Source organism: Notolabrus celidotus, chromosome 2, assembly GCF_009762535.1.
Source record: "Notolabrus celidotus isolate fNotCel1 chromosome 2, fNotCel1.pri, whole genome shotgun sequence".
Taxonomy (NCBI): domain Eukaryota; kingdom Metazoa; phylum Chordata; class Actinopteri; order Labriformes; family Labridae; genus Notolabrus; species Notolabrus celidotus.
This window is the reverse complement of record NC_048273.1, coordinates 23,262,069-23,331,548: the sequence shown is the minus strand read 5'-3', so window position 1 is coordinate 23,331,548 and position 69,480 is coordinate 23,262,069. Positions and strand designations below refer to the sequence as shown.

The window sequence follows — 69,480 nt, the reverse complement described above, 5'->3', positions numbered from 1 at the left end:
CGGTTCTGGTTCAGTTCGGTTCTGGTTCGGTTCTGGTTCGGTTCGGTTTCGGTTCTGGTTCAGTTCTGGTACGGTTCTGGTTCGGGTCTGGTTTGGTTCTGGATCAGTTTTGGTTCGGTTCTGGTTCGGTTTGGTTCTGGTTTGGTTCTGGTTCAGTTCTGGTAGGGTTCTGGTTCTGTTCTGGTTGAGTTTGATTCTGGTTCTGTTTGCATGAGTTTGTTTCTGGTTCTGTATGCTTAAGTTTAGTTCTGGTTCTGAACCTAACCCTAATCCTAACCCTAACCCTAACCCTAATCCCAACCCTAACCCTAACCCCAACCCTAACCCTAACCCCAAGCCTAACCCTAACCCTAACCCCAACCCTAAACCTAACCCCAACCCTAACCCTAACCCTAACCCCAACCCTAACCCTAACCCTAATCCTAACCCTAACCCTAACCCTAACCCTAACCCCCTAACCCTAACCCTAACCCTAATCACAACCCTAATCCTAACCCTAACCCTAACCCTAACCCTAACCCCAACCCTAACCCTAACCCTAACCCTAACCCTAACCCTAATCCTAACCCTAACCCTAACCCCAACCCTAACCCCAACCCTAACCCTAACCCAACCCTAACCCCAACCCTAACCCTAACCCTAACCCTAACCCCAACCCTAACCCCAACCCTAACCCTAACCCTAACCCTAACCCAACCCTAACCCTAACCCCAACCCTAACCCTAACCCTAACCCTAATCACAACCCTAACCCTAACCCTAACCACAACCCTAATCCTAACCCTAACACTAACCCTAACCCTAATCCTAACCCTAACCCTAACCCCAACCCTAATCACAACCCCAACCCTAACCCTGATCACAACCCTTACCCTAACCCTAATCAAAACCCTAACCCTAACCCTTACCCTAATCACAACCCTAACCCTAACCCTAATCACAACCCTAACTCCAACCCTAACCCTAATCACAACCCTAACTCCAACCCTAACCCTAATCACAACCCTAACCACAACCCTAACCCTAACCCCAACCCCAACCCTAATCACAACCCAAACCCTAACCCTAATCACAACCCTAACCCTAATCATAACCCTAATCACAACCCTAACCCTAATCACAACCCTAACTCCAACCCTAACCCTAATCACAACCCTAACTCCAACCCTAACCCTAATCACAACCCTAACCACAACCCTAACCCTAACCCCAACCCCAACCCTAATCACAACCCTAACCCTAACCCTAATTACAACCCTAACCCTAATCATAACCCTAATCACAACCCTAACCCTAATCACAACCCTAACCCTAACCCCAACCCCAACCCTAATCACAACCCCAACCCTAACCCTGATCACAACCCTAACCCTAATCATAACCCTAATCACAACCCTAACCCTAACCACAACCCTAACCCTAACCCCAACCCCAACCCTAATCACAACCCCAACCCTAACCCTGATCACAACCCTAACCCTAATCACAACCCTAACCCTAATCATAGTGATAAACAGATAACACTTCAATTTGAATCAAGTAAATACTACTTGTATACTTTAAAACAGAGGGTCATTTCATTCCTTGTGGACTCAACATGACAGCATTTATACTTTTCAAGTAATTGATCTTAAACGCTTTCAGAAAATTAACAGTAACAAGACTCACATATCCCTTCGAGCCACCAAATGGTATCATAACAATGGTGTATATGCTGTTTTGTAATGACACAGCACAATTTTATGATTTATTAGAAATGTATTCAAATTGTTTCACGGACCCCCACGCTATCGTTCGCAGACCCCCAGGGGTCCCAGGACCCCACTTTGAGAACAACTGAGCTAGAGTACGGTAATTGAGCCAAATGTACCATAAAACATAAACAATATACCCCCGTTTTCTGTGAACGCATGATTATGAAGTGAAGGAGAAAAGATGTGAAAAAAGTTGCGTAGTGTCGCTGTCTTTTCCAGCACAGCGTGCACTCAACTTTCAATGAATGGGGATGTGTTTTGTTAATAGGGTCAGGTTGCACGCAGCCATGTGGGAATAATTTTCCAGGACTATATGTGATTTTCCAGGACATTTTACTTTTTCTCCCATTTTCCTGGAAAACTGGTCAACTGTTTTCCAGGTTTTCTAGGTTTTCCAGGACGCGTGGGAACCCTGTTTAAGATGTGTAGGTGTAATGCTCATTTTGTAGGTTGGGAGGGAAATAGTTTGAGTGATGCTAAACCTTTCAAATATTTCCTCCGATTCAATAAATTACCATCATTTAAAAATTCAAGATGTCCTTACAGAGACACAGAGCGCTCCTCTGTCTCTGAACCAATCAGACGCTGTGTCTCTGTTGGACCAAGTGGATCTGATCTCATCCTGCTGCAGCTTCACATTTCACATAATCCAACCTTTTCCCCAAACACAACCCAATCTCTCCACATTCATTCAGCAGAACTTAAACCAGAACTTTCCCTCTCTGCAGATCTGGTCTTCTCTAAAAGGGGAACAGGGTAATTACAGCAAGCACCTTCAGAGTTATATCAGACCCATAATGCACCTGGCTCCACTCCCAGAATCCATTACTCTGGCTCCGAACCAGAACCAGAGGAAGAAGTGCAGAGCGGACATTTAACTGTGTGGCCTCTCATTTAAAATGCCTGATTCCAACCTCTAAAGTGCGTCTGCATATGTGGGCTCCTTTTATTTATTCATACATCTTCTTTTATGTTGAAGTCTGTGTTTTTGAGAAGGTTTTCTGTTGATTTCAAAAGTAAAGCAAGTTTTATTGAACTTTATGTCCACAGTGAGAAAAAATGGAAGAAGATTGATTAAATCGCCTCTTTAACAAGTCTTTAAAGTTTGAAGGCTTTTTAAAATAGATATATCTTTGGGTAAGAGTAAAACTGAGAGGTCAAAAGTATGACAGCTCTTATCCTCAAATTTATTGTGCGCTTGTTGCATGCACAGTCAGGGTCAATCTAAGTATTTTAATTGGACTACAGTCCTTGTCCCAGAAAACAAGCACCGGGTGAGAATCGATTTATTGACAAAAGTATCTCCACCTACCCTACAGTAGGTGTTGATATATCCCATTCAGCTAGTTACTATTGGACCTTCTTTCGGTTGACCTCTGTGAAAACATGGGGTGGATCTCAAAGCTCTTAATGTCCATCCTCACGTTGTTCACTTGTGTCATAGCCCCGCCCACCAGAGATGTGAGGAAATGAAACAAGAGGAAATGAGGAGATTTGTATTTTGTATACAAATGAGACGTCCTTTTCTTCGGAGCATCACGTGAAGCGACGACAGTTTGTCATGACGGCTTTAACAGCTGTTTGTGTCTGCACACATGTTCACTTTAATAACTCTGATAAATATAAACAGTAACAGAGCTCTGTCTCTGTGTTTACCTGTTTAACACACACACCTGCAGATAAAGAGAATCTGCTCTCTGTTTATTCTGTCCTGAAGCATCACGGATCGATTTACCAGTAAAATGCATCATTATTAAATTATTTTTTACTTTAACTGACAAAAACAATCAGATATAACATAATCCACCCTCGGTTGTATTTATGATTTTGCGTTCAGTATTTTGTGTTTAAAACTCACATCAAACACTTTTCAATCTCAGCTCATCACATACAGACTGTTTAGAAACCGACGTGTGTTTATGATCTGTTTCAGGTAATCCTTAGTGACTGTTTTAAGGTCCGTCTTTTTTCTATTATTAAGCTCAAGTGACGTGAAGTTTCAGAGAAGTCCGAGCCGCTGCAGCGTCCAATCAGTGAGAGGTATTCGATAAGGGGGCTTGTCTGTCAGAGAAAAGACCTCAGCGACGTGTGCTCTCGTGCTTCCTCGATTATCGCTCCTCCAATCAGTCTCCTCCATCCTCTCTCCTCTCTCCTCTCTCCTCCAGCAGCGTTCAGAGCTTTGGGATGCCACTTAAGATGGCGGGTCGGTAACTACTTCCGGTTCGGTCGAGGAGCGAGGTTAGAGGAGACTGAAGTAAAGAGCTTTGAGATCCACCTATGGACAACTTTACAGCTCTTTATCTCTCGTACTACCAACATTTTAGCATCCAAAAATCCCAGCAGCACAAACAAATAAACCACATCCATCAGTTCATCACATCAGCTGAGAATGAGTCCTGTATTTGGATGGAGAAGCTTTGAATTAAAACAACTCTTCACATCTATTCAAGGGACATTCCTCAGGTGATTCACGCCTCTAAAAGGTGCTCTTTCAAGCTCCAAGCCATAACAGAACAACACTCCCAGTATTATGTCAAATACTAAAGGTAGTTGTTGAAAATCAGAGCAGGGTCAAGGATAACTGAGAAAAAATAGATTTCAGCGTCTTGTAATCCATGTGGGTGTGTCCATGATGAGAGAGGCAGTATTACAGCATGAAACATGGAAAGAATGACAGAATCTGGGGAGAATCAGCAGGAGAAAAGAGGAGAGGAGGAAGCTCTTTGACTCATGCAGGGTTTCAGTTGCCACATCATCTTCCCAAACACACCTACACAGTCATTACCACAGAGCAGAGACAAGTCTGAACACACACATAGCAACACGCTACACCAACAACAGCGGCAGCCTCATCAAGTTTTCCAACCATCAAAACGGCAGCATCACAGTGTGAACGTTTCTCAAACAGTGCGTGTCATGTGATGGTAAAGGTTTAAAATTTCTTACCTGCTCAAACTCTCGGAGGCTGTGCATCTGTACAGGCGGGCCTTTTTCTGTTTCATCACGTGAGAAATCTGCACAGATGGAAAAAAAGACACAAGGAATCAAAAGCTATTTTTGACATATGAATAGAAGAAAGTGGAGTCATTGCCTAAACGCCACAGTGTTAGGACTGACATTTAAAGAGGGTTCAAGATTTGGGTTACTGTAACTGTATCTGAGCTTGAACCTCTGACCTCTGACCTCTGGCTATGGAAAGTACCTGATGCAACACCCCAAGCATTTCACAAGCAAAGCAGAATTCAGATATTTGACACAAATGGCTGCAACTTCATCCTGCAAGCACATGCAAAAGAGCCTTTGTAGGACAAGAGGTGAGGGTCTACCTCTTCCTCAATCTGTGATGTTTCTGTTTTGGCTGGTTTAGATCCTTCAGATTATTTCTGTGACAGACTCAGATTATTCTTAGTTGTCACCATTAAAGACTTGATACATAAACATAGAGACCTTTTTGATAAGGTAAGATACCAGAAACAGCTGTTTTAGCCCTTTCTTCAAAGCCACCACACTCCATTCACAGAAACAATCATTTTTCCTTTCAGAACAAGGGAGTTTCTCATCTGCCCCTGTCTTAGCCTGTTAGATTTTTTGTTAAGACTCAACACTTCTGTCTATTCCATTATTAATTAGAATCCAACACAACATTTTTGACACAAAATAAAACAGAACATTGTGACTGTTTCTCAAGTAATTCCTGTTTTTCAAAAGGTAAAATTACTGTTTTCTCACTGGAGTTTTGTAGCTATGCAGAGAGAGCGATGTAAAGGGCTATTACTTGTCTTTCTCTTTATTAAAAATCTCTCTCTCTCTATGTGTAGGGTTCCTTGTGTCAGACACTTAGATTAACAATCTGAGCCTGTCAGGGACAAAAACTAGAACTTTTGTTGAATAGATTTTGGCGAGGCCAAAAAATTAAGCTGCAGCGATTATAGCCCAATTCAAATCCATCTTCTGGAGTTATCCCTCAAAGTTTCTGTACCTTTTTAGTCATTTAGACCCAGAAATGTTTAAAAAAAGGTGCCACAGAGTAAAAATCCAAGAATTTGCTTTCAGTTTTTTGACTATTAAAGTAGCAGCTGCACATAAATGTCTTCTCAGCTCTAGACTGAATCACATTTCCGTCATCAGCAGGTGAAAGTTAGGAACAACTTAACTTATTACTGATGTAATATTGTGGTTAATTAAGCACATCCCCCCAAATTACAGCCAAAATCAACATCTTATTGGGGGAATCTGCAAGAAAAATACAGCTGGAAAATGAGAGTGATAATATAAAGCATTGCTTTACATATGAAGACTTACATGAGCTTCTGAGGATCATAATTTTTCCCATATAAATGTGAATCAAACTTTTTCTTCCACTTTTTATTACCAATCAAGTTTTTCCTGTGCACTTTAAAAGCATTTTCAGAAAGGGGGACAAACCAGAGGTTTGTCGGGTAGACTGTGTTTAAATCAAATAAATGCATTTCATCCCAAACAGCACCCTTCAAAAGTTCCCATAATGCACATTTGAGACGTCCTGACCAACCTTCGTCTCATTATAACCCTACTAAACCTGGATATATGAGCTGCATTCTCGCACACACACACTTATGTTAAACCGACATAGTATATTCTCATCCAGCTGAAACTCTTCCAGAGGTCTTAAGACGTCTCAGAGCCAAACTTATCCTTTCTAAAAGGCCGGGAGCGCTTCCAGAAAACTCCACGCAGGAGGGATTTGTACAATAGTTTGTGTTTTATTCCTTTAAACACACGGCCAGTGAGGGTGAGGGGGGCGGACTGCCATATCCCAGGGGGTGTAATCAAGACGGTTTTGGCAGCGTTTGGATTTCTGACGGTTCTTTAAAATTGCGGCACATTAAATATTATTAAAAGCTGCTCTGTAGCATAAAGGTAGAAGGGATTCTGGATGCAAGCCTGGGAGTCTGACTGCTGCAGGCCAGGGTACCAAAGTTACACAACACTGATAGGAATGACGCACTGCTGCAACCATGCAAACTCACACATAAATATGTTCTGTTACTGCACTTGTGAGGACCCTGATTTATAATATGTTCCCATGGTTCAAACTTTAATCCCAACCAAACCACACCTGAACGTTTGGACATGAATGCTGGATATTTTGGGAACAACTTCTCTCCAAGAGTGCACATTCTCCCTCCGACATCCCTCTCCACTTGTCTGTTTTCTTCTTGTGGTGAAAATGTCCATTAGTGTGCTTTCTACATGTTAGTAGGTGTGTTTTCTTACTAGCTGCCCCCCCCTGTTTTTGTCTGAATGCTAGGCCCCCTGCATTCCCACAACTGGTCTCAAACGCAGATTTAAGGCTGGTCTCCATCTCGTAATACTTTCAGCAAAATACTATTAAAATGGTCCAGCTGATACATACCCTACTGATGACTGTGTCTGGGTTAATACCACTACAACATGTATAAGGACCTTTCCACAATACAAACTCAACAGTGGAAAACAACAGGATGGTAAACCCCATCCACTCACTCACTGAATTTTCCAGGCTCTTACCTGCAGCGTTCACACATTGACTTACTTTGCCTAAACACACACAGACTTCACTAGGAGACTTTTTCTATGCAAAGACTAAATATTGAGTTGGGTGTGAGGTGAAGGGCTTAAACTGGAGCATGATAAGGGCCTGTGTCCACTAACTGCATTATTTTTTTGTTGCTGGCAGCAGCCATGACTCAATTTAAGAGCCCTTCTCATCAGCGGTCACTGCTGCTATGGTATAAAGTTGTCCTGCATTTCACTTCTCTAACGCTCCAATGTGCGGTACCACTAAGTCCAAATTTTTAAGAAAAGTAAAAAGAAGACATCAGTGATGTTAGCCTAGCTCCAAGAGGGGACAAAGTGGACACAATCCAAAGCAGAGCTAGATGAAGACACAGGTTTGTGGAAATTCAGAATGTTACACTTATGATTTACTGACTAACTGACTAACTGGGTGAGCCTGGTTCATTTCTCCTCTGCCATTGTTGTTGACAAAGTTTATATCAGAAGTCCTACCTCTTCTTCATTTTGATTGGTCGTTGAGGGAGAAATGTTATTGAGTGCGTGTGCTCCAAAACAGAACAATTTCTAAGTGAGGGACAAATAACAGCTGACGCTTAGGACGCTGAGCACTGAAAACACTGATCTGCATGGGTTTTGTATAGTAAATAGGTGCTACAACTGCTGTTAGGCCCTAATTGTTCAAACATGCAGTTTGAGCTGAGGCAGAGCACATTTAAGTATTAGCAGGGACTGATGGAGTGGGAGGGCAGGGTTTAGAGGGATAGCAATGCAAAATCTAAAGTGAATTAGGAGCAGAATTCTAAATTTAATCCAAATTTAATGTTGGTTTTCATTTGACAGCAGCTAAAGTTACCATCTTTGCATAAAAACAGCATAAAAACAGATATTTATGTAACACTCTTTAATTTCCATGTTCCTTGTTTAGCCCAAAAATAGATAATAGCTGTCTCAATTTTTAAACTAATAGTGCAGAAGATTATAGTTCTTAAGTAAGGAAAACTTCCATAGAAAGTGTAAGGTTACCTGATGTGCTTTCTGTAGTCAAACAAACTAACATTTGAAGGAGGGTAACGCACACTGCTATTACACACATGCACACACCTTTAAAAGGCGTGGTGTCTGTTAGCAACACACTCACTCATTCATAGAGTCATAGTGGTCACACACTGTTGTTCATACAAACAGCTAATAAGTCAACACAGGAGCCTGTATCTGGCTGAAGGTGACGAGGTGTTTGTTTTCTTTTTACTGGAAAATATAACCGTTATGAAATGTAATAAAAGAGTCAAACATCCTACTGAGAATGAAATATATTCAGGATATGTACTCACCCATCATAGGTCCGATGCTCTTCGGTCTGGCCCGTTTTTCTGCACCACAGTGCCTGAAACAAGAGACAGCTTTCAGTCCATTTCAGTACTCAGACTCAACACAGCCCCGTGTGTCTTCAGCAGCAGCCACACACTGATCCTCAAACCTGTTTATCCAGGTTTATAGTAACTACTCTTTCACCTATACCCTACCTGCGAGTGTCCTACCTGCCTTTCGTGTCACTGAAAATGTGGTAAACTCTCAGAAAGCACACAGGGTCAGAAATAGTCCCTGATGAGAAGAGCTTCCCACTGACATGTCAGAGGCAGCAGGAACACTCACACACTGGTGGAGACTGAGTCAGCGCATGCTTTAAGTCACACAGCCATCACTCAGCAGCTGAGACAGTAAACAAAGACAGAGTGGAGGAATCCGTGAAATAAAATCCTTCCACCAACTGGTCATGACCAATGACACCCTCACCAGGATTTTCCTCAGAGAATTTATCATTCATACAGTTAAATTAAAGGGTTACTCTGCTACTGGCAAACTTAGGCCTGTATTTTAACATATCCATGTGGAATGAAAGTTTTGCAACTGCTTCAGTAGATTGCAGAGAATCAGGCTGCAAGGGTGGTTTTGTAATCCTGGTGGCGGGTGGTTGTGCACTGCAAAAATAAGTCAAATCTTGTTGAGAGCATTTGTGAAAATTCAAGTCAAGATATCTTATCATACCAAATATTTGTCAAAATTAACCTGACATGCCTAGAAAAAATATCTTATTTTCATAAATTACACCTTAATCAAGAAACTTAAAGCTACTGTGAGGTGTTTTATCTGGTAATGAAACACACTCAAATTAATACTAATGCAGGGTAGGTGTTGAACAAAGTTGGACACGGCTCACTGAAACAGTTTTTGCATTAGCAGCTCTTTTTACACATTATACAAGCAATCCAGAGCGTCATTTTAGCTTGTTATAATTTGAAATAAAATGTTTTACCTGGAATCTTGAAGAGAATGTGGATTATATTAGGAATAATAAGATATTTTGATCTGACATTCAGTAAATACACTTGCAAATATGTGAAATTTTGCCATGTGATCAAAAGAGTGTCCACTAAAAGTTCTTGCATTTGTCCCTGATAGGCTCAGATTGTTATTCTAAGATGTTGGCAACATTAGAGAAAGGATCCTTGCACAGCTCTCTTTGCATCACCACCAAACTCCATTGAGAGAAACTGTAATTTTTACCTTGAATTAAAACAGGAGTTCTTTTGTACTTCTGCTTTATCAGTTTGGTTTTCCTGCATTTTTCTGTGTAATTTTTTTTGTTTTGGATCCTGTACAATAATATCAAACACAAATGTCAAACAAATACCCCAAAACACCTTACAGACTGAGGTAGGAGTCAACCAGCAACTCTTGAGTTCTGTAAGGAAAAATAGCTGTTTTTGTAAATAGAGTCTGGTGGTGTTAAAGAGAGCTATGCTAAGGCTGTGTTTAGCAGTCTCTTACCTAAATCTGAAGGATCCTCCCTGTAATGTTGTCAGACACTTGGAATAACAATCTGAGCCTGTCATGACTTCTCATGCACCATCAGTGGGCACTTTCGCCCTGTAAGACTTTGCTGAATGCATTTCAGACTGTTCTGTGGCTGCTGGCTGAAGCAACTCCAAAACTTTACTCTAGTTATTAGTCATTTCAACCCTAAATAGAGCCATGGAGCACAGTATTCACCCTGTAATTTTAAGTTTGCACAATGAAAAGCCTTCATCAGTCAGCAAAAGGAAGGTTTGTGTGTTTTTCTGTGATTTATTCTTACCTCAGAGAGTTTTTAAAAAGTGTTCTGCCTTCTTAAATTCACAGTTAAGGCTAAAAGTTGGTCAGTGAAGAGGATTTTTTAGGATCAGAGGAATTTCTTCCCTATTAGCATGTCCTCTGAGCCTTTTCATGATTAATCAATGAGGAAGATTAAGTCAAAGCAGATCACACCAAGTTGTTAAGGCCTCTTTTATTAACCAAAGTGAAGATGAGACAGACGAGGAGCTTCACATCAGGGTGAGAATGTAATGAGCTCCAACTCATCCTCTCTTAATCAAAGGCTTAAGTGGAATCAGAGCACTTAACATTTTGACCACCTAGGTGTGTGTGAGTGTGTGTGAGCCACTTGGTGTTGACAGCTGCAGGAGATGTGAGTAAATGAGTGAAGATAGACAACAGTGAAGTCTTCGAACAGCCTCCAGCAGCTGAAGACCACCAGGCTGGAGTGAAGGTGTGAGAACAACATTTGTACTCTCTGTCATGCATTACTTGTTTTAAAGACCTCTAGATCTCTGCTAACTAACGTTACAACAGACTACACTTACAACACGACCCAAAATATCCCAAGGATTTTGAAGGGGACACTTGAAACCTCAGCAGACCTTTTGAGCTCTTATGCTGTCTTAAAATGTCTATTTTAGAAGCATTTTCTGACACTTTTATGACAAAGGAACTATATAAAGCAGATATGGAGGGAAAAATGACATATTGGTGTCACAAAAAGATGCTCTAGTATGAATTTTTCTGGAACAGCACCAAATAAATGCAACAGTACTTCCAGGACAGCTGGTTTAAAGCAGTTGGAATTGAAACAGTGATGTGATTATTGAATGAGAGAAAGTTCATGGTTGAAGCTTGATCTGTTATCTAAGTGCCTCTATGTTTCTTAGATGTTTAGCTGAACAATAAGCAACATTAAGGCAAACATGGCAAACAGCTAATGTTGCATTTGAAGACAAATAACGCCTCACTGAGCAGCTGTTTGTACTCCAATTTATAAAAAGGACATAGAACAACAAATTAGAAAACTTGCAAACATTTTTACACCTGCAAAAGCTGAATACAAAGTTTCCATCTGAAGAAGATTAAGCAATAAAGGAAAACCGCAAATTAACCTCCAATCAGATGTCTCTCTTTCTCGCTCACTAACTGCTCTGACATGGGGAATCAAAGTAGAGTCCTGCACCTGCACCACACAGCTATACAGCTTACCTATACTGAACAAAACAAAAAACTCTACCCTGATATATATTTATAACCTGAGCACCTTCCTGCTGTTTGGGTCAACAATTATAAATTACACTGTTTGAGGCAAACTGTGTCTAGACCATAGACTGTATAATTAATGGACATAGTATCCGTGACGTCACCCATTAGTTTCTGAAGTGCTGTTTTAAAGCCAATCGTCGGCGGGAGCAATATTGGAAATGCTGAACTCAACCTAACGTCTATCAAGCTATAGTGTGAGGTAAAGAGGCAGGTTTTGAGCCTCCTAGCCAACAGCTACAGTGTTCAAGCCTGTCAATCAAGTCAGCTGTGCCTCTCATAATGGAGAACTCGTAATCTTAATATCTTTGGTAGTGCCACGTTATGAAAAAAATTCACCCCCTGTACGCTGTGTGCCAGTCGAGAAATGAGCAATCCAGACGACACTCATCTTTTGTACCAGGCTGTAAACATGTTTATTTCTGCTGTAAAGATTGGCTATTTTGAATGGGCGTGCATGTGGTACTTCTGGAGCCAGCCTCAAGCGTACACTCAAGAAACTGCAATTTTTAACACTTCCACATTGGCTTCAATTCTCGCAGCCAGAGGTTGCCGCTGGGTTTAGACTCATGGCTCGATAAAAGGAGCAAACTCCCTTGCTGAAAAACGATAAGTCCAAAAACTGCAGTTCCTCTGTTGTCCACTTGAAGCTGGCTGCAAAAGCTAATGTCCAGTTTAACAACAGGATTAAACATGTTTACAGGCTGATGCAAAAAAATAAGAATTTTAGTCTTTAGATCATATTTCTTTATTTGTGATAACTGTACTGAGGTGATTTTTTTGATCCATTGATTAAACTGATAGGCTTGGAGTTATTCATATTTATGTGACGGATCTGACTGACAGGTGAGCCCACTGTAACTGTCTGCTGAGTGGAGGCTACGACCTCAGCTTCACGTCTTTGCCTGTGTGTAGATAAGCAAGAAGCTGGGTTGAGTCAGCATTTCTAATAAGGCGACCTCCATTGTTCAGCTTCATAACCCTTCTTCAGAAACCAAGTGACATCACAGTCTGTTGCTACACAGACACCAAGTACGTTGAACTTTAGGAAAATATGTCTAAGTTTAATTTTCCAAACAGCAGTACAGTCAGGATATTTTTATGTGCTGAGATGGTTCAGTCATAAAGTTTGGGTATTTCACTCTGTAAACAGCTTCAATTAAATCTTTAAATAGGTCTCAGATGATACTGTTGGAGACAAAAGAAAGTACATTAAAGGGAAAAACAGGAGCTGTACAAGAGTTTTTCTCATTGCTTAAGCATATAAATACATTTCAAAGTCCTCTGGTTTTAGCTGTGTGAATTAAAACCACACTGTTGTGTCTGTGATGTTTGAAGAGGCTAAAAAGAGCACACATAATTCAGGCTTTCACTTTGAAATGAAATCAGCCAATCACTGCTCATTGTCCAGGAGCTCCTCTTCTTTGAGTCCAGACCTCAGCCGTTATGTAACACAGGCACAAAGGTCCTCTTTTTACTTTGAGGTAAAGAACTTTTGACTTTATTTATCTGTATTTAACATAGGAGAGGCTTTTTCTTTTCACATTATATTCATATAAAGACACAAATAAACCACAAAGGCCCACAAAACAGACCACATGACTGAACAGAAGATCATCAGACAGCCTTACCTTCCTCTGTAAAGATATCCACTCATTTTACAGCTGCAGAGATATTAGACATACACAAACTCCAGAAGCAGCCCTGCGAGTGTCCTCTAACTGTCAGGTGAGCAGTCCTCACTCTGAGCGCCTCCTCAGACCTGCACACATCCTCCAACTGCACACACACACAGCTCCAGTAAACAGTCAGACGTGGCCAAAACAGCAGCCAAAGAAGCAGCAGGCTGTGAGTTAAATCTTCCAGCCTCCTCAGACCCAGAGCGGAGTGACCACAGTCAGGCTGCTTGGTGGTGAGGATCCCCGAGGAGCGAGCCAAAGCGTCCAGTCGAGCACCGAGCCGCTCTTCTGACGTGGCAGCCGGAGGAGGTAAACACCGGGGAGCAAAGGTACACACTCTGCCTGGTTCAGCATGAAAGAGTGATCTGTTTCAGCACGCTCCAAAACAGACGCTTCACTAGGTCTGAGTATGTGTGCGCTAGTGTGTGTTTATGTGTGTGTGTGAGAGCATGTGCACAAACCACACTAACGTCTTCCTGCCTTTGCCTGTAAAACAGTCACTAATCTGTCAATGGAATATTTGCCTCTGGTGATTTTGGAAGGCAGGGTGGAGCATGCATAGAGTAGCCTAATGTGAGCGTGTGTGAGTGTGTGTTTATGCATCCCCTCCCGCCCCTGCAGGTGTGTGCGACATGTCAGAGCAAGTCTCCAGCAGGTAAGACAAGGTATGAATCCAGACACTACCCCCCCCTAACCAACACACACAGAGCTGCTTTGCATTTCTCAAACACACGCACGGATAGGATCTTTGTTATAAACCACATTTTTCCAGTGTATTATCGCTCTGTTAGAGAGGCAGATCAAAGAGTGCAAAGTGCAGCTGTGTGGACAGGATTCAAACAGACAGGCTGCACATTCAGGCTGCACATTCAGGCTGCTGGACGGAGCTCAGGATCAAAGACAGACGGCAGCAGCGGTCTGGACCAACATCCGTGAAATTCCTCCTCACAGCTTCTACAAACAAACAGAGGGTGTGCACTTCTAGAGTGTGTGTGTGTGCGTGTGTGTGTGTGTGTGTGTGTGTGTGTGTACTATTGTGAAAGTTCCTGAAAAAATCTTAATTGAGTGAAGTTTTAATGATGGCATCTAAAAAAGCAGACTCTAGGCGTTGGGTATGTTACATCATAGTTATCAAATATAATCTTCATCACGCTCAACAGACATTTATTTGAAATAAACACACCTAAAGCACCTACTCTCTCACACAGCAGCTTGTCCCGCCACGCCTCCTACAGTTTCTCTTTCCTGTGAGTATTCATCAGCAGCATGTTTTATAAAGAAGTTAAACTCAGCAGCACATCTCCATTCAAACACCACTCAACATTCTGTTTTTACAGCAGTTGATCCGTGTGTGGACGAGGCCTGTTTATTTTGCATTTTGCAACGATCCAAAACTAAGATGGTGCAGAGTGACAGTAGCAGCAGCCACCTCCATGCAACTTTAAAAAGCGACATGACAAAGTTCATATTGAACCTGAGATGTTGCACTTAAACTAATGTACTAACAGGAGGGATGTGCTGAAGGACCGCTCTCTTTGATCACCTGCAGCAGAGCATGTGTCTGACGCTGCAGGTGATCAAACGCAAAGGGGTAGATAGCAACGAGACATCATCTGAATCATTTATCACGGACGGCACTCAAATAAAGATTTTTCTTTAAGAGGAAAAATGTAAAAATGGCTGGTGAATATAGTTGGGCGGCCCACCCAGGTTTCTTATATGTTAGGAAACACTGCTACTTTCCCACAGACTTTTCCCTCTTTCTCCCTTCATCTCCCGTCTCTCTCAAGCTGTGCTGTCAAAATAAAGGCAAAAAGGCTCCCTCCAAAAAAAAAAAAGAGAACATCCCTTCAATTCCTGAGAAAGCTTATATCGTTACAAGAGAATTTTAGATACAAGAACAATGTTAAACCAGGAACAATAATTTTCAGTCCATGCACTACTGATACATTAAGAACAGGATTCAAGGTGTATGGATGGACATGGAGCAGTGCCAGCAATTTATCAAAGTGGTAAATAACTTCACATCCTGCAGGGCTGAGAAACGAAGCCACATGTATTAAACTGCAGTTCCCCAAACGTCCACTGTAGGCAGTGAGTCAGTCCCCACAGAGCCCCATGTTAAAATGTCCAGCTTTACAGCAGAAATAAACATGTTTACAGCCTGGTACAAAAACAGTTTTGGTCTCTTTAGCACATTTCTATATTCATGAAATCTGTACAGGCTGAATTTATATACAACTACCCTGTTTACCTTAGATTAAGATCCAAACTCAAGGCTTTAAAATCTGCCTAACTTATGCACAACAGACCACAGGCATGAAACTTTCAAAAACTGCAGTATAGCCCTTTAAAGAAGCAGAACTGGATGTTTCAGTACATAAACATCTGCAGCTAACAGCGGAGTGAAGTTTGTGCAAAATGCATTCCAGATTCAGGACTTGGTGTAGCCGGCAGCCTGCACAAACACATACACAACTTTTGCTGTTGGTGTGTCAGAATTCAAAGCATCTCCCTCTCTCCTCTCTCCTCCTCACATACCTGCCTCACATTCCTCACATGCAGCCGGTTCACTCAGGAGCTCAGAGGGGCAGCAGGCACACATGCAGGCTGAGCGGGGAGGAGACAGACCATCTGAAGCTGGACTGGGAGAGTTTTTTCCCTGCGCAGAGCCAAACACGTTATGCAACCAGCCAAACCAACAACCCTTCACTCTCTGTGATTTAATGCTCGGTTAGCTTGGAGCCTGTGATGTTCAGAGCGCTGTTTTTAACTTTCTGTATGCTGGGTTGAAGTCTGAGAGGAGTTCACAAACTGAGGGATGAAAGGTAAACTCAGAGGGCCGAGAGATGTCAAACAGAACGCTGCGGCTGCAGAAATTATGTTCATTCTGACTCACTCTTATTTTTTTTTTCCTCATGTAGTTGCTGTTTTTAGGACTTCTGCAACCAGTGGCAAAAGGTCAGAGGTCACAGGTTTACATTGTTGGTTCAAAGGGGTCAGAAGGTAGAAAGTTAAGGGGTGCTCTAATGAGGTGTTGTCTCACAAAGTTTAAATTTAGAACTTGTAAAGAGGAGGGACAAGAACATATCTCTACTTTATATCACTTATCAGCCTGTCTGCCTCACTTTTTAAATAATTCTAGCACACTCTAAAATATCTTTAACCCCTGACTGCTTTAATCAGCTTCTGCCTTGTTGTTATCTAGATTATTTTTCAGCTGTTGAACCATAAACACATTTTTGATGTCTGACAGCTTGTTTTTACAGCGTGCCTCTGATCAGGCAACATGAGTCAGAATCTAACCATCTGAACACTCAGACCGGGTCACTCTGAGGATAATCTGGGTTCAAAACAAAGTGAACCAAGATAAGTGATGTCAGAGGGTTGTTATTTTAGTTTGAGGTTGTGACAGGTCGTCCAATCAGCTCCCTGACTGACAGATGGAGGGATGGAGCAATGGTAGGTGATTCAAAAACAAACCCCAGAGGAGGTAATGTGAAGTTTGGAAGAAAAGAGGCGTTTGCAGACTGTAACTCATACCCTGTGGTTATCCTGATCACACCTTTTCTACCACTGTCAGCCATACTAAAGAATCTCCTCCTCTCCTAACATAAACATCTGCATAAATATGCAGAAGGTGAAGGTATAAGGGACAATTTAACTTTTCTTTAACTTATTGCTGTTTTTCCTTCAGGTTGAGCGTTTTATCTTGTATTTAAACTAATTGTGATTAAAACTGATGTCTCTTTATGAACTATAACAGCGAGAGAGACCATCAGCAGCAAGATGAATGATTTCTTTAGAGTTACCTTTGTACCTGTAGCCCCAGTCACTGAGAAGGCATCAGACGAGGTGATAAAACGCTGCAGAAACAGACTTTTGAAGCTTCTTTGTGAGCTGTGAGCACATCAAATATAAAAAAAGAGGGATGAGGTGTTTAGTCTGAAAACACTACGTACACATATACAGGAAGAGATCAGATTTATCTTAATCTGAGATGCTAGTTGGCCTGGCGGTGTAAGCGCACAATGCAGAGCTCATCAGTTTGACTCCCTACCACAACCTCTTTGCCCTCTATCTACTCCCCATGTTTCCTGTCTCTCTTCAGCTGTCCTATCTAATGAGTTAAAAACACCCCATCACAATAACATTAAAAAAGGATAACACTCTGTACACAGGGGGAAGCATACACAATACAACTAAGCTTCAACCTACGATGCTGAAAAATTGAACCAATGTGGAATTGCAAAATCCTGCAGTTCATCGAGTGTCCATTTGAAGCAGGCTATAAAAACCAAAGAGACCCCATCAGATTCGTTTTGACAGCAAAAAGAACATCTCTATAACTCTTTCTTTGCAACATTGTTTCATTTAGCAAACGCTGTTGTCCAAAGTGACGTACATAGGAGAGTAAGTACAACACAAACATGGATCGAGACAGGAGAGAACAACATGAGTAAGAGAGCAAAATCTACAGTATGCCAAAACTACACCCTGTTTTACTGACTGAAGAAAAATTCTTGGTATGCAGCAGACCAGTCTGCCACATAGACATATAAAGAGTAGACGCCTATTGCCGCTGACGAGTAGTGGGGCCGCCATCTTGGTCAGGTAACCCACTCCACTCAGGGTAATCTGTTTGGCAGGCCAATGGAGTGTCAGCGCATTTAATCAATCATAACTTGCTTAATACTAGACTGATTTTCATACAGTGTTTTTTTCTGCAAACTTCATACATGTAGGTATGATACAGGACACATGGTTCGGCGTATTTTAATATTCATAGTGGGCTTAACAGTAGTAGAATATTCTGATATGTGATATATGTGATGTGTGATAGGTATTTGCCGCACAGGGCTCTGGCACGTTGAAGTCTCTGCTGCTCCTGTTTACGTTTACAGGTAGGATCATGGGTAGGATGAACGAACCAAGATGGTGGCCAAATTTCTTGCACCCCAGCAGCCAATGCAGCGTCTACTCTTTATATGTCTATGGTCTGCCAGGGATACTGTTTCCCACAATGCACAGCACTAATGTCTTTTTTCGTCTTTTTTCTGTATATGACAGGTTGCACTCAGTTTTTAGCTGCATTATCCACCTACTGTGTTGAAGTGTGGACCAAAATGGTTAACAATACTACAATGCCAATGTTTCACGGTCCGTTGCATGTACTGCAAAGTAATGCGAAAGAAACACCTGTGAATCTTGTCACTTCCTGTCATGTACAGAAGCGATTTTGCTATCAGCTTGGCTGTTGTTTACTTCAGCTTTCCAAAACCAAAAGCCAGTGACGACTGACCCAGCATCCTGCTACATACTACTTTCAAACGCAGTATGCAGTACTACCTTTGAAGGTAATATGTAGCATGCGGGTTTGAATGCAGCTATCAACTGCTTCAAGTCCAATCAGAAAGGTTCTAATTTGTTAAACCTATGTGGTGGTGAGTTTCTTTTCTATAACCCATATTATCATAATAATATGATCTCTTTAAATCATATTAAGGCTAAGAGTTTTGAATTAATTCTGCACACAAATTGCAAAATTAAGAGTGTGATTGACTTCACTGTAGGCGTGTAAAATTCTGGGAATTTTCAAAGTTGGAAACTTTCCATGGGAATAAACATAAACCAGGAATTTACTAAATTGAAGGTTGGCTCTTAATAGGGAACTAAAATATAGTTGGGGAATATACATTTTAGCATAATCCTGACTAAAACAACCAGATTCCATGCAAGTACAGTTGTATATGTACAGTATGCATTCTTCCATCACATGCACAGATGATTTCTAGAATCCTGCAGAGGCTAGGCTTGAGCAGCTTGAGGGAGGATGCTTTTTTATCTGCATGTTGAATGGGACTTTTTTGTAGGGAGAGCGTCTCTTTTCATTTCACATTTTGAATGGGACTTTGTTGGGATTGCATTGTTGTTCATTTTTGAATGGGTTGGGTCGGAGGGATGAGTAATATTTAACTCAACATTCATGTTTTTGTTCCTCAATGAAAGAATTGATTGTTCAATAAAATATTTAACACTTAATGTAGTTACAAATAAATCTGTTTAATTGTATTATTTTGGATAGATGTCTGCTTATAACAAAACAAATATTTATGCTTGGATATGATACCTTTCCATTAAATTAACCTCAATTCCCAGTTAATTCCCATAAATTTCCATGGAATTTTCCAATCTGGAATATTTCCAAAATTCCCCAGCTTAACTTCCAATGGAAATTTACCAGAAACTTTCCGGAAATTCATCAGAAGTTTTCCACCCCTTTGCAACGCTACTTCATTGACAGGTGGGCTTGTTGTAGCCAGGAGGGTTAAGGCCTGCCTCTACTCAGGTTGATGCAAAGTCAGTGGGAGTTTCCAATATGGTGACTGCCATCTCTTGGCTTCATAAGACCTCTTCGGAAACCAATGGGTGACATCACTGAGACTACATCTATGGCATGTTTTTATACAGTCTGGATATAACCCCAAAGCTCTGTTCAGGAAATTTGCATCCCCTGTGATAGATTCCATAAATGCCAGTATTTTTAAACTTTCGAACCAAGAAATCATGATTTCACTCTCATGACTTCAACAACAGCAGCTCTTTGAACAACAGAGAATACAGGGGATGAATCAAATAAACACAAGTCCAGCTTTCTCTGTATGGAGTTTGATATGTCACTCCCACAGTCTGTTGCTGCTGGTGGTAAAGTCTGAGAAAAAACAAAACTTGCTTTGGTATTCTCAGTGAATCTAAATCATCTGTAATAAATGCACGACATAATCTTGCTTGGAGCTACTTCATGTTATTTAGCATTCAACATAAGACTTAGAGGAACTATGTTCTGAAAAGAGCTAGACACAGACCTCCTCGCTCTCTGTTCACATCAGGTCTTCTATCTGTTGGAGGTTATGTGTCATTATAATGACCTCTGTCATTTCGGCACAAGCTGTCAGTGTGAGTCTTTTAGAATCTGTGGCTTGTTTGAGAGGCCAAGAGTCTGTCAGAGAGAGCTGGAGCTTTTTTCAACAGTACAGCCAAAAACTGTATGCTGGTTTGAATGCTAATCTAACAGAAACATGATGATCTAAGCGCTCAAATCTGCAGAAAAATGTATCCCCAGAGTCAAACATATGATGTAATGATCAGAGCTTTGTTTAGTTCAACAAGGACGAAGACACTGTTACACTCCTGCAGAGGTTTCCATTAAAACCTACTCAAAGATCATCTATTATTGATGAGCATCATGACAGCCCTTATAAACGGCTCATATTACAACACAAATAATCAATAGCCTCAGTGCGATGTTTGGCCCTGAATGATAAACATCATTCTGGGTTTTCAGCTGCTTCACTGCAGTAACAACAGACGCATCACTTCAGAAAAGTACTCCTTTAAGACCCTAAAATATGACTGAATTTGAATCAGCTGTTTACTCGTTGGATAAAAAGCTGACACTTTAAAGTTTCATTGCAGTTCACAAACACATGCAGTGAAGCTTGTTCAATCATTAAAGGCCTCATTCCCTCTATAATAAAGTGACAGATATCTGGTTCTTGTCTATGATATCAGACATGTGGAAGTCTGGTTGTTTATTCCAGTCTGGCTCGTTGGGGACGCTGTGACAAAAGACAGAGCGGGTCAAAGTACAGAACAGGGATGACCGAGTCCTACATGAGTGTAACAGACTTAACTGAACCTCAGCACACACAAACCACTCCACAGAGAGAGTTCACAAGTTAAACTCCCACATGTGCTTTGTTATCGCTCTGTTTTCAACTCTTAGTAACCTCTGCTGCTGTTATAATCATTTTAAAGGTGAGCTGTCGGACTGTACAGGTTGTACAAAGCCAAGGGACGCATCACACACAGTTGGAAACACACCACCTCCAGCAAGGACATGAGGACTGACGTACTGCAAAAGCTGGGCAGTGCATGGGTTTGTCTTGTCGAGTTAAACCCCTGCTGCTCCTCAGAAAGTCCTTGTTTCAGGCCCAATAACATCCTGACAGTTATCCTAACAACAATACTACATTTATTTATGCAGCACTTTTAAATACAGATGTTTAGAAAGAGCTTTGACGGAAACTCACATTTAACAGGCAGATGTAGAGAGACAGTTAAAGCAATAAAGAAATTGTAAATAAGGATCCTAATAAAGAGTGACTCTTTGGTCACAGAGGAAGAAGCAGAGGTTAACATCGCTCTCTTCAAAACCACCAAACTCCATCATCAAAAACACAAATTCCACCTCACAGAAAACACAAACAGGCTTGTTTATCACTGACCCCACTGATTACTTTGTTTATTGAACTGTATGCTTTTTTGTGTCCTAAAAGGTTAGCTTGGATCCTCTAAAGTATTTAAAGGCAGTGGTAGACAAGCAACTCCCTTATCTTGCAATGTAAATAAGTGTTTTCGTGAATGGAGTCTGGTGGCTTTGAAGAAAAGCAATGTTACCTCTGTGTCCGGTTAAAAAAGAATCAAACTCTCCAACATAAAGCTCTATCTCTGTCGGGATCCTTTCTGTAAAGTTGTCAGACACTTATAATAATAACCTGAGCCTGTCTGGTACCAAAAAAATAACTTTTAGAGGACGATTTGATCATTTTAAGGATTATTTTGCAGCCAATGCAGCCTGATACAGGGCTGTTGGCTGAAAGAAACCCATTTGAGCACTTGAAATGTTCTTGTACCTATTTTTCATTTAGATCCTGAATAAGGCAAAGGTTTGAAAAGAACCTACTTTCTATATTTTGAAGACTTATATTCTCATCAAATAAACTCTCAACACACACTGCAGGCCAGCTGGCAGTGAAACAGCTCAGAAATCAATATATCAATACAGAACAGGAAACGGTTATTGGTTCAGAGTAGTCAGAGACCATCAGACAGCTGCTACTGTCTGACAACATCAACACCACACACACACACACAGACAGACACAAACACACAGAATCCTGGTTTAGCATTAACTACAACACAGTAAACCTGCAGCAAACACACACTGTGTCTGTCTGCTTCAATTAAAGCTTCAATTCTATTCTATTCATAGTCTGTTCTATGTAATGTCACAGCTCTGAAAGCAGTTATTACGCACACTTTTCTCTTAATCATAAATATCATAAAGCCTATAACTTTCATTAATATTGAGATATGATAGCATAGGGGTGCAGTGGCTGTGCCGGTGCCTGTTTACCTCTCAGTTCCTCTCTATTGTCGTGTCTCGCGGTGACAGCAGCGCTCTCCTCTCCATAGTCTTACTGTCACATCGACGGTATCCTCCACGTGCATCACGGCATCAGTGACATCCATAAATGACCGGTCCATCCTCCAGATCAGTCCAGTTAGAGTCCAAATCCGTCAGCGCGCATCCCCGTTTGTCACCTCGGTGTGGAGTCAAAGATGCTGCTGCTGCTGCTGCTCAGACGCCACCACCGGTGCTCCCGTTACAGCTCATTGGTCGGCAGCCCCCCCCCCGCGCGACCCAATAAAACCGGATTTTCACGCGTCAGATGTCCCCCCCCTCCTCCCCGCCCTCCCAGCGGTGCGGTGAACCCAAACATTAAAGTGAAAGCCTCGTGATGCGCAAGGGAGGCCCGTGCGATCGTTTTTGGCACACAACACGTGGAAGACTCATCAATCCTTGAAGAACAGACAGAGCTCGTGTTAAAGAGGAGGGACATTACATAGGGACAGTGCCTGAAGGGGTGACACATGTGTGAACAGATGGGGACCCCCTCCCCACAGGTAGCTGCGTCACGCAAGGTGGGGAGAAATCAGGACAACACGGGTCATGTCCTCACATTTGATTCTGGAGATTTCAGGAATAAAGGACAAAACAAATCGATAGCTGCATATATTGATTCGCTTCTGTTTGGGGGTTTCAAAGTTGCAGAAGTTGTTCATGATTATGTTATTTATATATATAAATAAATAAATAAACTCTGGTAGTTTTATTCGGCGTAGATTATCTTTGCATACAAAACGCCTCTGAAAACATGCACACAATGCAAAAAAATAAAATGAAATAAGTCATTATAAAAGAAAAACCTAGAGGTTCGTTTCTTGTCCTTATTGAATATCTCCTGAAATTGAGCTTGCAGTGGCAATATTTCAGCACATAAATTAAGTTCATTAATTTGAAATATGGGGCCTACCTAACCTGGTGTCTTTCCACTGGGTTCCTGTGCGTTTTGATTTGAAAGCTGTATTACTGATGGGCTACTTCCTACCTATCTGTTAGACCTTCTAGAACCACATAGATGTACTGACTATGGCTGGAGTCCCAAGGTGTAGACTAAAGCTCATAAGGGACCGGGCATTTTTCAGTTGCAGCTCTTTAACGCTGGAACTTTCTGCCTCCACATGTCTGGCTGTCCCCTTCACTGCCTGCTTTTAAATCAAACTTCTAAACCAAAGCTCTAAACGCAGTTTCACCCCTTGGCTTTTGGCTCAGCATGAGAATTTCAACTTTTTAATTAATTATTTTTTCCTTTTTACATTGGTCTCACCGTCTGTTTGCTACTTTTGTCAATTTTTTTTTAGTTGGTCTGGTGTTTTAATGTATTGTTTTTTTGTTGTTGCGTGTTTTTTTTTTGGGGGGGGGGGGGGGGTTATGTTCTGATTTTTCAGCACTTCATTCAACTCCTAAGCTTTTAAATTAGCTTCATAAATACATTTGGATATGATCAAAATTATATCAAAAGACTTAAATTGCTGTTAAAAACAAATATGAAAGCCATACATTATGAATATACAAGCTCTTATGATCATAAGTAGTTAGTTTTACACTTCATAAATAAAGGATGCATACAATTATATGCTGATTTTTACAGGGAAACCCTGTGAAAATTGTCGTATTTGACATGAAATAGTGAGCCTCAAACCCCAAAACATTATTTACCATGTTGTCTTCATTTGTGGTTCAAATGATAGACACAGACAATACTTTACAGGAACCTCAGTACGAGTCTCTGTTAGCCTTAAATAAAATCAAAAACAACAAGGTAATTTAAAGAAAAACTATGTGAGCTAAATAAGTCAAATCCATGACAACTTTTCCTTTGTGCATTTTGAATACTTTTAAGGTGTTTTTATATGTATACATAAATAAGTTTTGTTACGTATTACCTCTAATTTTTTCATTTTTTTTATCTTCATTAAAGTTTTTTGTCATCTCTCCTCAGGTCCCCTCAAAGAGCAGATTTCACTGTCTCCATGTGAGCCTGTGCCAACCTCTGCTTTCATGTCCCCTGGTGGCCAAATACTGAACTACAGTCTTTTAAAAATTTTTTTTTTTACATCTGATCCACTGTGACTGTGTCATGTAATGTTTCAAAGTGGTTTGTGTGAGTGTGCGTGTTTGCGTGTGTGTGTGTGTGTGTGTGTGTGAGAGTGTGTGTGTGTGTGTGTGTGTGTGTGTGTGTGTGTGTGTGTGTGTGTGTGAATGCGTGTGTGTGTGTGTGTGAATGCGTGTGTGGACCTGAATTCTTCAAACAGAGTGTGATATGACAAGTGTGGATACATGTGGGCTCAATGTGTTTTCTCTGTAAGAGGGGGAGTCTGTCTGCAGATTGAGTACTATATATACACACACATGCACACACTCTGGGAAATACACTCAAGCAAAGGAAACTTTTGTCTTGTTTTCAGTGATGAATGTTGTCAACTGAAGCAACAAAATATTTATCGCTGCTAATAATCAAGTAGGCTGAGTTCTGCTGCTTGTTCCATGTTAGGTTCCCCAAAGAGGGTTTGGGCATGAAGAGACTAACAATAAAAATTAACCTGTATAAAATGTAAGAGAGAAGCAGAGTAGAGGAAAATTTAAATGATTTACTTACAAAATTTTGAAAAACAGAAGCTTAAAATTTCTAAACACACTAAACCAAAATTACAACAATAACTCAAAAAAGGTACACTAAGGCCTCACAGCAGAACATCCTCTGCCCAAAGAAGGCCTAATCACTAAAGCAAGAAGCTGTTCACCCAAACACACCCAGCCAACAGCCCACTGGCACCAACTGCCTCCTCTCTCCTGCTTTTATACTCAGATTGGTTATCAGACACAGGTGAACTCAATCACCTGCTTTCTGTGCCTTAGAAACAGCACAGGCGGTAGATGAGAGGGAGAGGGAGAAAACAAACTACTTTCCTGCAGATTAGAGTGTCCGCAAAAACCCTGTCTTTTTCTATGAATACAAAAAACTCCCAAAACTAGTGAGGAAACTTTTTGGGAGTTCTAGTACCTAGCTTTCATCTGTCATCTCCTGTGACAACATGATTTGCGCTGCAGAAGAAGCCACACTGCAATAAAGCTTGGCTGGCTAACTGGAGTCTTCTTCTTTTGCGCCTGCTGCTGCTTCTACTATGAACCAATAAGTCACACGATATTACCATCTGCTTTTTCAAAGAGACGGTTATCGTATGTACCTATTATTGCTATGGCCGTATTTCTGAATGTGTAAGTCTTCACGCAGGAACATAGTTTAAACCTTTCATCCTCTTGGAGACCCCCAAAACAGACTGCATCTTTTAAACCGGTGCAGCTTATTATCTTGATTACATGGAAACTGCCCTCAATACTCAGAAAAAGTACATAAAGCTGACAAAAATAGTGATAGTGACCTAGGACCAGTGTTCAAAAATGAAAAGGCGCAGATTTTTTGCTCTCCACATTGACAGTTTTCCTGCGTGCAGACAAAGCCTGCAAAATGCTAGTGGACAATACAACTCAGACTACAAACAAAGATCAGAACACCTCCAGAACCAAAACCTGGTCCATAGATTCTGGATTGTCATACAAAATTTGTAAATAGAGTTTGGATGATTACAAGACGACAGCCAAGTAAACCAGAACGTTTTAGAAATGAAGTTTCCATGAAGCTGAATACGTTCTTGACTGTAAAGCTATTATAGGCTTCATTTGAGGGAAACCTTTAGTCTCTGTCTGCGTGAGTTCTGTCCCATATGTGTGTGTAGACGATGAGTGATGTTAGGTTTATGGATATCTGCAGTTGTGACTCTCTGGTTGAGAAAGCTCGGCCCTCTCTGCTGTGTTTGTTTGAGTTTGTCATGATTGTGCATGACGTGCCGGCTGCAGTCAGGACGTTTCAGCTGACGGTTAATATTAGCTCATTCCTGATGCAGAGCTGATGTAGTGATCAAAACATTCAACGCTGGAGGAGACACACCGCCTGTCAGGGCCTGGTACTCCAATCTATCACAACCTCCACCCAGCAGGCCCGCAGGTGGCTCCATCATTACAAACACGTGTTACACATGGCTGAGAAACATAAGTCCTGAAAGTCTTTTTTTAAACCTTAAATTCCACTAATTAACCCTAAAGCTGCAAGTTGTACTCTCTTTAGTGTGCACTGAACATATCCAACATGTTCAACATGTTCTGTATGGTGAGTTATCCACTGCTGAAAGACGATGGAGACTGACGTCATTTTTTCTTGAAGCCGATGAAAGTGATGACAGGAAACTGGAAAATAGACAAAGTTCCCCGTCAAAATAAAATGCTGTTCAGAAAGGTTTTCTAACTTATGACTCAAACTATCAAACAAATCACCGCCATCATGGCCATAAAAATCATACCTTTCCATCTTCAGCAAAAATGTACCTTCGTGGCTCCCGTACAAGCTCATATTTCCCAGCAACAGAAACTAGAACTTGGACTTAACAGCAGTAAAGCAACACGGACAACCTTGCAGAGAACAAAGAGAAAGTGTCATGTGTGTAAATGCTGTGATGATCGTGTAATGGTCGCTGATAAAGGTAAGGAAAGCTCAGTGAGTATACGTTAGGTATAGCGTACATGGTGATGTATGAGTGTGGTGGTGTAATATCAGGTCACACTGCACGTGAGTTCTTTAAGGATGCTCAACCGAAGCTCTCAAATAATGTGTCCCCACTGTGTGTGTTAAACTGAGACAGAGCATGTCTAAGTTTCCTTAGATAGCACCCACAGATGGTAGTTGAAGTTAATATTATGTGTTTGCAGAGCCAGAGGCTGCAGTTTCAGGACCACAAGTATGGGACCAGATCTGTATGACCCTTGTGATGTTGCAACAGTTACATTTAGGATAAGGCTTACATTTACAGACACTAAAAACCCAATTCTTCAGTGGCAATCCACTGTGTGGTGCCATCGCAAACACCAAGAATCTTAGGCCACATTTTTACGAGAGTCTTTCCTTTGCATATGAGTTCAAAACAGAGTTTAACTTTCTTTTTTGGTGGAAAAAAATGTAATTTTGTTGCAGAAATAAGGATTCCATATTTTCCAGACCACAAAAACTTTATCGTTCAAAGGGGCAGTTAAAGAAACGACAATTAGCCAACACACATCTCTAAAAGAAAACTCAGGCTGTGGGTCAGAGTTGTGTTTGGATCGTCCACCATGTTTTTCTCCTGCTTTTTCTCTCCCTTTGTCCCAGCTTCACTTTCTTTCTTTCCAATGATCCTCACTGTTTCTGTAGACCTCTGTTTGTGTGTGCAGGGAGACATCCTCCACAGCACAATAGTCTCATAACAAGAATAATGAGCAGAGGCTGAAAACAAAGATGAATATGATGAGTTCTCCTCAGGGTACGTGAGGCGTCAGTCTGAGAGTGGATGAGTCAGGAGTGAAAGAAAAACAGGATTCCTCAGATTTAAACTTCAGAGCCGAGGAGCAGGTCGTCCAGCTGACAAACAAACAATCATTCAGCATCATCGTGGCGCTGTTTCAATCCAGATTAAACTTTCCACCCTGCCAGCGTTGCTCTCCGTCATGGAAACTTGTCATCACAGCTCACATCATATGAGCCAAACACTGGAAAGTGCAGCGTCAGAGCTTTTTATGGACGCCTGGCAGAACTCGGGGCTCGGTTTAGTTTATCATGCTGTGTCCTGGAATCATCTGTGCTTGTTCAGCAGAGCATGAACACAGACTGGATCACATAAAGGACCCGCTCTTCAAGTCCACATTGTTGGTTCATGTCTTTGTTATTGTTCTGGAAATTTGGGGGATTTTAGAAAGCTGGAATGAGTTTAGAGTTAAAAACCTGCACATGGTGGGAGTTTCAGTGGCAGATTCCCTTAACTTAAGACTTTAAATAAAACTAATGTTGTCATTAAGTAGTTAAAGTTTTAAAAATGTAAATAGTAGTTTGAATTATGTTAATGTGTAAGGGCCATAATGTGAGTATTTTGGAGTTTGGTTGCTTTCTCTGTTGCATACAGGTCCTGTATGCTTGAACCTATTGTTCTCCTCGATGGTTAGGCACATGACTGGTTAACAACACGCCAACCTGAAGACGACCCTTAGACCCGAGTCTTCCTCAGTGCTGGCTGGTCTGCAGTTAGTTTCCATCCTTTAGTTTCCAGCGCTTTAATGTCATCAATAGGTATGTGGTGCTCTGCTTGCGTTTGGGATGCACATCAGTCATTGTCATTATTTTCCATCACAGCAGCAGTGTGAAGTAAGAGGATGCTGCGGTAGCTTGACTACGGTGTGCTGAAAGGGACAAAAAAGCATGTGATATAAAAGTATTGCTTTAATTTGCACAGCAATTGTCAAGCCCACTGCGAGGGCGAGGGAAGAAAAGGGGTCGCAGATTGAAATCAAGCCATGGCCACCATGGACTATAGCCTCTATACATGGGGTGCACGTCCTAACCCCTAGGTCAAACTGGGACCCGAATTGCATTGTGATTTATGCATTGATACTGACAAAACTATAATACAGGTAACATCCAGAGTTTTTGCTTTTGTGTATTTGAAGGAAGAGACACTTCAGAGGGCCAAGTCCTGACTACTGCTCTGAATAAAACCACCTGTATCAAACCTCAATAAAAAAAATATCTGTCTGAAATCATGTGTAGAAATCATTTTAGTTGTGTTAATCACAAATCCGCCAATTCTATTTAATTCCACAACACGATAGCAAATCATATCTACACACACATTCCTACTGCTTTTAGATTCACACAAGTAGAAAACTCAGATATAAGTGAGTCCTCACTCAGGATTTAAGACCCCAGTTGCAGAGAATCCCTATTAAAGAGCTCTCCTTCATCTAAACAAAGAGAAAACAGTCTCAGTTTGTCTGCAGAAGAAGTTGTGATGGTCAGAGGCGATAACTGGAACTAGAAAAACAAAGAAACAGAGCAGCTTCAGAGCCAGCTGTCTGAAAAATCCATCTCCTCACAGTGACTCACTCTCACTAATCAGGTATTAGTTTAAACGCTCATTGTTGAACAAGGACAATACAAACATTTCCTCTCGGCATGGAGCCCATCAGGCGCCCGCCACTTACACTAAATGGATAATTGAGAAAAAAATAAACTGTGGGGTCCACACGCTGCAGGCCAACTTGATCCAAGAGTCAGGGTGTGTGAGGGAGGAAGCCTGGACCCTGGTTTGCCTTGCATATGTGTGTGTGTGTGTGTGTGTGTGTGTGTGTGTGTGTGTGTGTGTGTGTGTGTGTGTGTGTGTGTGTGTGTGTGTGTGTGTGTGTGTGTGTGTGAATGAATGGGGGAAAAAGAGTTGGAGGGTTGAGCGCACACAGAGCGACCAGCGGAGGAAAATTGAAGGCAGATTTTCCACGGCAGGCGTTGGCTCCAAATTGCTTGTTTTGGACGGGGAATTTGCTCTGGCACGAGATGTGACAATGATATTCATTTCAGAGCTCACCCCCATTTATACCAGGCTGAACGCACAGACACACACACACTCATACACACACACGCACTCACAGGCCCTGGCTGAACCAAAACTATTAGAGAAAACTCAAACTGCCTTCAAAGGAGAAAAAGAAACATTCCTCATAGCCTCAAGTTTAGCTCTGATCAAAAGGCACATAAACTGTAGCTCTCTCTGAGACTCTCTGTCACACACACATTTTTCTTTCCCTTGTTCATACACACACACACACTCACACACATGCCCAGTCCTGTGACGTGCCCACATTTGGCTGATTTGATCCGAGCAGTGGTGTCGAGTTTCTCCAAATAATCGTCTCAAACCGAACGGTATGGAGCCCATTAGAGAAAACTCCACTACAGAGGAGCGAGCCGGCTTCTGTCCTCTCTGCTCTCTTCCCTCTCTGACAGAGGAACACAGGCTGTGTGAGGAGAGAGATGTCTAACATAAAGACACAAACATCATTTTATGACAGAAGAAGCTCATGAAAGAACTGTGGTCTGTGCTCATTAAACTTAAATGATCTGTTTTGTGTTCCAGCTCTTCCTGGACTTGTCTGGTTTTGATGAATGTAACTCAAAATAAAGTTTCTGTCAAAGTTTAGATAAGTTAGTTAGATATCTGTATGCAGGCATGTTCTGTGAAAATAATTAACGCATTAGGCACTGACATCATGCACATAGGAAATAATGATAGTAACATTTGCCCCCTTCTTCTTCTACCCTTTAACGGCAAATTGCAACAAGGTAAAGTTGATCTGATCCTGATCTCAACTATTGGATCTGAGCCGATCTTTCAACTGATCCAGCATCTGCAGTTTGAAGCGATCATCTCACTCAATCATTTACATCGGCTGTCGTAAACTGAGCAGAATTTTCAGAAGAATAAAAATGCGGGAGTAACTTTGCATTAGCAACCCCGTGGCTAAAACTTAAGCAGTGTAGAAATACTTCAATCTAGAAAGTGAAGGCAATCCAACAGCCACAAGCAGTACATGCAATATGATCGTTTCTTGAGTAGCAGTAGAGCTGCGTTCAATACTTCCAATTTGACATCTAGAAACTAAACATGCAACAGTATCAACGCATTCACGAAAGTAACAGAAAGAAGGCTGCAAACTCTGGAACTTTGAAGGAGGAAAACGACTGCTGAATATCTTTGAGAGAGTGAAAAGGCCACAAAGAGTCAGAGAAGGTGAATTCATTGCTTTTGACATCTTTTGGATCCATGGTTATCTTCAATCAGTTGCAATAAATTGGTTTAAAAAAACTGTCAGTTGCTTGTATGCATCCAGGATGCACAGGTGACATTACGTAACAAGTTTGCAGCATAGACAGTATAAAATATGGACGTAGTATCCGAGACGTCACCCATCTGTTCCTGAGCGCTGTTTGGAAACCAATCGACGGCGGCAGCCATATTGGAAATGCGGAACTCAACCAGGCAGAGTGTGACGCAGTGTGAGCCTCCTAGCCAATAGCTATGTGTTCCCGACCGGGATTCACGTCAGTCATGTCCTTATTTGGGCAAAAACTCGTAATCTTAATATCTTCTGAACCGTCACGTTAGAAAAAAGTTCACCCCCGTACAGTGTGTGCCGATAGAGAGATTAGCTTCGCAGGGCCAAGCCGTTTTTTTGAACCAGGCTGTAAACATGTTTATTAATGCTGCAAGGATTGTCTTTTTCCCATTCATGTCTATGTGGTTTCCGGTGTTTCTGCAGCAAGCCTCAAGCGGATTCTCGATGTATTACAGTTTATAACACTTCTGCATGGGCTTCATCGTTTGAGACCAGAGGTTGCCGCTTGGTTTGCATGCTATATTTCTGCTTATGTGTCAGCGTGAACAGAATTATGCACTCATGATAAAGCTGAGGAGCTACTGAGATTGATGCCAGATTACCAACACAGATATTTAACATTTTAGGTGATATGCGCCCTCAGCATTTTTGAAAGACTACTAACAAAGGTAACATTCGTTTGTACTTTCATGACAAGTGCATGCATATGTTTATGCAACTTATATTCTACCATTATGAAAAATCGCCTTCTCACTGAGTCTTTTTTTGTTGGATATTTTCAGCATCAAAAACTACCTTCAATCCTTCTACCTCTGTGTGATATATCCTTTACTTTCGAGATGTATTTCAAGTCTTTAGATACCTCTAATCTACACTGATAACAGACCAAAAAATACTTGATTTTATAATATAATTCATTTATAATACTTTGACAGAAAAAGTGTTCAGGGAGCATAAGGTAGCTAAGGAATACTTAACCAGCTTAACTTCTCAGTCCTGTCCTTCATCTCAGCATCTCCTCCTGACCTGCAGCTGTGTTACCGTCAGTGTCCAGCAGAGGGAGTGAGACAGCTGATAATCCTCACAGATCTTAAACACAGACACCACAGATACTGTCACCACATGCATGGTCCTGGGTGTGGATTGGTGTCCTCGGTTGTACATTTTTTAACCAATGTTTACAGCTCTAACATTCACATCCTGAAGTCAGCTGAGAGAGGAGGAAGTTTGCAAAGCTGGCAGATAGGGGTACAATAGCGGGGACTCAAGGGGCTCTGCTTCTATCAGTACAGCCAAATAATGCCATTTTTGGGAGTGTTGTACTGCTTTTTTAGTCCCTCATGAAAGAGCCATTTGTCAAAGGAAGCAGGACTAATGTGACATTCCCTGAGGTCAGTAAGTATGTGAGCTCCTCCTGAGACTTCTTCCATATTTCCCGGGTCATAAACGCACACACGTGCTCTTCTGCAGGAGGCTGAATTTCCTGTAAGAGACGTCCTCAACCATGCTCGAAATAGTCCCTGCTCCAGGAGGGAATATGAACTGGATGATTATACGGTGACGATGTCTGTGAGCGCTCGTCACGTCACTCACCATAATGATTGTTTTGGTTGTGGACCTCAGAGGAGAATCGAAATGCTAGTTCATGGAGGAGCGGAGCACTTGCAGGAGGCCTTAGCCGGGACGGTTTATCACTCCATGATTTAGTCACGACCATGACCAAGAACCTATCTTTGTCAGCGTACAGAGTGTAGTGTGGGAAAGTACAGCATGTGACATTAAGGTTGCATCTAACATCCTTTATGTTGGAAAGTCCTGACTTTTAAATTATAATACAGAAATAGCTTAACAAAACAGGGCGGCCCTGAACAGACCGGTTTAATGTTTAGGCTTCCAATGAAATCAAGATCTTCTTTTATATATCACATAAATCAAATATTTACTGTCACAAACATCCCTGTATCTAGCTAACATTGAGAAAGAGTAATTTATAATGTATTGTATGAATTTATGTGCTTTGGTAATAACATCTCTTTGTTCATGCCAATAATGCAAATTTGATTTGGAAAAAAAAATAAATTAATTGAGTCTTTAGTTTGTACCTTTTTTTTTTTAAGTTATATTTTTGGGGATTTTACACCTTTATTGATAGCGGAGAGGACAGTGGATACTGTAGGAAACTGGGAGAGAGTGGGGGAATGACATGCGGGAAAGGGGCCGCAGGCTGGATTCGACCCAGGCTGCCCGCTACATGGGCGACGACTTAACCAGTAAGCCAAATCTGCGCCATAGTTAGTACCTTTAAATATATCTTGAAGTTTGTCGATGACTCAACCTGCACTAAGGAAGTGTTAAGTATTTTCTGCCAAATAAAACTCTTTCTCAGTTTTTTTTTCCATCCTTGATGACTATAAAAGCTGTTAGTTACCGTCACGATTGTGGAAACCAACAAGGAAGGTAGCATAGCATCCTCTGCAAGTAGCCACTTTATTTACCCGCCACTTTCATGACTGTTTTATTTTCTACAAATTCGTCCCTTGCATAATCAGGATTCAAAACATTTTCAGTGGATATGAACTGGACAAGCTCGTTCAAACCATTTTAAGGTTTCATCAGTATATAATGAATGTCTGCTGCCATTATGATATAAACTTCTACTACCTGGATGTAAACAAGTACAGCTGACAGATGTCCTCTTGTAGTGTGGTGTGGTTTGTCAGTATGTTGATCTAGTAAATGGAGATAAAGTTGTATGTAGGTTGTCTCTGGTTAAACTGATTTATATTCACTCCACCAGTGCAATGAGTAACCAGCACAGGCATGTGGACGTTAACCTGCAAGGACGACTGAAGGCTGGTGGGACTAGTGTTAGCCACACTCTGCAAACTAATCTGACATTGTTTACCTGCAGACTCTTTGATTCCGTGTTTAGCTGCGATGAACAAATTGTGATTATGACTTTTTTCTGACTGTTTTCTGACCTTTAGACTAGTCAGTGTGCTAGAACATATATTTCAGTTTAAACAAGTCACTTGGGAACATCCATTGTTAACTCTATTTTAAAAAAGTACAGCAGCAGACCACAATGTCCTGTTTGCCACACTCATTATCTTTTACAAAAACTCCTCATGCAGTTTTGGCACCAGAGGCTTAAGGTCATTTTGAGTTTTAAATTGTCATAGAACCATTCACAGTTTGGTTTCACTTGTGGAAAAAAATGGAATGAAGGAAACTAATCAGGTAGACATTTTAGTCCTCTAACTTTTGTGATGAAATTAAATCAGTGAAAACAATTCGTGTGAGTCTTTAACTCTGGTTCCCTCAATTAGTTTTTTGCTTGACCAACCCACTGTCATGACCTCCAACCCGGCAGACCTTATGGCTTCCTCTTCTAGCTGTCTTATTGCTGTCAAAAAATATTCTTCCAGTGAAAAATAGCAGCACAAAAGTTACCCTGACTGACTCAGACAAAAAAGGACAAAGTCGTGTACAAATACAAGATTCTTTGAAGCATGTTTTCATGGGGTTTAGACAGCTACAGTATATCCCCTTAAAACTGAGCTCAGGGGTTTCATATGCAGCAAGACAATCTGATAAGTACTGTTGTCTGAGGCATATGGAGACCTTTTTTTCTGCACAGCCACATTAAGCACAAACTCATCCGAGATGCAAGCGCTACTTCTGAACCAGTTCAACCACCAGTTTGAGTTTTGAGATCCTGGTCTGCTCTTTTTGTTGTCACTGCAAAAACTAGACTAATCTGTGTTTTCCTTTAAAGTTTACATGATGCACAAGTATGCAGTTACATTTGAGACCTTCTAACATTCGTACAATCCAGTATATACTTTAAAAAACCTCCATGCTATTCAGACAGATTTGAAAGCAGCCAGACTTCGTTCCTGAATCAAAGAAGCAAGCGGTGGTTGGCGTTGAGAGATCGGTCCATATGGTGATCAGCATTAACCTTGAGATGGCAGTTTGAAGCTGATTATGTTTCCTTTACAATCCAACAGAGGGTGCATTACAACCTGCATGTGTGTTTATGAAGAGTGTGTAATAATGGTGACTTAATCACACAAACAGTGCAACCTCTCAGTCAACTCGACTTTGCGTGGAAACTCCACATCTCAAGACATTTTTTTTGGTTGTTCACCCAAACCACACTGTTAACAGCTGTGCAGTATTTCACTCCAGCTCACAGAGACTTTCTTTTCTCTGAGCTGAGTTCTTTTCCAAAACCACTCATTAATAAAGTATTTGTGATCATGTGGCACAGACGGCAGGACAGAGATCACTGCATGCGGAAAGGGAGGGTGTGCAAAGACAGAAAGGAGGAAAAAAAGAAAAGAAAAGGATAAAAGAGGAGAGAGGAGGTGGATGTTTTAGGACGAAGGGTTAAGAAACTCTTTCCCGCTCTCTTACACACACACACTCCGCACGCAGACTCCCCGCCCCTCCCTCGCTCTTACTGTCTCCTCTGTAATGAGCACCAGATGTGCTGCTGAGGATGGGGGTGGGTGGGTGAGGGTGAGGGAGGAGGAGGAGGAGGGGGGGAGGTGATGGTGGTGGGGGAGCTGCCTTGCATGTCATGTGCTCAGGCGTGGAGAGACGCTGTCCGAGGGGGACGCTGTCAGCCCTGATGGAGTGGCCGGTAAGGGCCTGGGGGCGAGGAGAGAGGGAGGGAGGTAGAGGAGGAGGTGAAGGGTGGGGGGGTCAAAAAGACCTCCACATCTGGAATCACTTCAGGTCAGCCCCGGTCCTGGCCGTGAAAGGTGAGACCGGGCGCCTGGCAGGGGAGAAGGGGGCTGAGGGGGGGGGGCTGGGGCCTGACACTGGACATACCACAGTCAGGGATCAGTGATCAGGAAAAACAACCGACCGCAGAAAATAAAAGGTCTGAAAGGAAAACAGAAATATCCCTGTTTTAATGTGGCGTACAGGTCAGGAACAGCCCTTTAATCACATCAGTGAACCTCGTCTTCATTACAACTCAACCTCTCTCACACAACTGAAGGACGAAGAAGCCCTGACATCCTGTACTTACTCAAAAATTAAAAACTGCAGTTAAAGAAGTTTCTGTTACGAGAAAGAGTCCTCAAAGCAGCAAAGCCTTCCAAACAGGAAATAATGAAGACATGAAAAACTCCCCAAACTGTTGTGGTTTCTGATCCGATTAAGAATTTGCTTTAAAAGTTTGAGAAAAATTCAATAACTCAGTAAAAGTCTTCACTTAAGCCAAAAACACAACTTTGCCAAAGTTTATAAAAGATGTCCACCTGGCATCGTGACTCTACAGAGGGGTACACTTCAAAAGTTTACAGTTATTACCGACAGTCAGATTTAAATGATCTTAAAAATGAGATAATGCTCCAATAAAGCCTTCAATTTGTCTGGAGGAAAGTGCTCTTTAAAAAATAAAGCTTGAAATGCAGAAAAAAGAAACAGAAAAAACTGATGACGGATTACAAATGACTTTCACTACAATGACTGAAAAGGGTTGAACTTTCAAAGATAAAAGTTTCCTCAATGAACTTTAGGCCTATTTGTTTATATCTGAATCAAGCATTAGACATAAGAGATTTAAACTAAATGGTCTGTGAAGTTTCATACCATGGGTAAAGTTCTCTACTGTTAAAGCAAAATTGAAATGTACATTTTTTTAAAAGAAGTTTGGTACAAAGCATAGAAGCAAAGCAGAATAAAGGCAGAAGTTGGTTCTTTGTGAGATTTTGTAACGTTGAAAACAAAACCTGAACTTCTACAGTGTTTCTACACTGTTTATCCAAATGAAAAGACCCCAAAAGAATCAGAGATACTCTATTTAATTCTTAAGTTTGTCTTGAAGAGAGTGTTCTTAAACAATAGCTTAAAAAGAAAGTGTGAAAACAGAATTACCATGTCAAAGAATTAACTGGGAAGCAGAAAAAAACAACAACCAGCAAATAGAAAAGAAAAAACCATTAGTTAGACGTGATTTTTTAAAGCTGAATTTAGCAAAAGACTTTAAAGACTGAAATATTTTGTAGATTAACATTTAGAGCATGTTTGTTCTTTGCTGCTATTACAGCAAAATTAAACTTAAAGTTTTTTGAAGGGAGTTTGGTGCATGGCAGAGAAGCACACGCTGGAAGATTTCTATCCAGTAGCATGAATGTTCTGTGAGCTTTTCCTGGAGTTGAAAGTAAATTTTGGGATCTGTAAGCGAGTCCAGAAACTGTAATTGTAAGTATTACATTGCAAGAATAGTTAGAAATACTACAAATAGGTTTGTCTAGAAGAAAGAGCTTGAAAATAAGCGAAAACAAGCCAAAATAATAAGAAACAAATTAAACCAGTGTAAATCATTGTAGTTAAGCTTAGGGAAACAAACAACAGCAACTTAAACAAAAAAAAAATGTGATGTTGGCAAAATTAAACTGTACGCTCTTTGACGCATACTCTTTTGCTTGGTGCACAGCAAAGCAGCGTAACAGCAGAATTAGAAGATCTCCACCTGGCTATGATGATACGTGGAGAGCTTTTTCTCAAGTTGAAGGTAAACCTGAGTTTGTGAGTGACTCCAAACACAAATTATGACTATCAAGTCTAAAAAAATTGTGAAACACACATAAGTCAAGTCATGACAGGTGCCAAAGAACAGACTGTGCTCTAACTTTAGGAAGCAAGCCACAGTGAAGGGATGGGCAGAAAGTTGTAAAGATAACTTTAAACATTTTTTTTAGCTGAATTTATCAGGACACGTTGAAAGTTTAAAATAAGTGGTTTCTGAAGTGTCACACCTTGTTTGATGTTTGCTTGTGTCAAAGCAAATTAAATTGTGAGCTTTTTCAAGGGAGTTTGGTTTATGACATCGAAAGAGAGCATGATCTTTGGTATTTTTGATTTTCAGATGGTTAAGTTCAGTAAAAAAAAGGTCCTAAAGGCTACACGCTCATGTCACCACACCTCTAAAGAACTTTCTCTAAAACTGAAACTCTACCACATCATCCGACCCCTCTTTTATGGCCTGTGAGCGCCATTCGAGGACGAGTGTCGACATGTGTTTGTTGACGGCAAGGGTTATGAGGGGCCAAGAAGAAGAAACACCTTGTGTGACAGCCGCAGAGTTAAACGAGGCCCCAGGGCCCTTCGTATTAAGGAGAGGATTTCCCTGCTCATAAATATCCGCTTTTTAAAGATGGAAATTTCAGCTCGGAGTAATCAGCGATAAAAAAGAAAACACACAAAGCAGGAACAGCTTGAGGAGTCAGAGAAGGAGAATCTGTTCTCGAGCTGTAAATCTCTCTTTTATGGGGCGAGCACGAGCTGAGCCAAGATTCATTTTGCTTCCCGAACTTTAAACATACTTTTTCTTTACGTTTCTGAAGTCTGACTTAAACATTTAAACTGCCTCTCTTAAAAAGGAGGACGGATCTTCTGCCCTCCTTTATAAGCTCTGTTCAATCGGACACTTTGCCATTTCATTGCTTGAAATGCATTTTTATTAATATACAAGTTTTTATTCTGTTACAAATAAAGGTTATCATAGGACATTTAGAGAATCTACTGTTTTTGGATTCAGAAATACATCAGCCTCTCCTTTATATTGGACTATAACATGAAATTCAAAATGCGATGAACATGTTTGCTCGTCAGTGGTATAAAATGGAAAGAAATGTGGAAAAAAACAAAATTATCTTAAAAAAAATTGCGTAAATGTCAAAGGAAGTCCTTGTGGGTTTTTGTTGGTTTTAAAATGGGAAAAAAAAAAAGAAGAAAGTCGTTGATCCCAGATCTGGTCTGTAATTTACTCCAACACCACAGCCAAAGGGACAAAAAGGGAAATCCACGTAGTCCGTACATGAGCCTCCATCGAGAACAGTACAATTATTTTTAAAAATTCATTTCAGTCACTTTGACAAATGAAAAACTACGCAGATATTCGGCTACAGCATCCAGTCTAGATGTCTTTGTGTACAAACAAGAGTTCGGTGATGGTCAGGAGGATGAAAAAAGGCGATTTAGGGAAACTCCTGACATCACTCGGTGTCCAACATTTTGGTGTAGAAACACCACTGAGGCTCCAGAGACGGTGTCAGTCTGCAGGGGTCCAGTAGCAGAGACGGCCCCCCTCCCCGTCTCCGCGAGCCTCTCCCCCCCCCAGCCTCCCCTCCTCTCAGTTGACCGTGGGCACCTGATTCAAGCTGTACTCCTTGGCTTTGAGCCGCAGGTTGGCGATGCTGTTGGCCATGTTCATTCCCTGGGACGTGTTAGTGTTGGAGCAGGTGGGCGGGTAGGTTGCCATGGCGCTGAGAGAGAAGAGGAGGAGGGGAAAAGGTTACATCACCTGAGGCTGACAGCGGGCTGAAGCTCAGTGTGAGCCACAGCTGTGGAAAATGCAGAGACACAAAAACAGGGACACTTATAATGTGAACAGATTTACATTAAATGTGACGTTCAGACATTCGCAGCCAAAAATCTGCAGGAACCAAATTAATATTTAAAATTATGAATTTCTGAGCCATTATGTTTACAGAGTTTGGGATTCAAATCACAAACATGTACAAAAAGAAGAAGTCTTGGATTGCTTCAGTAGCCAGCAGTCGTAGATGAGGCTTCAATGGTGAGGATGGTAAAAGAAAATCCACTGAAAGTTCTTGTTTTTGTCCCTGACAGGCTCAGGTTGTTATTCATGGTGTTTGACGACATTACAGAGAGGATCCCTACAGATATAAAGACTTATAACAGAGAGTAAAGTTACATCTATACACCACAAACAGCTGTTATGTTACTCTCTTCAAAGTCTCACCAAACTCCATTGATAAAATCAGTAATTTTACCTTGCAGAGTTGCTGGTGAATTTGGTGTTTTGAGTATGTATCTAAGGGCCAAACCAATCATGGCAGCAGTAGACCACCAACTCCCATACAAGGCAAATGATAGTTTCTGTCAGTGGAGTCTGGTAGCTTTGCAGAGAGTGATTGTAACAGGAGTTTCTGGTTTAAAAAAAAGCATCTTCCTCTGTAACAGAAAGCTCCCTCTCTCTGAAGGGATCCTTTCTGTAATATTGTCAGACACTTAGAATAGAAACCTGAGCCTGTCAGGGACAAAAAAACAAGAACTTTTAGTGGACACACTTTGATTCATCAAGGATTATGTTGCAGACATTTCAGCCTGCTTCACCGCTGCAGGCTGAAACAATCTGCTGGAGCGATTCAAAAACTTCTTGTACCAGTCGGTCATTTAGAGCCCAAATTATGTCACAATAAGAGCCCAGGTTTACAAGTAACCACAATCCTCTTTTGACCAGTGTTTTTGCACAATAAGTCTGTCTTTCCTTGATAACTTCGCTTATCTGCTATCAGCTGTTTTAATCTCTCGCTCAGTTTAGTTTGCTTCAACTTGAGCTGTGCAGTTTCTTTTTTTCCTGTCTTAATATTTCTGATGTTATATTTTAGGACTGTGTTTCCCCTTGATGCATGCTGCAGGTCTATTTTCCTTGAATAATGTTGAAGTTGTGCATCACATTCAGTCAGTTTTTTTGAGAATGCAAGATCAGTCGACTCACTTCAACTGCACACTTTGGAATTAACTCAGGTCTTAACCCACAAGATGTCTCCTTTATCATTTAATCCCTTTCATCAGTCTTTAAATTCGAACACAGATTTCGTCTTTCTCCTCAGAAGCTGCGTTTAAAGAAGCCCAGATCATCAGGAGATTCTACATTTTGCTCCTTAAATTAAAACCATCATCTTCCTCGCGTGATTCAGCTCATCCAGATGTATTCATTCATGCAGAGAGATATCAAAAGGTTTCTTTTTGATTCCTGGTTTCATCTGCTTTTCACAACAAAGCAAGAAACTGATATCTGGCTTTGTGAGGCGCTTCAATCTATCTTAACGATGAAGAATATAACTCAGAGTATAACGCGCTGAATTATAATTTTGCACTAAATTTTCAGGAGCTTTGAGCCACATGAAAAACCCTTGTTTAGTTTTCTAGTCTCTTCATAATTTCTATAATCTTGTCTGCCCCTTCTCTTTTGTTTCGTCACTGGGTATCCGTCTTCTTCTCCTCTGCTCTGTGGACATATACCTGTCTCGTGTCACTCTGCACATGATTTATTGACTTGTTTGCTTTTTTAACCAAACTGTCCAGAGTCCATGCAGACTTTTTTAAAGTTCTTGTCAGTAGTCATTCTTCGGAGGCTTAAAGTCAGCCCTTTTTTTTCTAAATCATCATGTTGTGTTAAAGTGACGTCCTGATGTCCAGTCTCTCTGATCAAACTGAGTGTTTTGGAGCTTTATCAGTTTCCGTCTTCAAACTAGAAACCTCTCTTTTCACTGTCACTTAGTGTGCTTTTATTTACCCCTCAAAGATTCAGCTTTATTTACACACATGACTTCTTCTGCTAAAAATAATATGCACAGAAAATATCTCAATTTAAACAAGCATCATTTTGAATTCTATAAGATATTTTACTTCTTTTGTGTTACACATAAGAACACATTTTCTGTGTTGCTGATATTTTGTAACTTGTAGCCCCCGGCTCTTAAATGACCCCTTTCATTCTGAGACAGCATTTTGTACGTTGTTTATTTTCTCTTCCAATTTGTGCTTGTTTTGATCTTCTTGTTCATTTATTTTATTTGTTATTATAATTCAATGAGGACAAACTGTTTGTTTTTAAAGCTCTTCATGTGAGTGCAGATGGATTTAAACAGTCTGCACGTCAACAAAAAGGAAAGCAGAAGTGATGCTCCCTGGTGATTTAGGGAGCAGTGCTTTTTGGTTTTCATTCTATCATAAAGAAACTAAGACTAATTTCTGCAAGAGGAAAATATGAAACACTTCAATAACGCTTCTGAAAATGGGCTGAGGTGTGCAAAAACACTGGGAGGAGCCTTTAAAGATGACACAAAATAACCTAGTTGTAATTGAGTGAAGGTAAATTTAACAAAAAAGCATTCAACAGGCAAAAAAACACAATCAGAAAACACCATTCAAGTTCTACAACACAATCAAGTCAGGCTTTTAAAGACAGTAAATGTGCAAAAATGTGAAAACACAGCAGTATTCTTCTTTTAAAGGAGCATACCGCTGTGTTTTCTCAAACAAAGTAAGAAGTGAATGTAGTAAAGTGAAAGCGTACTTGTTCTCTGAGGGCAGCATTTTCTGTGGCATCCGCACTGGCCCCCCCTCCGGCATTGGATACCAGCTTTAGGATAATATACAGTGAAGTGTTAGAACCACATTAGCGTCTTCCACATAGCATTACTCCTGCTCCTCATAAGATTTCCCCTCGCCGATCTGCGTCCGGCCAAAAGAACCTCAGAGTGAGCTTGAGCCGCAGGCTCTGACATTTTATCCCGAGTTTCATAACGGAGGATTACTGTAAATCATAACCAATGTAACCAGAGTCACAAAAAATGTTGCCCAGTAGAGCTCTGTCTCTCTGTGTAGCCTTCATTATCTGGTGTAGTGTAGCACAGAGGGGTCACAGGGGTCAACAGTGGATTTAATACGGTTTGTTTTCACATTATCACCTCGTCAGGAGGGTCACAGGATCTGGCCCCGCCCTCCGCTCGCGCTGACAGAGGAGAGCAAAGGGAGGGAGGGTGAGGAAAGGGCTGTTTTCATTCAGCACAATTAGTTTGGAGTTAGATATGTGCAGAGAGAGGACGGTGAGACATGCAGGGGGAAAAGAAAGAGAGAGAGGTCACAGCAGAGCAAAGAGAAAGGAGGAGGAAGAATGCATAGTTTTTTCTGATGAGTTACAGTTTTCAGTTTTTACTCTGGCTCTATTTTATAGACAGTTTCTGTGAAAAAAAAACTACCTTTACTTTAAAGATATAATTGCATTTTTCAGATCTTTTCATTAAAAATGTTCCTAACTTTTGAGCTTAACATAAAGTGTCTGCAGCTAAAAAACATAATTAGAATAGATGACCATGTTGATAAGAGCCATCTAACATTAATGCATTTCATGATAAAATGATGACTTTGCAGAAACACTTTGAAACAAGGAGCAATATAACAGACGCAGAAGTATTTTAACTCAAGTAAAAAAAACTGTTATAGAAATTATTTAAGACGTCAAACATCTGATATCTTAATCTCTGACATAATGATTGAAAGTGGAGGCTAACTCTTTAATACCACAATGTTGAAAGTGAAAAACTGAAAGCTGCAATTTACTGCCAGGACTGTGGTTGTTATCAGCTGCAGTTTGTGCTCAAATCTAACATGGCAGTTTGGCGCTGACATTTTGGAAAACACCCCAAAGTGACCACAAAATACTGATTTATCCAGGAGAAAAACAAACACTGGTATTTTTTATTTCTTAAAGGAACACCTGCTATTTTAAAACCAGGGCCCTGTTTTTTTTTAAAGCTACAGTAAGCAACGTTATTTTATTAGGATTTGAATCAGAACAACAAACCTTGAACAATGCTTGTCACTAACAATATTTCAATAAAATGTTCCTTTGAATAAATGTGCAACTGATCTGTGTCTGAAAGCACTCTCCCCTTTATGAATCAAACAACCAATCAGGGTTAGCTTGCGCATAACCAGCCAATCACAGCAACTCTGTGCAAACTTGCAAAAATAAGTTTCTACCTGATGTGGGTGGGGAGCTTCATCTCTCTCTTTCGATTTGCCGAGAGATGTGCTGCACACCTATGCAATCAATTCTCCAACCCTTTGCAATCCACCTGCTATATTTTATCTCAGGTCGTCAAACAGTTATATTTATGTTAAATAACACATTTCCAAACAGTGTGTAAATGCAATGTATGTGTATGAATCTTATATGCTTTGGCAACAACATGTATTTGTTCATGCCAATAAAGCAAATTGAATTGAATTGAATTGAATTATGTAAGGCCATATTAACATTGTAAATCAGTACATGCCAGCCTGAGGATGTCTCTGAGTCCTCCTTGGTGTTGACCTGCCTGCAGTCAGTCTCCACTCATTTATCAGCACTGTAGTTAACTTCTCAGATTTAGTTTCTGTGTTGATTCTCTCTCTCCTAAAAAGCGCTCTGACAACTTATGTGTTGAGGTTGCCTGCTGATGTCAGTCTAATAGCTGCACCTGAATGCTGCGGTGGTTGTTCAAACTCAAAATACTTCAGTTATATTTTAAGTGCAGTGGTGTCATTATTTGCTTTCGGGAGCAGCAGGAAGCAGGAAGACACTGCGGCGGCTTAACTATGGTGTGCAGAAAGGGACAAAATTACATGTTTGGAAAAAAAACATTAATTTCAACATTTAACATCCTAAACCTTATCTTTGTCATATCATAACAATGCATGTGTTTTTTAGAAGCTGTACAATTTTCAGAGCAACAACATAATCCTGTAATAACTTTTTTTCAAGGAGAGACGTGTAAACAGTGTGCAGAGTAAGTTTGACTGTTACTTTTTCTGTCATCCATTTTTAATATTTTTTGCCTCCTGTATTTTTCTACATCAATCACCTGATTACAAGATTTAATTTTTCTATTCGTATGATCTGCTGTAACAAGTGATTCCAGGTCTTAAACATGAAGCAAAATACTTTAGAGGGGATTTAAAGATAAATAATCTCAAAGGGACTGAAGAGGTTTGAGCTGAGAGTCACAGAGAAGAAGTCTTGAGGGTTTATGTAGACATTTACACGGTCCACAGACTAGTCCTCAAACTTTCTTTTACCCTGTTTATCTGTTGTTGTTAACATAGCATTGTGTCGATAAAGTTATATTAAATAAAAAAAAAAAGAGCTTCATGTTGAGCTGCAGCTCATCAGTGTGAGTCCAGGTGGATAAGAGGAGATGAAGACGTTCAGAGGAACTATGAACAGAATGTGCAGGTAGAGGAGGGGGAGGAAATGAAACAATAACACAGAGCAGAGCCAGTGTTTGTGTGTGTGTGTGTGTGTGTGTGTGTGTGTGTGTGTGTGTGTGTGTGTGTGTGTGTGTGTGTGTGTGTGTGTGTGTGTGTGTGTTAGGGTGGTGTTAACATGTGGTTATTGCGGTCTCAGCTCATGCTTCTTAAACTGGAGACACTTGATGTGATTTAATGTTCTGCAGCAGAGAGGAGACAAAAAGTTCTGCAGACCGAAACATTGCTGCAATCATACTTTCTCTGAGTTTTAAAAACTCTACTTCTCAACATATTCAAATTATTATAAATGTTATATAAATCACTTATTTTTTCTTTACTTTCTGCTGTCATTTATTTTCCCCTGTCTCCTCTTTTCCTTTGTCTTTACTTAATGAAATCTCTCCTTTCTTCACTCCTCATTACACTCCTTCCTCCCTCTTTCGTGTTTTTTTTCCTGCTCCCCTTGTTTTTGGGTGTCTCTTTTTATTCTGTCTTTATAAATTCTGTACTTCCCCTCCTCTATTCTATCTTCACTCCCCTTTCCAGTATTGTTTCTTTAGTTGTCTCTTTGACTTCTTTACTTCTTCCCTCTTTTGTTCACTGTCCTTTTTAGAAATGATTATCTCCTGTCATATTTCAGTTTTGCTTCCCCTCTCTCATTCCTTCTTTCCTCTGTCTTTCATTACTTAATCTTGCTTTACTTCTCTGTTTCTTTACCTTTGTTATATTAAAGGTAAGTTAGCAGGTTTTCACCAGGTAACAGACCTAATGTTTACACTCATGGCTGTAGTGAGATATGAGGTCACAAGGTCTGGACCTCTGTGATATTTCAAAACAAGACAGCAAAAACTGGCACCAATCAGTGTAAGCATAAGATGGCTTTTACTTTGAAAAGACAGCTACACAGTCATGACCCAACCTGCACTAAGAGGAAGTGGTTCACTGTTGCTTTGACTTACATTGACAGGAGGTTCAGATAATAGCTGTTTCAGACCCCCAGTGCTGAGGGGACGCAAAGGTCTGCCTGGCGAGAGCGCCTGTAAGGCGTACACTCTTCCCTGGAGATGCCCATGCCTTTCTCTTTTGGCTTCACATTTGCCCTCGACCACATCCGGCCTCAGAAAATCTAAAAAATGGGGCCATTTCCTTGTATTTCAATCCCAAAGTGCATTATTGCAGCAGTTTTTCAAATTTTCACTCCTTTGTAGAACTCATAAATTATATTTCTAAGGCGGCAGCATGCCCTGAGACATAAATACTTTGAGCTCTTCCTTCCTCTCTGTGCGGCAGATCTTCAGAGTTAGATGTTAGTACAGAGACATATCAGTGTGTGGGGGGTGGGTTTGTTGTCATGTGACTGTAAAGGTGAGAAATCAGGATAAATTTTACCTGTAGGGAGCAGCGCTGCCCCAGGACAGGTAGTCATTTGGGCGCGGTGCGGGACGTGGGACGATGGGCTGCTCCACTGCCGTCACATCTCCTGAATACGACTTAAGGAGCGAGGCGTTTTTGCTGGCCAGCATGGCACGCTCGTTCCTGCGAAACTTCGCTCTCCTGTTCTGAAACCAAACCTGGGAGCAAAGAGGAAACATGACGGGTGAACGATGTGACGTAAAGAGTGGGTTAACTTCACTTTGGATGCTACAAAAATTACAGAATCCTCATACAAGCCCAGCTCTAAATGTTTAGATCCAGAATGATTAAGGAGGATTTAAAAGAATCTAAAATCTTTCTGTTTGACAGAGAGGTGCAGATTATGAAAACCAGCCCACTGCTGATGTTGTGTTGTCCCACATGGTCCTTAGAAATATTCATTCTCATTGATCTGCAAATCAAGATCAATCTGAAGTTTTAATTTTGTTGTTTTAAGAGTCTGAGTTTATATTGCAGGTTGATAAAGGGGTTTTTGTTCATGACCTGTTAACAGTTTACAGAAAATATGACTAAAAAGCTGCATCTTTGTTTTCTAGCACTGCACTGGATGAAGTTTTGTTCGTTGCTAAATCCACAGATCAATTGTTTGTTTTTTTTAACTCCGTCCCATTTTGTTTAGGGCTTTGTTAAGCGTTATAATCACGATGCGTGAGGGGGGAAGTGAAAGTTTTTCTGTGTTTATATGAAACAATGTTCTCTCACACTATCTGCTCTGCAATTGTGCAAATGTTGTGCTCTTAGCGAATCAGCGTGTTTCTGTGTTCAGTCTTTAGAATAGAAATGATGAGCTTCAATGAAGAGTTCAGTAAACTACATGTTTATAAAACAGTTCTATTTCTCAGCTTTTTTCTCCTGCTGTCTTTAAATTGGTGTTAGTATTTTATTCTGCTTTTATGATATACTGTTTGTTTGTACAACACTCCCTCCTTTTTTAACTTTTTAAACTATGGTTTGTGATGCAACCTACCTCCAACACACACACACACACACACACACACACATACACATACACACACACACACACACACACACACACACACACACACACACACACACACACACACACACACACACACACACACACACACACACAAACACTGGCTCTGCTCTAGATTAAGGTCACGGTACCTTATTTCACACCTCAAAAAGTTCCTGCTTTAGGGCTGTAGTCAGAATTTGCAGCACTTAATAATAATTCTAATTATTTGAGCTCTAGCAACCTGTTGTTTAAGTCATTACTTTAAAAAATCTGCTTCTGCAAACGGCTATTTATTTTTAGTTTTATCCTTCAGCTTTGACACACAAACAGAATCACAGAATAATAAATCTAGCAAGATATTGAATACTGCAGCTCTCTTGAAGGTATTTATGCAAACACAGAAGGAACCTTTTGGATGCTTGAAAAGTTGTTCTTTGCTCCGTAAATTCAAAATATGACATGACTGAAGATGTGTTGTTCATTTGTTTTTGTTTCTAAAGTTATTTTTTGAGTCATTTTTTTCCCTTTAATGGATAAGACAGCTGAAGAAAGACATTAAGTGTGTGGAGTAGAGAGTTGGGGAAGACATGCAGCAAATGGTCAGGAGTCAAAGTAATGGCCGCTGCAACGAGGACTTTAGCCTCTGTGCATGGAGCGTTCTTAAACCACTCTTCAACCGTGTCACACAGTTTAATGTATCCTCATACAATCATTGGATGATATTTTATGAAAAGTTATGCAACATTTTCCATGCATTATCATGGAAATATCATCCCCAGTTCTGCAAAATCAGAGACTTTGTCACAGCCTTACTTTGACCTCCTGTTACAGTATCATCTGTAAAGCATCCGTTTCAAGGTACCCTCAACAGACCATGTTCCTGGTTGTGTTTTACCAGCACATGTGAACACTGTCTGACGTCATGCCTGCTTTTTCGACATTATGTAAAGTCACAATAAAGACAGATCAAAAACCAAATCAAAAAGAAGCTGTTCCTGGTGATCCTCTAAACTCACACATCCCTCATCTTTTCCTCGCCTTGTACCCCTTTCTCGCCCCTCCTCTCCCTGAGAACAAACACCCCCTCTTCTTTCTCTCTTTGCTAAACAGATGATGATCGGACTTGGGGGTGCTAACGTTGTTCCTCGCTGTGAAATCAAATCCATTATTAGAAGCTGCGGGTTGTCGGGATGGAGGGATGGGAGGGGGGGCTCTCTGTCCACTGACGCACGGCCTCAGGAATGAGCCTAAAGTCTCTTTTATCAAAGGATTTCTGCATGGCGCTCTGCTTCACATTAATCACAGATGTGTTGCCTCTCCGCCTCCAACATCACCATTTCCTCTTTTCCACTAACTCTACCCGCAGAACAAACACTCTCACTGCGAGACGGTGGACTGAAACACTCCTTAAAGCTTTAAAGATGCATATTAATCTGCAGTAAAACACAAGATACTCTATTTTATTTCAGCAGCAACATACAAAAATACACTTTATGCAGAACATGGCTTGTCTGCATTCAGGGGATAGCTGCATAACCAGTTGGACTTACTAACTAGTACAGATCATGTGCATTTGATCTCTTAAGAGACTTCAGAACAATCAATCACTGTTTTTTAAAACTAGCTTAAAGCTGCAGTTTTCTTGAGATCTCTGCAAAGTGTATTGTCTTTGAGCTGTACAAGAAAGACTTTCGGATTACACAAATGCAGCCTAGTTATAATAATAATAATACCTAAGTTTTATATAGCGCTTTTCAAGAACTCAAAGACGCTTTACAAGAGAGACAATAAATAAATAAATACAATAAAGACATATAAGACAAGCAGACGACAAGGGAAGAGGTGGAATAATTAATGTGTGGGGAATGCCTGTTTGAAAAGGTAAGTTTTTAACTGTTTCTTAAATGAATGAAGTGAGTCAGAAGCATGGATGTGTGGGGGGAGAGAGTTCCAGAGGGTGGGGGCGGCTATGGCAAAGGCCCGGTCCCCCAAGGTACGGTGCTTGGATTTAGTAATGGGAGTGAGGAGGTTGGAGTCAGAGGATCGGAGGCGGCGGGAGGGGTGGTAGTACTGGAGAAGGTCAGTGAGGTATGGGGGGGCCAGGTTATTGAGGGATTTGTACGTGGTGAGCAGGATCTTGAAATGGATCGCTGTTTTACAGGGAGCCAGTGGAGCTGTTGAAGGACAGGGGTGATGTGGTCTCTGGAGCGGGAGTGGGTGAGTAGCCGGGCAGCAGAGTTCTGTACGTATTGTAGTTTTTGTAGATGGGAGGAGGGAAGACCATACAGGAGGCTATTACAGTAGTCGAGTCGTGAGGATATAAAAGCATGAATTAGGGTTTCAGCAGCGGATTTAGAGCTTGGTGAGGAAGTATCCAGCCTGACCGGATGTTACCCTGATTCAGTATATTTGGTGCTACGTGTATCCGCCATGTAGGATTATGAGTGCTAAATTTTCATTGTTCTTCTTATTTTTTGCATATAACTTATTTAATCCAGATTTAGAGCTTTAAACACAAGCTCAATTGTTGAAGCAGTGGATGTAAAGCTTTTATTTTCACCTCTTGATTTAGACACATCTTTGTAAACCTCTGGTGCAGATTTAGCATAATTTATCATCTTAGCTGGATCTTCCTTTTTGTTCTGTTCAGAGTTTTTTAAAAGCAAAGACAGAAACTATACAATAGTGGATCAGGTGAATAACACTCTGACCTCACATTTTTTTTTTTGAGCTAATTTAAAGTTTAAAAGAAGAAGGACGTAGCCTCGAGAAAATGAAAACATGAAGAACGTGGTGCTAAAAGGCAACTTAGCAATACCGAATAGAAGCTTTGAGTCTTTTTTCCTCCCTATTTATTTGTAAGTGATGGAGATGTTGTAGACAGAGCATGGACGGAGTGATTTTGTAAAAGAAACAGTGCAACATCAGCTGACAAACTTCTGATTTTCAACAGATTTTTGGCACACTGGTTTTCATATTTTGTGTTTTCTTCCTTGACTGTAGTTACCTAGAAGTAGCCACAATGAACTCTTCCAGAGAAAGAGGAGTGTAACAGGCTGTAATCTGACTTGGGACATTACATTAAGTGTGTCTGAACGCCTGAACGATGAGTCACTTCTCATTGTTCAGATTGATGTTTCCCAAGCTTTATCGTCTGATGTACCCAGCAGCTTGTCAGGGTAAAATCAGCCTGTGTTTGATAAATGTGATAATATTCATGGATATTAAACAGGGCGGTGTTTAACATCATTATTATGACTAACATTTCCAGCACTTTAATCAATCACATTTCAACTTTTAGCAGTTTAACTGACTGATTTATGCAAATTATTTCATGATTAATTCAAATACTTTTACTGTTTTAACTTTTCTTTACTTTTCCCTCGTTTGCATACACTTAGGCTGAAAGGCAACACCTGGTTATTCAATTTACTAAAGATCAGAGACACATTGTTGTAAGGCTGTTTATTTCTTCTTAAGAATATGAGGGTATATATGAAGAGTTCATTTGCAAAATCAGAGAACTCTGTTCTTATAGATTTTCAAAAAACATATTTCTTTTTAATAGATTTTTAATAGTTACATTTTAAAGATGCCTCTAATTAGTAATGTCATTTTGACTCAGTAAAAGCCACTCAACTTCAGTTGATTGATAATGATAATACCTAGAGCTAATAATACAAAAAGTATGCTTTTAGATTTTTTTTTTTTAATATTTTAAAAGTGAGTTATCTGTTTTTGCAAATGAACTCTTCATATCTACTTAGAAAAGCTTTTTCGCTAAGTTAGCTGGCTTTAATTATTAGTTAGAACTTTGTATGTTCCTACTGGTAAACACAGCAGAATGAAAAAATTGTAAACCACTGTTCTGCATAAGATAATGATCAAACACAGCAGTGAAGGGCAGATATCCAGAGATAAGAAGGAGTGTTTTGTCTTTGTATTTTAAGGTTCAACGCGCACCTCAGTGTTCAGCGTCACAGAGTCAAGTCTCAGTAAAAATTAAGCTGCTTTTAAAGCATAAATGAATAAAGATATTTCCCTCGTTTCTTTGATTGATTAGATTAGTTAATCTGATGTCATTTGGACAATTACTGCATCATATTCAGCTCCTGTTCTGCTGCAGCCCTCATGTGTGGAACACATTTTCAGTTTATCACTGATCTGTAAACCTCAGAGGAAATTAGACGTCATTACATCCACTTTAGTGATCACATGCAGTCCTTTGGGGAGTCTACAAACTGCTCACAGACTCCAAACTCTCTGTAGTTACTGAAGAGACCCCGTGAGGCTGATAGAAGGTTTTGACAGGTTCTTATCTCTGCAAAGCCACAGTGTGACATCCCAACGTGGCGGTTAATCAGAGCTGATAACGAGTAGCCACTAAGTAGGATTATTAACTTAATCTGTCAGTGGAAGAGCAAACAGATGGGGAGACCAGGCTGCTCTGCTTCTTTAGCGGGAAATACAAACAAATTCATCATTTCACAAATTCAATTTTGAGTCTTGAGGATTCAATCTTTAAATGTTTGGGGATTTTTAAAACTGGACCCTGATTTTACTTATTTTTGAGGTAGAAAACGTGTTGGAATTACTTTGATGCCAGCAGTCGATAAACACAATCCTGCAAACGCATCACTGCGTGTCCTCTGAAAGTTCTTGTTTTTGTCCCTTACAGACTCAGATTGTTATACAAAGTGTCTGACAGCATTACAGAAAGGGTCCCCAGAGAGAGAGAGAGAGATCTAAAAAAAATTTTTATAGCTGTTAAATCACTGTCTTAAAAGCCACCAAACTCCATTGACAAATCCTTAATTTTACCTCGTAGGACAAAGGAGCTGCTGGTTTTGCAGCTTTGATCCGTTAGATTGTTTCAAATTATCTCGAGACTTAAAGATTTTAAATGCTCAGTTAAAATCAGACTCAATATTTGTGAAATGCACAGCAACAGGAACAAACTCCCTGATCAAGGCAGCGGGGAATAAAAAGCGATGGAAAGGAGCGCTTTAGGAACTGTTTCGCGTTTGAGAAAAGGATCTTTACTCTTCTAAAGAAAGTGGATTTCTCTCTGCTTTGTTGTCAGACACTTAGAATAATAATCTGAGCATGTTGTTTATGTTCCAGTTTTGCTTCTGCCAACCCAAACAGTCTTTTGGAACCCCAGAAATGAGGCCTAGTTTGAAACTGACTCTTTAACAAGTCCCACAGGGTGGCTAAAAATCCAAAGAACCACTCTTGATGTTCATTGGGATGCAGCGAGTGTATGTGAGTGTCTTTATAACTGGGAATACTTTGCAGTCTGGTGACTTTTACAGCAGTTTTAGCCTTTGATTATACGATGAACCTGTTCGATAAATCCCAGCTTCTGATGGGAAAACCCTCAAACTTTGGAGAATCAGGGCTTTTATTTTTTAAGGACAGAGGTCGGTCCCTGTTCGTACCTGGACTCTGGCCTCAGTGAGGTTGACGCGGCGGGCCAGGTCCTCCCTGACGAAGGCGTCGGGGTAGTGGGTCCTCTCAAACACTCTCTCCAGAGCCTGCAGCTGGCTGCTGTTGAAGGTGGTCCTGTTCCTGCGCTGCTTCCTCTTCTTCTTCTCCTCTGTGTTCATCTGTTCATCTGCAAGAAGAAGAAGAAGAAGAAGAAGGAGTGATGTTAGAGGTAAGGTCACTCTGCTGGGGGAGAGTTTTGAAGCTTTGTGTCAGAGCACATCAAGTTTTAATAATAAATAAATCTCCTGCTTCTGTTGCTGCTGCAGGCTGCTCTGTTTGTGCCTCCATCAGAACATGAAATATCAACAGAGCTGCACATCAACACTGACTGTCATCCAAGTTATCAAGGAACCCCATGACTTAACATGTGATAAATTGTTGTTTTGGTCTTACAGTTCAATAAAAGATGTCTTATAATCATTTGAAATGTCGTTTTTCAGAGGCAGATTTTTTAAAACACAGAAATGAGAAGCACTGAAAATAGGAGAGTGCATCCTGAGAAACGATGCAGGAGTTAGAGGTTAAACAGCCTGATCATGCACTCCAAATCAAATCATATCAATCCACGCTAAGGAGTCCGGCTCATTTCACCTCTGCCTGTTGACACTGTGGCAGAAATATTAGCTTACCTTAGTATTCTTAATTTGTAAACAATACGGAAAATCTTGTTGATATTATTTTTTATTTATTTGGAGAGCACAACACTTTGAGGGTTAAACAGGGGAGAGGGGAGGGGAAAGGTTAAAGGAGACGAGGAACTGAGTGACAGAGCCAACTGAAGAAAACAGACACGAAGCAAATGCTATCAGATCACAGTGTGAGCTTTGGCAGAGTCACAGGACTAGTTAAGGAGAAATGGACAAGAGACTTTTAGAGCTGTAGGATAGAAGACCTTCATCAGGTGTTGCCGTCATTTCATACATGAGCTCAAAACACCAACAGAAAAACGCTAATGTTTTTGCTTTAACATAAATGAACATGATTAGTTTAATGTCAACTCAATATTTTGTGTCAAGTTGTTAAGTCTTAAGCTGGCAGCCAGGTAAATAAATGGGATTATGTATAGCTGACGAGACCCCTCTGCTTCACCTCAGGGTCCTGCTCATCCTGTCAGGATTCTAATCCACGTAACCACCCGCCCACTATACTTTATCCCGTGCATTATGTCTGGATTCCAAGATTACATTTCAATCAATGTTTCTACACATAAACTGTTAACCTGTAAACACCTGAAGCATGTTGAAATTTCACAGGTCGTATTTCTTATTTTAAAAGAAAGCAGTGAAAATAAAAAAGCAGTCTTTTGTTGCTTTGTGTAAATTCAGCAAAATTTTAAAGAGATAAGAGCCGTCTTCACTGTTGTGGAAAATGCAACGGAAAAATAACTCTGCAGTGACATCTTTTCCAGAAACACTTGCCAGTCTTTGTTTCAGCTGCTGGAAAATTATATCACAGTTGAATTATTGTATGCCAGCTTGGATTGTTATAGGCACCAGAGATGCAGTAACATCGACCTCCAATGCTTTGGTGTAGAGGCCGAAATATCAGATATGAAACCAGGGCAACCACCTGCAAGGACGGATAAAGATCTGTATTCAGAACCCATCCCTTGCTTTCTGTACTGTATCAAACAAATACTTAAAAAATAAACCAAATTTAATGAAACAGACCCTCTCTGTCAGAGATGAATTATGATTTGTTTCACCTTCCCTGCTCCGTGAACGAGCTCTAACTGTGCAGCCGGAAAAATCAGTGTTGGTGTTTGTGGCTCCACAACAAGACCGCAAAATAACACTTTCACACGGTGGAGAAAGACTGTGATCATCATGCTCCTGCCTAATTACACACACACACACACACACACACACACACACACACACACACACACACACACACACACACACACACACACACACAAAGAAGCAGGTGGGCGATAACTTCGTATTTAAGTGCTCTGAGACTTTCAGAGGAAATTGTTTTTTCGAGTGAACTAATTTTAACAGATTTTACACTGAACATAAAAAAAACCAGGTAAAATAAAAAAAAATATCAAACTCTTGCAAAAATATAAAAATAAATGTTTTGCATCATGGCGACTTTAAGACAATCAGCAAGGTGGAAAAAATGTTTTGTCTTCCTTTTTTTGGGCCTTTTGCAATGCCTACTTTCGTGTTGTCTGAAGTTGAATATTTTGGTCTAAGTGTCCTTTGTTTGCATGTAAAAAAGTCAGCGGTGGAGGTAGAATGTGGATGTTAGCATGCAGCAGAAATATAGCATGTGACATTATCCTTTTAGGATAATTGTGAATAAACCTAATTCATCAACAGGTTTGCTGTCATGCAGTCACACACACCCCATTCATTAATCTGATCAGAAACTTAAGCTCCAATCTGACTCTACAATGACAAGTTAACTGACTACAGCTCAGCCAGGAATGTTCAGGTTCATCACCAGTGCATTTACAAATAGAAGAAATCTGTCACAGAGTTTATCTCATCTGATTCAGGTGGACAGTACGAGTACTGCTGCTCACATGATTTCTACTTTTCTATTCTTTGTTTCATGCATCAAAAACACAGAGACAAAGTGTGTGTGAGCGTATTTGACAATACACCTGATTCTGATTCTAGATTCATGTTTTGTCTCTAATTAAAAGTAGATTCTGATGCAGAACAGTCGTGTATGCATAAAATCAGAAACTGGTCTGATTCATTGTTGAATTTTTCTTTACTTTAGAATTATTTAAACATTTGGAAGTATTTTTTTCATGATCCTTAAACTTCAGTGACTGATGTGAATCCTCCATGAATCACTGTCAGGTGAAAATTAGAGGATTTAGAAAATTTCAACTACCATGAATCATGTCCATGAAAGAAAGACTTTAGATATGATCTAACAATGAATAATATTACAGTTTTAATCATCGAAACTTTAGTCTCAAATAATACAACTTTTTCTCGGTTATTGATTCAACTTCATTTTTAAAAAATGCCCAGGAAGTCTAAAACAATTTCAGTTTTTTCACCAATAAAGAAGCTCTCTGATCTAAAAAACGTGAAGAAAATGGGTTATAATTTCAATTTTTGGGGGCTTTCATTACAGCCAAATTGGTAAATATTCACATGAATAACAATTTCACACACACACACACACACACACACACACACACACACACACACACACACACACACACACACACACACACACACACACACACACACACACACCCTGTTGTCTAATTAGACCCCCACCTCCTTACCCCCTGCAGTTTGATCCAATCAGGAGCCAGCTGAGAGCAAACTGACAGTTAATCTGTTAATCTGTTAACCAGGTTAAAGTATCCACTCAGAGAGAGCGCTCAAACAAATATCTGTTACTGTGTTTATTTCAAATACTTTACTTTGACAGCTGTTTGACTAAAAAGTGATCTCTCCTGCTTTTTTAACACACTCAAAGTTTGACCAGAGAAGATTAAAGGAAAGAATTCCTCACTCTCATGACCGATCATTTTGTGATCTTCCTGATTTAAATCCAGGTCTTGAGTCAGAGTGTCACTGCAGATAAAATTGTGTACAACGCGGCAGACTAAAGAGAATACAATCAAAAACTAAATCTGTATATTTCACCTCAAGAGGTTTATCATTATAGTGCTACAGTGATGGCCGTAAAATGTTGAAAGATCATTGATATGATTGATTCACTTTATGCAGATGATATAATTATTATCTTTTTTTAATTTCTCAAAACATACTTAAAGTAAATTCTTCAATTCGATTCATCCAGACGGAGACTTTTAAAAACAAATCTGTATGTTTTTGTTCTTTATATTTTGTTTTGCATTTTTTCTTTTTATTGTAAAAGTTTTATATCAAGAAAAATTAATAAATTATTTAGTTTACAGGTAATTTTCCATCTTTCTCTTGCTCTCTCTGACTCTGCAAATACATTTTTTGACTATTTAAGTTTCTCTTTCTGATCCTGTGTTATAATAATTAAAATATAGTAAACACGTTTTAATGAAGCTTATATCTGCTAAAAAAAATACTTGAATTGAGGTCTTAAGGTTGTATATTCTTACTTTTACGTGTTAATTTATTCAACATTACGTCTACTTGCATTTTGCTACATGCAGAAACTAAGTTACGCCTTAAGATCCCAAAGTGTCCTCTCTGAATAAAGCAGAAAATAATTAAAGAAAGGTAAAAATCTTTGCTCTGTGTGCTCAGACCTGTGATAAAGCCACCTCTCAAGGTGTAGCGTTATCGTATTGTGAGTCCAAGCTCTTCTGAAAGCTCATGGTGGAACATTAACACCGTTTTTTCCTCCCAAAATCTCCCCTCACACTCTCACGTCTCTCCGCCCTGTTTCCTCTCAGAGTTTATTGTCCGCACAGTTTGGGTTTTCTCTGGTGAAGCGGGCTGCATGCAGAGGATGTTTGCAGAGGACTCAGACCCAGTAAAGCTCGGCTGTAAACGCTGAAGGCTGCCGCACCAGAGACCGCGCATACTTTCTCCCCCTCTCTAAAAACAGCCGCTTTACAGGCACGAGGTTCAATCGAAAATCATGACGCATGTCATTAGACTGTATGAAGAGGAGGCAGCTGTGAGGAGATTCATGCTTATTTTAATTAGTTATTAAATCATAAATATGACATGTGTGCTGAGTTTAAGAATGACTGACTTTTAAGAGTGCTTTAGAGTCAATTCAACAGCATGATTTATGACGTTTATTACAACAAATATGATGATTTATTATTGATTAGGTGCAGATGTTTCTTTTGGTGTTGGTGTTGATACCAAAAAGTTAAAGCTGTATACCTTTAGAGGCCTATTAGTACTTCCACCTATAATAAGCAATAGCCTGTTATATCAATATTTAATTTATTACTTTGTGCATTATTGTTGTAGCCTATAGATATTACTGTTGTTACTGTCATTTATTTTTTTAACACATAGCCAGGCAATACCTGTACAAATGTAAATTCTATTTTAATATGAATTTTATTCAATTTAGGTTACCATCCTTGTTAAAAGTTTTATTTTTGTAAAGCAGTTGCTGGTCCCGATGGAGGGAGAGACATGTGCAATGTGCTAAAAACTAATGGCAGAAATTAAAACACTTTCTGTTTCCTCTTGTCTGTCCTCAGTAAATAGGATAGTATTCATTTTTGAATATATAGGATGTATGTCCTATCATTTAGCTCTGTGTAGGAAGGCCAGTTCTGGAATTGACGGACATTTTTATCTGGTCCGTGAAATACTCTCGTATAATTTACACGTTTAGTATATATATATGTATATTTTATCAGAAGTTAATTGAGATTAAACCCTGACTTTATGACGCTCATCGTCCCTGAAGTTTTACGTCGAGTGCTACAACAAAATACGTCAAACGTAAAACATCTCCTTTGTTTTCTCCGGGAGGACCAGCCTCGGTGAAACGGTTTCAAGTCAACATAAAACAGTTTATCAACGCCATCCTCATCCTCATCCTCATCTTCATCCTCCTCATCGTTCTCCTGCAGCTGCCAGCGAGGCCAACACGTGAAATCACACTGATCTCATTAACAGCTATTAGTCAGTTTGTGTTCCTGCCAACATAATTAGATAGATAAATAGAGTAAGACAAGCTCTTAAAAAAATAATCAACAATTAAAATGTTCCTGTGGTATTTTGCCTAATTGTTTTTACTTCCATTGTGTGTTTGGTTAAAAATACTGAGTAATTATCAAACAGTTTAAAGACAACAGATGTTGTTTACACGTTAATTTCAGTATTGTGGAAAAATACAATGTGGCATTAAAAGGTAACAACACTGGATCTTTTCTCTTTGAATATTTGGAAGCATGTGGTGAATCTATAATAATAAAACAGCACAAATGTGTCACTTATTAAATTAATCATCATTTCCTATACCTTACTGTTTAACCTTAATTAATCGGCATGTCTCTGACTCTCCTCCAAACCAAACCTGACCTGATGAGATGCTGTTTTTTTTTCTGTGATATTTGATTCCGTTCATTGTTGCAGCGAAGACGCGCGCGCTAATTGTGACAAATGGTCACGCTCCGGTTTTGTGAAAGTGTTTGACAGGTCGAAAATAACCGAGAATTAACGACCTGACCCGAGCCACTTCCTCCTGCATATTTCTCACACCGATTTTTAGCCTTTAAAAAATAACAAAAACACTCATTAAAGCCATCAACGGCACTGAGAGGAGAAGAAGAGGTGGAGGAGGAGGAGGAGGAGGAGAAGGGAGGGATAGTTTATTTACTCTCTCAATGGAGCGAGCTGCGGGTTTTTTGCGGCGAGTTTATCTAAGTTTGAGGCAACTTCCAACAACGCAACCCGGCTTTTATTCACTGCAGTGAAAGTGGAGATATAAGCCCGGATCATCATTTCGACCTTACCGGAGTCTCACTGATCAGTTCCCCCTTGTTGGCTCACTGAACTCGGCCTAATTTTTGCGCACGCTCCGAGGAGGCAGGAAAAAATGGAATTGATTTTAATTAGAAATAGTTCAACAAATTTTGATCATCCATCTTTAACACACGTGGCAAAGTCATCATGTGACCCACTCTTGAATAAATGTCGATTAATTTGAACTCAGTCCTTGAAATAAAAAAGATCAAAACCCAGAGCGGACACTAAACGTGGCCTCATTTAGCTCAAGTGAAAAGAGATTTATGACCCCTGAGTTTGTCTCGTAAGGTTCCCCCACTGACCATGTCCACCAACATCACCATACCTCACTGACATCAAAGTGTTAATGGTAAATTAATGGCCCTTTTGAGGGGGAGGCCGTCAGGGATGATGCATTGCCAAAACTCACTAAAGGATTCCTTCCATGCACGCGGCTGCTTTCCGCGGAGCTCCATTCATGTGCTCAGCACGCGGACACACGCCAGAACATGATGAAAACAAATGACTTTCAGCCTGTCATTAAGACTACTTTTGGGTGAGATTTTCCAGAGATCGAGCCTGATAGCGTGAGATTCTCACATCTGCACCCAGCGAGGAGGAGGAGGAGGAGGAGGAGGGGGGATTTTAATTTTCTTCTGATGAGTTTAAAACTAGATTTTGAACTTTTCCACTCAGCTCCAGAATCCTGAAGGTCTGCGTTTCACTTACTCTCCTGCTGGGTCGTGTCGCTCCCGCTGGTCAGCCCCGGGGACTCCAGCATATTCCTCCCCGCCTCCCCGACGCTCTCGTCAGCCTGGCTGCCCACCATTTCCCCGGCTTCTTCCAGATCCAACAGGTGGCTGACCGAGAAGTTCTTTTTGGCTTGCAGGTTGTCCAGGTTAGACGTGATCGGACTCTCCAGGCGGTTTGATATCGTGGCTTGCCTGTCCATTACATGTGCATAGCTAGAAGTCATGACGCAAGAGGGGAGCAGCGGGGAAAACGGAGCGGCAAGAAGAAGAGAGAGAAAAAAACAAGAAAAGTGAGGCGAAAAGTTCCTCCGTGCATGCAGGGCGCACAAGCAGCAGCGCCTCCGAGAGCAAAATAGAGAGAGAGACCCGGGTCTTCCGAGCAGAAGGCGGGCTTGTTCACATCCAGATCGGCCACGGATGACTCAGACAAACTTCAGCAGAGTTTTCTCCTCGCCTGTTTTTTCCAGATCAAACTTCCAAAAGCCAATCCATCCAGCGGCGCGCGCAAACAAAATGTAGAGTATTTCAGCTCGTCCTGCTGCCTGAGCGCGAGAGAAGTCCTCTGAGAAGAAGAAGAATTAGAAGCTCTCTTTCCACCCTGTCTGAGTCACTTCTGGGCAGCAAAATCTGCTGCTGAGGATGATGATGATGGCGACCAGATGCGCAAAGCTCCGTGTGTGCGCAAAGCTTGCTCAGCGGCAGCTAGGCGCGAGGAGGCAGGACGTTACTGCCGCACCTCCAGGCTACACACCCTGTAGTCTCTCTCTCTCTCTCTCTCTCTCTCTCTCTCTCTCTCTCTCTCTCTCTCTCTCTCTCTCTCTCTCACACACACTCACTCTCTCACTCTCTCTCACTCTAATTACGTGGCAATGCCTTCATGTTGTGAGTGACGTTTCACAGGCCCCCACTGAGAGCTCCCTCCTCCCTCTCTCTCCCAGAAACATCCCCATCAGCACCATCAACACTCGGGTTTGGCCTGTTTTTGTTGCCTTGGCTGGCAAACCTCACAGCCTAATGAGTGTGTTTGGTGGGTGTGTGTGTGGGTGCAGGGGGACACGCCGCTGTTATCGCTGCATGTGTGTGTTGATAAACTCACTCAGAGTGTCCTGCGGTCTGCCACCAAATAAATCAGCTCTAACCCGTGCCAGCCAGTGTACCCACAGACCTGCCCACAGGAGCTGAAGCGGAGATGTCATGAGGGCAGAGGGCAAAACTTTAAATAATAAATCCGTTATCTTAAGTGAAGACAAAATCGAGTCACAATTGGAAACTACAAAACGTAAACGTAAGAAAATTTGTAAAAGAAAGAAACGGGCTTGGCCTATCAGTATACAGAACCTTCAACCTGCGTTACTCCTGCTGGCCAACAGGTTGTGTTTTCTATGATTACGATACAAAGTAGGATTGTATAGAGGTCTATGAGACACATGGTCCTCCCTCTCGGCGGATTTATTCCCTCATTAAGAAAAGGTTTATGATCTCAATCTTTAGTTTCAAGTCTTCATCAATACAGCATGATGTTCATTTAGTCAATTATGGCCAAATTTGAGGCAGGGGAGGAGTTAGGGCGGGGCTACCCTTGGTTGACATGTACCATTGAACCTGAAAACATCTTTTCTAGTGTTTGGTTGTTCTTTAAGACTCTCTGAGGAGTCTGCCACTAATTTTTTCCAACAATGCTGTCGTTTAATGGCTGTTTTCAGCCAGCCAAAATCAGAATTAGATTTAATATGGCATGTCCCAGTTCAGGGGCTGCATCTGAAAACCAGTTGCATCACAGCGGCCTGGCGAAGGCTGTTCACACAAAGAGCTAGCGTGTCAAATCATATCAGTGTTTGTTCAGATGGTTTAAAGAGCATATTGGGTAGCTAAATAATCTTAGTGCAGTAAAAGGTCTGAGTTCAATTAAGGCACATTTCCTTCCCTGAAATTGTGGAAACAACCATAAAACATGCTGAGTTCACACAAAGGTAAAAACTGACCTTTATTGGAACTTCTGATGCAGACAGTTCAGGTGTTGCGCCTCCAAGCCTGAATAGAGAGAAACAAGATTTTTGTTGATGACATTTAAAGCTGCACATTCATCTCTGAACAAGCTTGGATTAAAAAAAAACTCACTTCCAACCACAGCACTAATTGCTTTGATTGTATTGTCTACTGCACTTCATTTATTAGATACCTGCTGGTCAGATGTGTTAAAAGTATATATAAATACATAAACTATAATAAACTGTTATGAAACAAACTGATCTAATCGCTGATTCATAACCTTTGCAAAAAAAACGAGCTTCCAGTAAAGTCATCAAAATAAGCTTCAGCTTTACCAGCTGAAATGTTGAAGTGATAAAAACTTTAGTGGAAACAACAACTGCAGTGACCATTTGTCTGAAAACTGAAAATCAAGTTTCAATCAAACATAATCAAAAGGCCACTGATGTCTTGACGTTTCTTACGTTATATTGTCTCCTAAGCAAGAGAGCAAACAGAAGAACAAAGAAAACCACTGCTGCTGCTGCTGCCTTTCTTATGGTGGTTTAAAAAACACAACATAGGCCACCCCGGTGCACGCTGGTCCTCTAACTCCCTACTTACCTATGTATTATCAGGAGCACCAAGTGTTACCGAATTACCAAACTACATAAAAATACTGATCATGCAAAAATTTGATATGCATAAAAGTATAACTAGCAAAAAGTTTCCCGAACAATCTAATCAGAACAATGAAAACATCCAGAAAAATCAAACAACTCATACTGACTAGTACTTGTAAACTAAATACACGACTCAATACTAAAAACAAACACAGCTCCTACAATAATGGTTCAATAATATAACATATATTATTTGGAATGGTTAAGTCTGTGTCTGGGTGCTTTTACCTCTTAAGTTCCTCTTTATGTTAATAGTTGGAGCCAAAATGAAGATATAATCCGAATGTAAGTAAATGCATCGACGTATCTTAAATGATGATACTTCTTTCTCTGAGTTAAAGAGGCGTCCTCAAACCAGTTCCTAACTCTTCCCTCAGCAGCCTTTTAAATGAAGTTAAAGTTTTGTCTCAGCTTTCTGTTTAACAGACATTAGCCGGATGAGTATTTCATTAAGGTATTTTTTTTAACTAAAGGGAGGGTGGAGACCAAACTTTTGCAACAAGAAGAGTGGATATCAGACTAAAATATTCCCGGTTTCATTGTGTTGATGCTTGAAACATCTATATAATTCTGGTCTGTTAGTCATCACCACCCTGCAGAGATTAAGTGGTACATTTTGTTTAAAATGAGCCCCTGCAGCTCTTCAGATGTAAACTTACAGCTAAATTGGCCGCTTTACTTCTCACAGGTGTCTGATCTGCAGGTAGACGCTCAGCTAATCAGAGCTGGATTAGAGACTGGACTGTCTGGGAAGTCCCCCAAACCAAACTGGAGACTTCGGGGGATTTTCATACTGTCATTTCAAGAAGGGAGAGAAAAGACAGAAAATAGAACAGACTTTCCAAACGTGGACAAAGTGAGGCCTCACAGAGCTGTGAAGACATTTCTAGAGAACATTTCAGATTTGAGTGAAATTCTGGATACTCTGAACTCTTAGAAAACACTTCAAAGAAACACATTGGAGGAGGAAAATCGCTTGGTGATTCAACTACAACAATCATGACATGTGAGAGGGTCATAATCGTCCAAAATGTACAAACTGAATCTGCAAAGAAACCAACACCTCCAGCTGTAAGATCAATGCAGTAAAGAGACGCTCTGACTTGTGGGAGAAGTGCTTTTAAACTTTAACCAAGCTACTTTCCACCTCAGTGTTTCATCTAGTGGAGTTGGATTGGAGGAGTTGGATGTTTGAGGTGATGTGGGGGAGGGTTTTTTTAGAGGGGGGGAGTTCATGTGTTCAGATGGCAGCAGTGGACTCTGGGCTCCGAGTTGCCATAGACATCCCATAGCTTCAAGCCCCCTGATCTGGGAAAATAATACTTGATGCCATCAAAGGGACGAAGGGATTGAATCCAGATGTTGCTCTCTCGTTCTTTCCATGTATTTAATGAAGGCGCAGGGATAGAGTAGACTTTTTCATCATTAGTTTTCCCTCCAGATTCTCTTTTCCTGCCTACAAGTCCTTTCTGGTGCCAGCTAGGGCAGAAAAAGAAGGAGAAAAAAAGGCCTCCCCGCGTCTCAGACTCTCAGTCTTCTCCTGCAGGGCCCCTCGGCTTTGTTCAGACTCGATGTGAAAGTGGCCTGTTTGCTCGGGCTGCTACAGTTTGTCTGTGGCGAATGGAAACGTCCAAACATCTCTGAGAGGAAAACGCCATCCTGCAGAGCTGACGTTAGCAGGCAGTGGTCGAGGAGGAGAATGAAACTGGCTCAGGCGCATCAGGAGGAGGAACAGACTTGTAATTGGGGTTGATTTCAGAGAGACAATAATTCCCTTTTCTTCAAGTTTATAAAGTTGCAGTGCTTTTCTCTGGTACCTCCAAAGTACTGGCAGCTTTTTGTGCTTGTCTGTTGTTTAAAGATCTACATAATGTTCATGTTTTATTAACTGAACCTGAAAAGAAATCTCTAACTCCAACTGAAAGATGATAAATATTTAGCAGTAAACAGAATGTCTGTTGAGTTTATGTGCTACAAACATCTGAGTATCATTAAATTACTCAAACATGAACTCATATTCAAACACAATGAAATCAAGTCTAGTTGGATTATTTGTGAGGCACTTTCAAAATCAACAAAGCTGCAGGATAACAATCAGATAAACATGCAAACATTTCTATTAGAAATACATGAATTAACAATTAGAATAATGACAAAAGCAGAGGATATTACAGCGCATTAATTGGTAGATTACATATTCATCTTCAGGATGAACTTCTAAAGATTTAGTCATACATTCAGACTCTCCTCATAAAGGCAGAAATTATGGATTTATGTTGGAGGAATTTGACAGAATCTGAATATGGCTGAGGAACTGAGAGGAACATGAGATTAAAATGCATACAGTGCAATCAGAGCGTCCCTGGTTGCTTTTTCTCTTTACAACTCCTGCAGCGCAAGCCTTTCCCTGCCCAGAGACAAAGAGAGGTCATAAATACTCATAGAATATAAATGTAAAAACAGAAACACGGAAAGAGAAACTAACGTGGATCTGTCCTTTAGAACTTTGTGTCTGATTTAAGATGAAATACACACATTAGATTGATAAACATGAGCTGACTGTGAGGAGGATTCTCAGCGCTACGTGACCATTTTGTCCTAAATTCTGGATCAAATCTTGCAGCTTGTTGGATATTTTGTAGCTGATGTGTTTCTAATCCTGAGTCTTGAATGGTGAAGCTGTGAATGAAAGTCATTTAAATTTGCTGCAACTTTATTTAATATTTGTTGAGCTTTTACTCTTCTTCTGACCCCAATAACATAATTTGCACTTTTATTCTTCTTCTCCAGTTTACTGTATAATTCAAGAGTAAAGTACACATTTTCATTTTTTCATCTGCTGCAGATTACACGATGCATTGATGCGAATACTTCAGTATTTACAGTTAATAAAGATTTTAAATGGAAGACTTTCACATGCAGCATTTCCAAAACGTACATCAGAATCTCAATGCATCCTGCAGCACTGCTCATTCTGCTGATTCTAGTTCTGCACTGATGTTTCTGCTTATTAGAAAACAGAGGGCCATCATAACATCAATAATCACATCAATCTGCAGGGAGAAACATAATTTCAGTGTTTGAATGCACAAAATAAAAACATGCACAGCTGCCTCACAGACTGCAGTGATTCAGGAGAAACTGGAACGGCTGAATATTCTCACTGTATGCAGCATGATCATAAAAATAATGTAGGACATGAAGCTAAAAAGCATGCATGAGTATATGCACACAGATCAGCACGTTGTCCTGTGTTTCTAAATTGAACCATTTGCATGTGATTTTGTAATAAAGCATTAAAGTTCAGTTTCTTTCCTGTAACAAAGTATTACGAGTGTTTTTAACGTCCACATCTAAAGCAGCAGTGTGTGATCAGAGTTACACTCGTAAGTCTGAGTCTGACAGCAGGTTCTGGGCGCTTAAAGGTTCTTACATTTAGATAAAGTGCACCACATAAATCTCTCCAACTGATCCTGGAGTAATAATCGACTAAATACTGGAATCATCATAAACGAAAGCAGAGCTTCTCTGGACTGGTTTGGAACTGAAGTCTTGGAACTGTAAAAACGTTGACTCATGCAGGGACTAACGGGGAGCTGAACTGGGATCATTATGGTCTGTACTGGTTCTGAGGGGTTTGTGGGTGGTACCTGAGCGGTGCTGAACTCACAGGAACCTGCTGACCCTCTGAGAGCCGAGTGGAGCTTAATGAGGACGAGTGAGCGAGCTGGTGAACGCTTGAAAGAGTGCATGATATTTGTGCCTGTTATAAAAGAACAGGTTGTTTATAGTGAAACAGGTGATAGCTCTTAGTTTCAGTACTTTATGACATTTCAGAAGCATGTTGTGTACTAATTCATCTGACAGACTGAGATCTCTTCATATCACACAATGATGCTATTTTTATGCATTAATCTTTATTTTAGTGCTAATATCTCAGACATGCCAACTTTTTATGGTTGAAGAGAAATTTTAAACTGATTGTAGAGTGTAAATAAATATGAATATAATAAAGTGTAATCTCAGTATTTCTGGTTTTGGACACTGCACTTTTTTTCCTCTGCTATATTTTTCCTGGTAGCTGCAGCTACAGTACATTGTATGAACATAAATGATGTGTAAATAATGCACAGCACATAATGATTTACTTTACAATAAATGCAGGCTGTTTCTTTAATTGCTCGTTGATTTCAGGTCACTATGACTATTTGTGATCAGTTGTTGTGGCTCAGTCAATAATCAGTGAAGTTGTGTTAACTCAGTTACTTTCAACATGAATTAATATCAAGTTAGCCACCCTTCCAAACTTATATATATTTAAATAATTGTATTTATGTATCTATTTATGTTCAAACATGACAAGTTTCATTACAACCCAGAAAACATATTTGTAAAAGAACAGGTGTGTGTCAGCGGGAGACTCTGGCTAATTTGATTATCTGTAATCTAGTGATAACTACAGAAACTCACAAAGCATCCTGCATTAATGCGACATAAACCACCGTGTAGAATTGCAGAATTACTCGCATTATTTTTACTGTCACTGTAAAGAGTGAGCAGAGCAGTTAATGCACTTTTTCTCATTTGTTTGACTGAGATTGAGATTATTTCAAAATTGATAAATATATATGTCCAACAAGTCAACTCTTCATCAGATGTTTAAACATGATCATAAAACTACTTGTTTACAGAGATTTTTTTATAGCCATATAGGTGGACAGTTTTTTTTTTCATTACACCCCATCTCAGAGTGTTCATCTGTCTGAAATGACTCATTACCTCTAATAGACAAAGTTATAAAGTGGAAATCTTAACTACTGCACTAATCATGCTGCCTGTCTGCAGATCAATTATAAAACATGTGATTATGGTCATAAGACAGCATACAACCCTGTGTTTACTGAAATGAGAAACACACATAGAACCTCATTTAAAAGCTCTCAGTGCATCAGTGTTTATGGTGCAGTAATGCAGGGTATTCAAATCTGATTATATTTAAAGTTAAGTTTTAAATGTATGACTTGACTTGATTATTTCTCACCAGGCCTGCCAATCAAAATGACGCATCCAAGTTTAATTTTCATCACCATGTTAATGTGTTTGTATTTGTTTACTTTCTCTGTGTGAGCTCAGTCCCTCGGTGCAGTCCTGTCCTCAGGCCGAAGAGGACGACGATGATGATGATGATGAAGGTCCCGGGCCGCCGCCGCTGCCCGATGACCTCTGGTGCTGATTGGAGCGGAGCTTTGGCCCCTGTCCGGTCTGATTTCCTTAATTGGAGTTGAATGGCCTCCTCGTTGACTCCTGACTTCCTGAGCAGAGGAGCACGCGCTGCAGACACGCTCCCTGTGCGCTGCGCTGATTGCAGCGCTGCACCGGGACTCTTGCAGGGAGCGAGTTGCAAATAATACACACACACACACACGCACACACACACACGCACATGCACACACGCACACACACGCACACGCACACACAAAGACACACACTCTGATTACAGTGCTCACAGGGGGCAGAGGAGTCTGGATCAAAACGGAACCGGAGAAATTGTATGACCTGTTGGAGGAAACACGAGTTTTATCTTGTGCTTCTCAGTAAACAGTCAACACAACAATGAAGTGTTATGAATATAAAGCTTTAGATTTTCGGTGCTCTGAAGTGTGTCCGCGTTCGGCTACTGCTTAATTAAAATTATGACCTCCTTATATTTATTTCATGCCTTTGTTTACTTGTATTTAACCACATTTTAGAGGGTTAACTTTTTATTCCTCCGCATTACAGCTGTTGTTACTTTGCAGATTTTACACACAGAACATGTGATCAGTCAATAAAACATGATGAACTGTTTTAGATTACAGCAAACGACCCAACAGCATGTAGAGTAGTTAAAATAAATAATATGATAAGACTGACAGGAAACATTCTGCAGAATAAATACTCCAACTTTTGGGTATATTTTGCGTAATTTTACACTTACTTCAGTTGACTTTTGAATGCACGAGTTTTACTTATAGTGGGTGATAATTACACATATGTGTTGCAGCGTTTTGTTAAATGTTTAAATCCTTAAAGTAACTGAAAACTCTCTTAAGGAAGCTCAGGAAGAAGCAGCTGAAATGCACCCAGGTTAAACTTATTCTGTTATGAGTGTAACAAATAGAGACAGAAGTGAGAGTACGTTTCTGTCAAACTATAAGATTGTACCTATTTACCCCCCTTCCCTGACCCCACGGTATGGGCCTTTCTGAGGGCCAGAGGGGGGCATGTAGAATGTTCCCAGCAGGAAATGACATGCACCTTTATTTTAAATATTATGGTAACACCAGCTCACTTTTGGACATAAAATTAAAATTAAAAGTCCAGAAAACAGGTTTTACTCCTAATTTATTTATTTATTTATTTATTTAAGGTGCATTTGAACGTGCCAGTTTAAAAAAAATGCCCATCAGTTTAACAAATTGACATTTTCTACGCAGATTTGTGCCTATGATAAAATGCTTATGCACTTACAATGTTAATTAAGCTACTAAATTATATTAGGCCTACTCACTGTTTAACA

General features: G+C 40.5%; 1 protein-coding gene across 6 annotated transcripts; it reads right to left on the bottom strand.

The window, feature by feature from the left end:
* Positions 1-38,853: 38,853 nt before the first annotated feature.
* On the bottom strand, positions 38,854-68,307 carry prrx1b (paired related homeobox 1b). 6 transcript variants are annotated; one of them, XM_034712066.1, is made up of 7 exons: positions 68,036-68,307; positions 63,581-63,714; positions 62,253-62,301; positions 53,069-53,244; positions 46,604-46,785; positions 42,498-42,563; positions 38,854-39,654 (listed from the first exon to the last, which is right to left on the bottom strand). In XM_034712066.1, the coding sequence occupies exons 4-7, from the start codon at positions 53,234-53,236 to the stop codon at positions 39,522-39,524; spliced, it is 549 nt and encodes a 182-aa protein (XP_034567957.1). In that variant the 5' UTR covers positions 53,237-53,244; positions 62,253-62,301; positions 63,581-63,714; positions 68,036-68,307; the 3' UTR covers positions 38,854-39,521. The 6 variants fall into 6 exon arrangements, with proteins under 6 accessions (XP_034567957.1, XP_034567974.1, XP_034567965.1 ...); XM_034712083.1 differs by lacking the exon at positions 63,581-63,714 and adding an exon at positions 61,367-61,448; XM_034712074.1 differs by lacking the exon at positions 63,581-63,714.
* Between the last annotated feature and the right edge of the window lie 1,173 nt (positions 68,308-69,480).

Excerpts from the sequence above, each read along its gene's own strand:
- prrx1b (XM_034712045.1), bottom strand. The coding sequence starts at position 60,494 with ATGACTTCTAGCTATGCACATGTAATGGACAGGCAAGCCACGATATCA. Across the intron at positions 53,245-60,247 it reads CGACACGACCCAGCAGGAGA|ATGAACAGATGAACACAGAG; the intron begins GTAAGTGAAACG and ends TTCTTCTTGCAG. Across the intron at positions 46,786-53,068 it reads TCACTGAGGCCAGAGTCCAG|GTTTGGTTTCAGAACAGGAG; the intron begins GTACGAACAGGG and ends CTTTGCTCCCAG.